Raw genomic sequence first — 63451 nt, forward strand, 5'->3', positions numbered from 1 at the left:
ATACCAGTGTTTAGTGGTTATCCTCTTGGCCATTAATGACCTCATTTATAATTATTAAATGTAAAATTTTAAAGAGTTCCGAAGTTAATTGATGTTTACAGTCTCCAAATTTGTATAAATATCATTTTGTATGCTTGTGTATATGTTACCGTAAAAGTCCAAAGTCCGTTAAATCTGAGAACTTAGTGGTAAATCCGGACATTTAGTAGTATTGACTGGTAAAAGTCTGAAACCCCCGATAAAATGTCTACATTTCGGACTTTTAAGAAGAGATACCGGTAAATGTCCAAATTTACCAATCGGCTTGGGTGAAAATGTATTCGTATGTATCTGTTGTTTTGTAATATACTTAAAAATATAAATTAAAAATATTGAAAGTATTTGTGTAATAATTGGGCCATAATTGAAAAAACTGTAGACTTATAAATTCCCACAGTTGTCCGACATGCTGTCTGTCTGTCCTTCCTTAATGTCGAGAACAGGTTTGGATAGATGAAAGTTAAGACCCAGATAAGGAAAGCTTAGGGGCCCGAGGTCCCAATTAACTATATACGAAGTTCGGGACTAAACCGGAAGTTGCGATTCGAATAAATAAAGTTTCCTCGAATGGAGTTACGTAGACGATTGGCACAACTCTGTTGTTATTAGGAAAAGTATGATATACTGTACAGGAGCAAGGCAGTACTAATTTGAGATCGAGAATATATATTTCAAATTAAATAAATTAAGAATATGATTGTCACAATGCTGGGCTGCAATTTTTAATGTCATATTAATCTTTGGTTTTATTTGATTTCTGAAAATAAATTTTGCAATAAGCAGTGTAGACGAATAAGCTATCTGTTATATGATTCTTATGTTTATGTAAGTTTTGCTTTTATGCAACAGAATGAGTGACGTAATACACGGCAGATTTTATGAACTTTTAACTGAATTAGTGAATAAGAAAAAGACAACAATTCGTACTTAACTAACGAACGATATAACATAATCATTTATATTTTTAAGTATATTACAAAACAACAGATACGTACAAATACTTTTTCTAGCCAAGCCGATCGGTAAATCCGGACGTCGGACTTTTACAGTGTCATATCTCATATATGCAGTTTATTAGAGGAAAATTATAACCTTAATATTTTCAGATACATTTCACGGAAGATCAATTTGAAAACAATCGAATTGACGGGAAAAAGCCGTTAAGGTGGAATGCAGTTCCGACAATATTCGGCCATAATAAAGTATCTTCACCAAAGAAATCATTTTCAAGTAATTGAATATAGATAGTTTCCATATTTTATTAATTTTTTTTCCTGCATTTTTTAAAATATTTATTATTAAGTATTACTTTTTAAACATAGAATCTACTATATCCGAGATTAAGGAGATTGAAGGCAATCAAACAGATCGTAACGGGTCGGAAAATCAAACAAATCACTGCGTATCAGAAAAAAATCAAATAAATCGCTGTGGCTCGATACGTGATCAAGTGAATAGTTATCAAACAGATCACTCGGATTATTGTCAGTATACATTTGACGATAAACAAAATGATCAAGTAATAAAATTGAAACAGAAATTAAAAGCAGCTTATAAAAAAATCAATTCTTTGGAAAAAAAAATTAATAATTTGGAAGAAAATTTGAAAAATATCTTTAGTGACGATCAAATCCGATATTTTGTGAAGGAATCCATGCAAGGATTTAAGTGGTCCGAAGAAACTATAAATAAAGGTCTCAGATTATATCTGTCGTGCGGTAACGGCGGATATCAAGAAATAAGAAAACAAAATTTGCCGTATCCATGTATACGAACTTTGCAGAAGCACTTAGAGGACTTAAAATGTAAATCTAGAACAATTAATGCCGAATAACAAGTTAAACTCGACAATGCCCGACTTGTATATTTGTTTATATAATGATCAAATGAATGATGCCTCTCTATCTAATGTTGTGATGATAAACTTTTAGAGTATTTTTTATATTTATTAAATATTTTAAAACAAATATTTGAAATGATTGTGATATCCATTTATGTAGTTTTTTTTTTTTAAATCTTTCACTCTACAAACACTATTATAGCCCGACTTCTTGTCTATCGATGGTTTAGCTGGGTCCGTAAGGGATTTGGCTCGAATGTCGAGAGACGTGAATAACAGGGCATAGCGTAGCTAGGCCAAACCATTAGAAAAGTTCTGAAAATCTAATTTGGATTTGAACCCAAGTTTAAAGTTCATAAATTTTGATTGAGTTTGAATGGAGAATGCTATAGAATAAGCAGAGACCAAACTCTCTGATGTAACTGAAATCACTACATCATCTGTAGATTGGAGTACAGTGAACGCGTCACATACGTACCATACATAACATTATGGTAGATTTTTAATAAATTTGTCCTTGGATACAGTAATTGAATTAAAGTATGTATTGTCCATTAAACTTTAAATGAACAATGCTCGATGCACTCAAAACACAAAAATAAATGAGTTTATGGCAGGGGCGACTGGCCTTAAAATTTTTGTGTGGAAAAAATCATTACCGGCCCAGATCCGAATAATATAACAACAAATAGGACAATTTTTGCAAGCTTTGCAGTAAGAGGATGAAATCGTTTACAAGAGGATCATACATATACTCGCTTGGACTTCGCTTAGTCTTGAAAAGGGGTCAAGCGCGTATGGACAGTCTACGAAAGTATACGCGCATTTGTACACAATTCTATCGTCCCTTAAAGACGCAAAAATGAACCAACCCAAGGACCAACTCTAGTTGTGTACGAAGCGGGTTAAGGCGAATTGTCAAGGGAGGAATGTCTCCTGGGAGGTGTTTTATATAATAGTTGCACCTATTTAAGTGTTACTAATGTAAAATCTCCACGCGAACAACCCGTTGACGAAGCGCGAAACCACGATCAACTGCAAGAGTCGAGTAGTTTTATCCCCCGGCCACTGGTGGCTTCCAGTTTAAAAAAGTGAAAAAATTGGGAAAATTAAGCTCGGTGTTGCAAATTCGAACAGAACGTTGTTTATAATAAGAGAAATATTTGCTTAAATATACGATTCTTTGCCGTACGTGAGAAACACGTTTGCGTATTTAAAGAGGCCGGTTGTCCTAATGAAGAACATTCCTAAACATGCCTGGGGTGTTCGTGGGAACTGCATAAAAATGAAAGTGTATTTAAGAATTTTATTTCTAACCGGAGTATCCCACGTCGTTATTTTTGTACACGTAATAAAGAAAATAATACGAAAATTGAAAAAAAAAAACATTTAGTAAATTTAGGTGAATTAAAGTCTCTTTTCTAATAACTTTTGGAATGTTTATTTTTTAAATTAGTTTACATATATTTAATATGACAATCTTGTCATAATATAGGCCCTCCTGAGAACAATAAAACAAATCGGAGACAACAAAAATGCCTTTATTTCACAATATTCTTAAAGTTCAACGTTAAGAGATTGGACAGATATTATAGAATTTAAGTCATTCATACCACGTGATCGAATGTTCTGGTATTGTTCGTAATGTCACAGAAGTGTTGTTTCTCTAAGACTATCGCTACAAACTTCTTAACTGAAAACGGCTTAAATCTGATAAAGCCGAAATGCATTTTCATAGTTTATAAATAAGAATATTATATATATAAATCGAGACGAGTTGATTAATGATAATAATAATAATAATAATAATAATAAACGAATGCACTGAAAAAATTAGCAAGTACACAGAACTCGCCCAGGAAATAATGCATCTGTGGAGGATGGATAGGGTGCTTACTGTACCTGTCGTTCTCTCCTCTACAGGTGTGATACCACACACACTACACAAAAGCCTGGGCAGATTACAATTGAATAGAAACACATACATCACACTACAGAAGGCTACACTATATTGAATACATGTCATATTGTGAGAAAATTCCTGAATACAGACACACACACTGATACCCTTCTTTAATTTCTGTTTTGGTTACTATGCCTTGACTTTGGTCCGGCATAGTACACAGCCACCGGTGTTAACCGAGTATATCTCACTTAACCCAACATAATAATAATAATCAGCGCAGAGCCCAAGCGGTAAGGAGTTAAAAGTTGAAATTTGATACACAGTTAGGGTACGTCACAAGAACGCACACTAAGAAGGGATTTTTCGAAATTCCTCCCCGCGGGGAAGAGGAACAGGATTAAGTCTTAACACTTCCATCAACAATGGAAGTGTTAAGTAACAATGAAATTATTAAGATAAAGCGACGTGCAAGACGCAGATGCGGTTTTTTTTCGTTTTTGCGGGAAATCGAACGTATTTTTAGGCCCATCTAACAATTCTCTAATTAGTCTAGAAACAGGGGGACCCAATTCTTGCATTCTGTGAAAACGGGTAAGGTTAACTATAACGTAATAATCTCAATCTTCGCTACCGTTACTTTTGCCCGAGCAACGCCGTGCCTACCTGCTAGTTGTTAAATAAGCGTACTTTTTATTGTTTCCAATTTCTTTTGTTGTCTTCGGATAGACAGTGTCAATTGATGCATATTATGACAAGCTTACATATTAAATATATGTAAACTAACTTAAAATATTTCTTTTTCTACCCTGTAAATATAAGACAACGTTATTATTTCTCTTAATTATTCTGTTTGTTTTTTATTGTTTACTTTTTACATTTATATAAGTTGCATTAATTATATTAATTCTTCGTTTAGCACTTAAGTTAACGTACTGTACATTATTATTCTCAATTGAATATTTCTGTCAGAGCCCGGACTTTGACGAAATTTTCGAGAAAAAGTTTTGTCTTTCGAAAGTTAAATTGGTTCAAATCTCAGCGAAAAAAATATTTCAATTTAATTACCGAAGGATGATCGCATCTTTCACCCCGGAATCACTTTCTTTCCCAGGTGGCATCGAATGTGTCGCCGAGAACTAACTACTGATATTCACCGTTGGTCGAAAATAGTAACGTGGCTTAAAGAGGCCGTCGAAATCAAAGGGGAGGACCCCCGAAATAAAAGGGTAGAATCGACGACGAGAGAGTCGTCGGGTCCGGATATCGCTGACCCCGACGACTTTTCACACGAGTGTAGTTTAACCGTTCTCCATCGCCGATCCCTCGCCCGCCGTTCTCCGAACATTCGAACTTCTCGATCCAAGAACCCTGATAAGCCGACACAACAAACTCGAATTTCGTCAACGATCTACGATCCTCATTAATTAAGTTATCGAGGTATTTCAGCATCGCGCGTAATAATGTAAGCTCTCTTTGTTTCTCACACATAATGCAGTGCAACTTAACGATCACTTGGCTTCCTTTCATCTTTATTTTAGTTGATACGCGTATACATCTCGCGTTTCGGGCCTAATACGCCCCTAATTCTACAAGCTTGCGCCGGGAATACAGGATCGTTTGTAAAATTACCCAAATTATGCAACAAACTTCAAATTTAATTCATAAAAATGACTATTATAGTACGCTATTAGCCTATTATAGTACGCTTAGTGGGCGTGTCACCATCCGCCAATGATCGACACTCGAGCTGGAGAATGGGGATTCCCCGAATTGCAGGTCGAAGCTCGTTGGTCGTAAGTGCGAGTTGTCGTTAAGTAGATAGGTCGTAAATTGAGGAGTACCTGTATTAAAAGATTATATGAAGAAATAAATAAGGAAAGGCAGAAAATTAATATAAAATTAGCACCAAAATACGAGAAGTTATAGGCCAGGATCAAAGCTAGACTATCCACAAAAGGAAGAAAACAACCAACAGAAGAAATGAGGAATATAGTTTACCAAATTCCGTGTACAGTACATGCAGTACTAATGAAGTTTATGTAGGAGAAACGAAAAGACAGATCAAAACAAGACTTAAAGATCATGTAGCCGGATCTCAAATATCATAGACTTAACTCGGCGTTTCACGATCACTGTACAATAAACAACTGTAACATCGACCAAAATAATATAAAAATTTTACGTAAAGAGACAGAAACATAGGCTATAACAGAAAGTTTAAAGAAAGTGTTGAAATTTACAAAAAGCCGAAATAGTATAAATAAATATCCAAGTGTAAAATAAACGAAAAGTGCTTAAGGATATTATGAAAATTAATACATCTTTAATGATAACCTTTAATAATCTTTCATGGTCTTTGACAATAATCTCAGAAAGTCCAATATGATCTCGTATCGACCGGCCTCCGACGGAAGAATATGCTAATGAGCATCGCCGTGTAAGACACGTAACAAGCAGACAGTCGAGAATATAACAGATAAGAAAGGGAGAAATACTTTTAATAGTTTAAACTGACATTACTTAAGTATGTAGAATTTACCTTAAGAACGTTATAAAAATAATAATCTAATAATTCGGCATAAAAATTGGAATTTTTAATACGAGGTATATGCTGTGCTAACAGTGTTAACAGTATACACCCCGTTTTTCTATGATTTAACCGAAAGACAACAAAATGGATTATTCAAGGTATGTTAACGTTGGATATAAGAAATAATAATGTAATAGTCAACAATATACTTAATGTTATATGTTTGTTAAAGCTGACACGCCAGAGTATGCATGTAAATTACACACGTGTTGCGTATGTGTGAAACCTCATACAGTTTGCAGAATCCGTGATATAAAGGTATACCTGTAAGGTAATTAATTAATTTGTATCTTTTTTTAAAGTATAGTATGTAAAAATCTTTGTTTTTAACAAATTTTAGTTGACTGAGGCCCGAAACGCGAAATGTATACGCCTATTAACGAAAAGTAAAGATGAAAGGAAGCCAAGTGATCGTTAAGTTGCACTGCATTGTGTATGAGAAACAATAGAAACAGAACACGACACGGTTTCTAGTTATCAAAAAAAAAAAAGAAAAAAAATGTAAGCTCTCTCTCGGCTAGGAACCCGTTAACCCAGTATCTACTAGTATAAAGCCTAATCGAGTGCGCTTCTTCCGGTCGTCTCTCGGGCCATCTCCATTCCGGGTCCCAAGCGCCTACAAACGAAATTAGCGGCCATCAAGGTTTCTGTGTCTACCCTAAAAGACACAGTAGTGTCATTCCTGACGTAGGCATCGCGGATCCGGTGCCGACCCTTCGGCCACGTTTTATTTAAAAAGTATTCAGAATATCGTGCAAGCAACTGTATCGTATTGAATTAATAAGCATTAATTATTGTAATTTTAAATTTTTGTTACTCAAGTGGCGAGCGGAACAGTGCTGCGCATCCACCAGAAAGATCTCTGCTCTGGAACTTATTTACCCTTTCTACTGCATTTCTTCAGCTTAATTTAATGCTTATCTTAAATTTCATACTTACTTATACTAATAGAATTCAATTTCTTTTCTTTACAATTCCAAAGCCAAATATTACCTTTAGTGTAACCATATATTTGTTCACTAATTCTTTTTTTTATTCTTTGTACGGAATTCATTCGAATACTGTTATAAATCAAGGATTGTTCTGTTGTTGGTGCGAGATAATCTATGTATATAAATGAGGATGTTTGTTTGTTCGCTATACACTCCTCGGCCGTTCTATCAATCGCTACGAAACTCGAAATACATGCGCCAGTACTACGACAGGTAGCACATAGCTCTTGCCTGCTAGTGTGGTAGTGTTTCGCTCCTGTAAATCCCGCTATTCCTGTTAGCAATGGAGTGTGCCGGGTATGTATCTAACTCCGTTCGGGGGAAAATTTTATTGAAATAACGTGAGTTGCGGTACAAATTGGAAGTTCATATAGATCTATAGGTAATCCGGTCCTTTTCTCTTGCGGTTTTCATGTTTTGTCTCGACTTTCATCTATGAAACTCCGTTCTCGAGATTAAGGAAGGAGTATAGATACGTGACGACAGTGGGAATTTATAGGTCTAAAAATATTTCCAATTGCAGCCCAATAATTTTGCCATAAACTCAATATTTACGAAGACATACCTTCCCACGTAGTTTATACAATCCGTTGCCAAAATTTTAAAAAATTTATTTTTCACATAAAAGCAATTATTCTGGTATTTTTACAAGATTTTTTTTTTATTTAAACAAGTCGTACGAACTGTTTCGAACGTTAAGGTTAGCAATTTCGATCACCTGCGGAGCCATCACAACCCATCAAACACGGATCAGTTTTCAAATATTAATAATAGACCGGTATTAATGAGTATCCTCTCTTCTGGAGGAGAGCAACGTCACTTTTGGTCGAATTACTTCAACCCCCTTCCTCAACAATCCCTTTCTATCGGACCAGCAGTATGGCGGCATTCGAATAGGAAAAACGACCAAACGCCTAGTGTTCGGGGAACGATGACAGATTGGCTAATGGTGGGCATAAATCATAAAATACTGAGCGTGTGTGTTGAAAAACAAGTTCACACATTTCAAAGTAAGTAGTTTAGAAATAACTTATTCAATAACCGATTAATTAATACATTCTTTGTACAAATTTTAAAATTTACATTGCATAAAACATTTTGTATACAAAAATTTATAAAAATTTCACATTTTTTAAAGTATTCCACAACCTTTCAAATTCATTGATGTATGCTTTTGTTATATTCTCCTCGTTAGTAATCACAACATTTTTGTGATTATGTGTAAGTGTCTTTAATGTCCAGTTCAAAGTTCCTGTTATTACTATCTCTTTGTCGATGATAGCAAATTTATGATGCATCAGAAACTTTGAACTGTGTGTCCTGACTTCTATACCTGTAATAGACAAGATATTGTATATAAAAAATGGGTACATTAACGTCAAAGTTATAAAATATTACATGATATAATATACTTAGATTATTTGTTTTGCGTACAGATATAACAAAATTTGTGCATTTGTCAATTATAGAATGCACTGCTTTAAAAATAAGAGAAAATATAGGCTAATAAAAAGTAATTAATTGAAAATATGCGCGATATACAAATAGAATAGACAATAATTACGATTGATTGTGTATTTTAAGTATTACGTTAACATATATAAACATTATTTTAATAACATTCTCACCATTTCTTCGGAACTTTTTAATCTGTGCCTGAGCGAAATCCCCCTGTTCGCCTGTATTATTTTTACAAGTAAATATCCTTACTTTCACTCCATCCTGGTGAGCATTTTACAATAATATCAGCCAAAAACTCACTGGTAATTAAATAAACGCAAACGTCTATACTTCTCTTTGCAGAAAGCAAGTGTAGAGCGAGAGATCCTAACGAAGTGTCTTCTCGTAAATTGTTACAGGTGACACTTGGTCATTACCGAATATTCTTCTATTTTCTTCATCGGTGTCGGGAAAGAAAAGAACTTTTGTGGAAACATCTTTTTTCGTCTTCTTATATTCAATTAGATTATCAGCACAAATATTTGTTACCCAATTTATAATGCTAACCACAGTAATTGCTAAACTATCTTTCGTCATTGTTAGATTGTGTCCTGCCTTCTTGGTTTGAAACCTTGGACTGAAACCGCGCGTAAAAATTGGAGTATTTGAATGACCGCGCTTAGAAGCAGGACGGTAATTGGCTGCAGATGTCACGTGACTCTAACGTGATTGGGTGTCTGAAGGAGTATTTCCTGGTGGGTTGATTCATTTTAGTGTGCTGTAGGGAGGATTGATTGATAAGATGATGTCTCTTCTTCCGTTAACCCTTTTTGTACCGTCCAAACAAAGAAATCGGTTACAATTAACACAAAAAGGTGATTTGCGATTACTTTTGACAAATTTCGAACCAATGATAAACAAATTGGCTCAACTTCATCAGCCTCAAGGATCGCACTAACAATACTTTTTCTGTATACTTAAACATTTTATATTCAATAAAAAGTGTTATATTTTATTATATTTGTTACATTTGTTAACACTTACGTTTTTTTTTTTAATTTTGTTAATCATATTAAAAGCTAATACGTATTCTGAGTAAATAAATGTTTAATTTTTTACAAAGTATATAATTATCAAATAAATTAATAAACCCAACAAAATTTTTTTTTCGAAGTGAAGGGGGCGATACCACGTAACGGTTTTATTGAAGGGGATGACGATTCGTTAGAGATTGAGAAACACTGATTTAAACAGATTCGGTGAATTTTGTGCATTAGTTACTTTAACAAATATACTTTAAGTTACTTTAAACAAAGCAGCAGCTGTGTAGATAGAGCGAGTGGTAAGTTATTTCCATTATTTACACTTCGTTTGTAATTGCTCTCCTGAGGGGAGTGTATGAGTCATCTAATAGTCAAAATTCATACAAGTTTCAAGTTTTCTTGGACAGAATGTATAATAAAGATTATTTTTATATTATTTCTACGATTTTTACAATATTCGACTATAATACGCAGTTTGCATGCGATTATTCACATTTTTTCTCGTATTACGTAACGGCGGGGGAGTTGACTTTCCCGGAAAATTTATAGTTTGGCGGATGTAAAATAATGTTTACTCGCCTAAATACTGGCAAAGAACATTAAATTAGCTAATTAGAGCTTTAAAAAACGATTTAAAAAGAGAATGTATAACTATTCTACTTCCAAAGTCGTTGTTAGAGGAAGCGGGGCTTTCCGCGGCAACTTGTAGCTACCACGAGTCTGTGATTGGTTAAAGTAATGTCTATAAAAACGGAAATAGCCAATTAAAGTGTAAAAGGCGTTTTCCTTCGATTGTTCTGAGCCAATTGTACAGTAAGTGCTTCTAATTGCTGTAAAGTGGTAGGGGATAACAGAACACTTATGAGATAACTTGGGTGGTAATACAAAACACTTATCGACTTAAAAAATCAATCCACCTATAGAATAGTGAATCAGAGCATAAACCGCCGCAAACTCGGATTAAACGCAAACTAATCGAATTTTTAGATTAATTTATTTAAAATCAAGGGTCGCGTGAACTTTACACCTATCAGTGATACTCATAGGAAAAGAGAATAATAGAAGATAATAATGCTGATATAATTAACCGCAATAATTAAATTTTAACCGTTTTCAAGACAAAGTGAGTTGAGTACGTTATACATCCCTGATAAACAATTAGGATCGGTCAGTCAGTCGGTTATAGAGTGAAATATCCCTAATAAACCACTGCTTTCTGATCTTCCTGCACACCTGTTTGCCCTGGGGCAAATGACCACTCAATTCTTGCCATTGATAATCACAACCGTAAGATGAGGGGAAATGCATTAGGCAATTAGTTGCTAGAATGACATAGTTTGTTAATTGCGCTTCGGCTGGTCTCTCGCCCTAATGCTTCAGAACTTCCAGTTAGCTAACGTATCATCAAGTTTCGTTTAAAATTTCCTTTTTAGTTAATGCAATTACGAATTGACGTTTAAACTGGGAAAATCGATTCCATAGACTTGTAAAACATATTTATAAATTAACGAATCCAGTCAAAAACAATCGTATACGAAGTATATTTAGGCCTATGTTTTAATGAATATCTTTATTTACGTTAGCCAACGTATATCAGACCTCTCTGTGTACAAATAATACATAAAAATGAAAGTATAAGAAATTACATAATAGAATAAAAATAGAGTAACAGTTAATCAATGTTATGCAATTGGTTTTGAATTTCTTACATCAAATGCGTAGTATTTGCATTATAGAAGCATTCTATGGAAAAATCGTAATCGGATTAGAAGTGCAACGTTTAAAAAAAACAGAAATAAATAAATAAATTCTTGGTATTGACTTGTGAGCACAAAAATTGACCTTTTTTATCGCTAGACTTATTACACCACCACAGGACATCAAATTAGACAGAAAAACACTTTTTTTTAATTTTCAGAATGCATTTTTCTTAAGTCCCTCATCAGCTGTCTTTGCTACAATATTAAAAGCGGGTTAACGATTTTAGAGTACTGCAATTAACATAAATGAGAAAAGGATGTGGACTTACATTTAACATGTCGATTCGATTATAAATTAAACACACAATAAAACCAAATAAAAAGATACTGCTGATACAATAAAACATAATAACAAACCGGGTAAAACAGTAAAGCAGTAAAAACATACAGCGTTAAAACAAAATAATAAGCAGATTCACAGTAAAATGAATAAAGTGACAAGATGATTCTAACAATCGAACTATAAATTAAATATTATTTATTTAGGAATTTTTCTCGGAATTGCATTTGATCATTCATAAGTGCTATATTTCTAATTTGTTCTATTTTTAATGAAATTTTATCTAAAATTGTTTAATTTTGTTGCCGTGGGCAGTGTTCGATTCCAGAGGATACCGTGGGATTCCCTCAAAAATTTTTCTCGAAGAAAAATGTCAGAACTAACACTGCCATTTAATATATAGCGCACGCATTTATATATGTATATATACTATATATATATGTTTGTTTAATTTAAAAAGTAATAACAATAATCGTGGGCCTTTGTTAATAAGTAAGAAAATATAGGCCGATTAAAAATAGATAAAATACAAATAACGTTTGATTAAAAAGTTGCCGGGACAAATAAGTTCTTTTGAGGACACTTTTTACGTATTGTCTCTTTCAAGAATCTTTTGTAATCTTTGCTAAGATTACAAATGCCCTCTCTTGAACGGCTGTTATATTATATAGAGCAGGGGTGGCCAACTTTTGTGCACATAAGATCTACTTTTTATCGTAAAAATGTGTCGCGATCGACTTGTTGGCCACCCCTGATTAATAGAGTATTGGAATAGTGACAAATTTGACCCTCTGAGTTAGAAGAAACTCTGTTTAAGACCTGAATCCAAAAACGGGTTAAAATTTTCGTGTGTTGGCGTATATTTCGTTTAACATCTCAGGATGGGTTAACGATTAAGAAACGAAATTTGACACGGTAGCTTCTGTATAAGAGAATGGATGCTATTGAATTGTGGTGGTTAAAGATAGAGAGGTAAAAGGATGTCGTGTGAGTCCCGAGGCTTGTCTGATGACCAAAGATTCCACGGAAAAGAAGAATGTGCAGCCGGTGGCTCAACTCGCTGATGCTTTCAATTCGGATAATTTGGGAGAGAGACTTTGGTTAGATTATTTTGGCCAAAAGACAGATAAGGCGGTTCTTCAATTCTCCGTACTGGAACTCTTGAATTCATTTCGGAAAGATATTTATTAATTCATAGTACAATTCAAGAGACTTTTTGATTTAAATATTGAATTAAATTGTTTCGTTTAATTTCGGTAATTTTTGTTGTAATAATGGATCTTGAATGATAATACGGTATATTGAAAACAATTGAAATTAATAGACGGGTCCATTGTTTAACAGAAATTCCCTTGCCGTGTTGTTGAAAAAATAAAACGATTATGGACATCGAACGTTTTTATCAGATAAAAAGAAAAATCGGCTTCGGTTCGTTCGGTCGAGTAATTGAAGGCACTGATAGAATTACGGGCGAAGACGTAGCCATAAAAGTAGAGGATAGCAACACGATGCGATCACAATTGCGCAACGAAAAGAAAGTGTACGATGCGATCAAAGATACAAACGGATTTCCGAAATTAATTTGTTACGGAAGAGATCGAAATTACAGTTTTTTGATAACCGACTTATTGGGTCCAAGTTTGGAAGAATTATTCGAATATTGCGGTCGCCAATTTACTCTAAGAACGACATTAATGCTGGCGGTAGACATGCTTGATAGAATCGAATATTTACACAGTAAACATTATATTCATCGAGACATCAAACCGGATAATTTTCTTATGGGTTGGGGAAGAAAAAGTAAAACTGTTTACATGATTGATTTTGGTTTAGCCAAGGAATACATCGATCCTCATACAAAGAGGCATATACTGTGCCAAGATGGCAAAGGATTAATAGGTACTGCGAGATATGCCAGCATTAATACTCACGAAGGAATAGAACAAAGTCGAAGAGACGACATGGAATCTCTCGGATACGTCATCATCTACTTTCTGTCAGGTACTCTTCCTTGGCAGGGTGTGAAAAAACCTACTAAACAACAGAAGTACGAAGAGATTGCTCACATAAAGAAAGTTTGTTCCATCGAAGAATTATGTAAGAACCACCCGAAACAAATTGCAACCTACATGAAATACTGTCGTGGGTTAAGTTTCGAAGATAAACCTGATTACAAGTACCTGAAAATGCTTTTACAAAGTGCCTTTGAACGAAATGGTAACCAATTTGACAGGATTTACGATTGGACTATAAAAAGGTTTAAAGAAAAACACTCTCATACAACAAGGCTCTAATATTTGCATATTCAAAAAATGCGGTCCGAATACAATCGTGCCCGAACAAAATTCAAAGGAAGAAATAATAAAAAATTCTAAAAAAGTCAATGACATCCAGATCATAAATATTCTGTTGATTTTTTAAAAATAAAATTAAAAAATTATTTTTATATATTGCAATACATTTTATTTATATATCATAATATTAAAAGTTTCGACGGCCGGATGGCCGAAAGGTTACGATGTCAGTCTACTGCTCTAGGGTACCCGGGACTGATCCTGATGAGTCTAATATTTCGGGGAGTGCTCCGTCTGGATGTATCGGGCCCGTTTTCACCACCCGCTCTTCCCGTTGTAAGCCTGGCCGAACTCATAATAGGTTTGCCAAATTGTTTATCATATTAAGGGATATATTTTTTGAGAGGGGAAAAACGTGTTTTTAATTTTTACATATTTTTCAGATACAAATAATTTTAACATTTCACGGCATAACAGTTTCTTCGTGTAGAAATGTAGCGTAAAAACAGACTCCCTTTATTGCCCGTAGAGTATTAAGAGGGTCTTTTTCAAGCTCATTATAGGTTCGGCCAGGCTTACAAAGATAACTAGTTACAATTACTATCCTGGTTACACCTTAAACATATCAATTATTTAACGCGTGGGCATTAAAGAATTAAAACAACATATACACGTACTCTGCAAAGTAACACAAATCTTCCGCCATGTTTGCCGAGATTAGTACACTAATCGCCCGAATTTGGTAGATTAGTTACTAATGCCAGATTACGTCTAATCTTAAAATGGTGGCCAACTATTGCAAAATGCCAAAGCGATTACGACCTCGTAATAGGATCGAATCTAGGCAGATAATCCCTGAAATTTTTCTTCTGGTTCATTCCGGATATAGCCGAACTCTCGATGAGGATTTTTAAAAACTAGTGATGTAACGAATATTCGGTTACTACCCGGTATTCGGCCTATTTGGCCTATTTTTCGCTATTTGGCCGAATACCGAATATTTAAATCACTATTCGGCCGAATACCGAATACCTGAAAACAGGAGTAAGAAATAACAAAAAAAACAGTAAATTAATCATTTTGGTAACTTTTATTAATGCTGAACATTAAATTATAATTATTAAAGTTAATAAGAAATAGCATCTAACTCTAGTATTAAATTATTTCGTAATTAAATAATATTATAGCCTTTATCTAGCCTTTTTATCTTATGGCATTGATGGCGTATAGGTTAGAATGTATCGGGCATTAATGTTATTGTTTAGTTAATTATTTTATATTCGTATTCGCGTATATTTTAATATTTATACGATATTTTAAAATGAGTTACGAAACGTTTTATTGAAACTTATCGTATTTAATGAAAGAATTATTTATCTATTTCTAGAAGATGAGTAACTAATATATAATTTATTTTATATATAAAGCAAAGAATGAGCATTTTTCATTATATACAAAAGATAACATTTGAAATTATGTTAATTTTAAAAATATTGACAAAAACAATAGCAACAAAATATCACAAAACTTCACAAATAGAAACTCCCCAATAATATATTTGAACTGTTCCACAAATGGGGAGAAACTAGACCATATTATGTCACCACTAAAGTATATCCTTAGGGTACTATTCAGTCTACAAATACGTAGTAAAAACAAAATTTTAGTGTTTAATTAAAGAGTTAAAATGATCGATTGCAAATAAAATAACTTATAAGTTATAACTTACATCTAAATACCAACAACTGCCGAATCGATATCGGGCTATTTACGGCTATTACATAAATTATAAACCAATTTGGTACTAGAGGTAGACGTTAGGCTCCATCTCATATTAAGTTTAATAATTATAATTTAATTAATTAATTTAAATAATTTAGACCTAATGGAAGAAAAAATCGTAGTGACAGCGGGCCAATAGAGAGCACGGTGCGCGATCCTTGCCATAATGCGGTTTGCGCGCCAATTTTCGTACGTGCGTTAATCAAGCCGAATAGTTTGGCCGAATATTCGGCCATTCGGCAACGCTCCTAGCCGAATATTCGGTATTCGGTTGAGTCCGAATATACTATTCGTTACATCACTATTACTTATATATTACCCAATATACTCGTATATTATGTACTGTACAACATTTTTATTAAACTAATTTGTTTGTATAAGAATGTATTTACTATTTTTATTTATACATGCTTACCAAATACCAATGCCATCATCAAACAAGTCAATAAATGTGAACTTATATATTCGGTAGATGTGTCAAATTTTAATGTTTAATTAATTTTTTAAAATCGTTTTATTTTGTATTTAAAAAATAATAATCAGAATCGTCGTCATTATTTTCCCGGCTGTTATACAGTATAGGCCTGTAACAAAGGAAAAGAATGACGATCAGTCAAAAAAATGACTTTCTCAGATTTTTATCTTTTGGACTCGGGAAGCCTCGAAACGTAGAGAAGTGCGAACGGATGTGAGAATGTGTATCAACCGATTTAGTTCAACCATTTTCAAGCTTAATAACTCGCGTTAAACCATTTCACTCCGATTGAAAATCGTGTCTCCTATACACTCTAACATTCATACATAGACGGCCGGATGGCCGAGCGGTAAAAGTGGCAGCCTACCGCTCTGGGGGACCCGGGATCGAATCCGAACGGGTCGAATAATCCCCAGGAATTTTTCGAGGGGTGGTCCGTTTCGGATATGTCGGGCCCCGTCCCTCACCACCCGGTCGCCCCATTGTGGGCCTGGCCGAACCCATAATGGGCCTACTAAAAGAGGCCCTCTTAGTGCCCACAGGGCGGAAAGAGTTAAAAAAAAAAAAAACATTCATACATACAAGAAAAAATACCGAATCTTTTGCATATCTCGACATTTCGAGGTGCCCTGAGTCCAAAAATGCAAAAATTTGGGGTGGGATCATTTTTGAACGATCTCTACACTTTTCCTCTGTTAGAGCCGCCGCAAACTACAGGAAGCGAGAGCTAGCGTACTCTCGGTCGCGTTTCCAAGCCCCGCCTTTTTTTCCATGATGCTATGGGCTATTTTTGCTAGGTAAGCTACTCGAGCACGAAGCAGCCGCAAACTACACAACGTTTGCTCGCGTAACTAGTCCACACGACGTGGAATCCAGATGTGGATTGGCTATAGAACAAAGATTTTATTATAACCTATACTTGTCAGTTTTCGTTCCGTCAGTTATTATAACAGAAACCTATCTGTCAGTTTTCGTTCCGAACTTTGAAACAGAATGGGAAAAATATGCCTATTAGTTAAGCCTAACTAGGCTTAAGCCTATTTATAAATAACTATTTTAATATACAACGTTTATACCATTTTCTTTTCAATACTGAATGTATTAATCATGTAATTTACGTACATCGATAAAATTCTATTATTTCTTTTTCGACGTGCGGCATGTTTATGTAGTCATCCATTTTCCGCTGCTCTCTCTTGCTAGCGTAATGCTCTCGTTGTTGAATTCTGTGAACAGCGAGAGTACTCTCGTATCGCTGCTCTAGCAAAGGAAAAACCACGTGAGCAAGAAGAGAGGGGCGGAGCCTTTGACGTCATCGGTTGTGCTAGGGCACGTTTGCTAGCATTTTACTCTCGCAAAGTGCTAGTTTGCGGCGGCTCTTAGATATAACAACAGAAAAGTAAAAATTATCGTATTGACTCATTACTTAGAGGCATATTTTAGCTTTGGGATAAAAAAGTTTTTACGTTCTATCTTTATTAGAACTATATTTATTGATGCTAATATTCTGAGGTCACGTGATGACGTCAGCATTTTCGGGCCTACTTTGTTAACAACTCCGCCCCTGGTCGGAGTCGGAGTCGTGTAAAAATCTACCGGCTCCACAGCCCTGATTATAACAATGACACACGCAAATTTTTATTTATTTAATTGTTTTGGTATACACATAATGGGAAACAAAAGTTTTAATAGATATATAATATTGCTTAGAGGGCCACACAATTTAACGTGACGGGCCGCGGTGTGGCCAGGCTTGATCTAGGATATTGTTCTATAAACTGAATAAATGCTTACAGATATAAATTAACAATTCATATTAGCTTAATATGTTTATTAATTAAGATGTATAATATTTATTGTCGTGATCAACTTGCAGTTATTTTTCTCATATGACTTAATGTTTAATATTTATCACAATTTACCATTGTAATTAACACATTATTTTAACGGTATTTTAAACGGGATAGAGTATTTACAGTATGTAAGTAGCTGTACGGATCAAACAATATACAATATATCTGTAGGATAATAGTTTTATTTGTAATTTTTTAATCAAAATATTCTATTAGATTGCGATATATCTAAGAAAGCATTTAATAAGTGATAAAATAGTTAAATTAATAACTAAGAATTTTTATTATATATACACACACTATTGATTTTATATAAAGAAAAATGGATCGTTTTCGTTATACGACGAATGAATATTTCCGATTTTACTTTTTAAATATTAAAATCGAATTTTATTACGCATCTTTCTATTTAATAAAAGTAAATATTTTTAAATTTAATTTTCCACTAATATATTTTCGAACCAAGATTTTTTTTAGCAATTAATATTTTATAAGATCTATAAATTTTCGAACTATTTATTGTAAGATTGAAATTATTCGAGTGAAAACATTAATTCAAAATTAAGAATTTAAGTAATATCGTAATTTTAAATGCATTTTTGAAAGTATATCCACATGGAAAAAGTTATAACTTTAATAAAAATATTTATAAAAGTTTTTTTATGAAATGTTTAAAATATTACTTTTTTAAAATTTTAATTCATTATATACAATGTTTGACTAAATATCTGGCTCGGAAGAGGTCCGAATTTCTGGATTTTCTGGTTTTTTGGACACACCAGCGCTCACCATGAAATCATTTATTCGAGTCTATCTATACGTTTATATCAGGGATTTCTTTAAATATTTACTGCTTCTTCGCCAAATAATTACACATTTTCACTACTCTTTTTTCTACTTATCTATCTTACTGAAAATAGATTGCTAAATTTAAAAAAAAAGTGAGTTTGTTTAATGATAAAATATGCAGATTACACCCGCTCCATAAAAACAATGTACTGTACTTCCCACCTCCGCCCTCCCAGATTGAAAATCTTGGCACCGTTACTACTGGACACAGGCTAATTATATACTTAAAATATGAAGTAAACAATGGAAAGTAAAAGACGGAAGTGTTTTTAACACACCGTATGCCAGCGGTTACACTAGAACGGGAGTCGTGCAATGCGTACGCCATGGAAAAAAAAATGGTCGCGTGGCAAGTTACAGCTTTATTACAGCCCTCCAAATTTAAACCTAGCCGATTTTCCGGTAATTCCGGATATTTGGTCTGTTACTGTATAACATTTCAGTATTAATATTAACATTAATTAACGTATATACAAGCACACATAGGCTATAATTTTACAAAATAAAATTTTTATTATTAGTGTCTTGTATTTTGTGTATAAGATTTATATCATTTCAAAATAAATAATTATAAGATATATATAAAGTAATAAAATTTATAAAATATTTAATGAAAGTTTCGAATACTGTAATATTATTTAATTATAATAGTAAACCTACATGTTTTATACTCCTAATAAATACAATAGTACAGTACATACGAAGCTACTACAAAGCAGTAGAGGTGATTTATTAAAAATGATATTAATTAACACATTGGTACTGTACATATTGATAATTTCTATAATAAATAATCAAAAATGTTTTAAAAATTTCTTATGCAATAAGTATTTTTATATTTAAACCGTGATTATATTTAAAAGATTTGTGCATATTTTCTTAACTACATATTTAAGCTTGATAAATATTCAAAAATATCTTTTATTAATTATTTGCAAATTGATTTATAATTTTTTATTTGATATACCTACGTAACATTTTTAGTTATTAGTTTAATACGAATATTAATGTAAGATGTTCGACCATAAATTTATAATCATCATTTTATTTATGGCACTCTTGGCATTAAACACTACAAATACGGTCTTAAAATAAAGTACTGTATTAGTGACATTGTCAATAAATCCTTAATATAATCATTCACTTGGAAACAGCAGTGAAGTGCTTAAACCTTAGGGAACCATTGTTACTGTATACCTTTTACAAACAATTAAAAATTTTCCCACGTAGAAGACCCACTTTTTCCTTTACTCCATTTAAGCGAAATCTCTCCCCAAAGTATAGTTAAAACAGTGCTTATAAGCAGCTTAATTTTATTTTATAGAATTTAAGTTAATTAAAAAATTGAATAAAACAGTCTTTAAATGTCATTTAAAATATAACATGTCTAATTAATTAATCATGTCATAAATAAAAATAAGTAATACTACAGAATTCCAGATTTTATTACAGTTATAATTATAGTGGTATGAAATATAATTTCAATAATATAACGTAAAGATAATTTATAAACCACAGGAACTTCGTAATTAATACGAATAGGATATAATAAACATGTATGTTTACTGTATTGTATATAATAAATATATTTTATATACAGGTAGTTATTAGTGTTAATTTATAATAAAGAACAGATTGTGTTATAATATAATAAATTCAGATCAAGGAGAACTGACATATAGACGTTTTAAACATATATTTTTGAAATATTTTAAATGACAATATCAATTGAAAAATACAATTACTCGTTGTATGAATCACACTATTCATTATATACACTCGAAACTGTTATATAAAAATTTAAATATAAAATAATTAGATTCATTTATTAAATGTGATTCAACTTAAAAAAATAAAATTGAAGTAATGAAATTTAAAAAAATTATATTCAGTATATTATCTCTTTAGGAGTCATCTATTTTAGTATCTCTGATCAATGGTGAATGTGTAATTAGTATATAATGGTGGACTGTAAAAAAGAGAAAATTATCAATAGTATATAAGTGAACTAAAGGAACTAACTATTGTCTAGGAATATTTATTAATACGATCCAAACAAAACTACTTTAGAAAGATAAAGGGGCTTTCTATTTGGGGAAGGAACATATTTGTCTCTATATGGTTAAATAATTATTTACAGGGAAATTGCACGTTTAGAAACGAATATAGCCTAAAGAAACTCTGAATTGATAAAACTGAGAAAGGATTTTTGTATTAAACGGAGCATAATTTTCTACTCAAAATTGAAGAGAAAAATATAGAATATGAGCCCATTTCTCTTCTAAAATTATTCGTTTTGATTACTGATAAATCGAATTAATTTTCTAGAAACCTATTAAATATCGCGCTAAATATTATTGTTACCTAAACAGATAAGAATCGGAATATTTATTTATCATTTATAGTTCCGTTGACAGAATGATAGTTCTTAGAATGTAATAGGAAAACCGACAAACTGTTTTTCCTGAACGTAAAAATTAATTGAACGAGTTTATTATTTGACAAAATTACGAAGAAATCGAATTACCGGTAATTTTAATTTATTATCTATATTAAAAAAAAAAGAAACTAATTTCATAAAAATATTTTGAATTTTTAACAGATTATAATACACGTGGAGAGAGACGTCGATGAGTTCTTTGCCCTTGAAAATTTTATTTATTATTTTTCTACACGAAGATTATTTTAGAAATGAATACAAATTAATAACTTAAAATTATTTATTTATTTCGATAAGAACAAAAAGTAGGTTTAGGTTATAATACCGTTTTATATATCGATTGCAGGACCACCACCGCCCTCCAAAAACATCTATATATATATATATATTGTAAACTTATTTGTAATTTTTGTTTATTTACTTTATATCCTTTTTACTATGTATTCACATGAACCTTACTTGTATCATGGATAACAACCGAAGATGGTAAGAGGAAATCTTCCCATTCTACCAATCTAGGGACCCCCCCCTTTTTTTATATCAAGTAAGTAGAATAAAACGGTTTATCATTCAAAATATCACAACATACCAGAGAAAAGATGAAAAGCAACCAAATAAACATTGCATTCGACAATGTCTACATGAAGAACTTAGTCAAAGCAATCAACAAACAATGACTAAGAGCAAAGATGAGTCATGATAACTCAAAGATGACTATGAAAGCTTGATATCATCACAGAATAAGAAGACTCAGAGATGACTCTATGAAAACTCAACGTCATAAGAAAAACACTGCCAATGAATCATCACCTGATGATGAACTTTCTTAGGCTGAAAAGGTTTAAAAAGCAGAGCTCCAGCCAGAGAAAGTCAGTCAGAGAAAGCCAGCCAGAACAGGAGAGTCGAGAAAGAAGGCAGTCAGAGTGAGGACACGGTCCCGTTAGAAGGACAGCTAGCAGGAAACAGCGAAATAGTCAGCAATTGTGGATACAGTTCCAACCCGAGAAAGAGTGACTTAAGAGAAGACAACCCAAAAACGAGCAAGAACCAGACGAAGTGCAGTGAACACCGGAAACCTCCGCAGTCTTGGCCGTCAAGTCAACGTCACAAGAGAAGACATCTTGTTATCTGGTATGTTGTGAGTCGCGAAATACCCCCCTATTAGGTACCCCCCTCGTTGAATAGAAAAGAATAGGCAAATTTCCAAAAATCAGTTTCTTATAACTCTGTTCTAAACTTTTGTTTATGTTAATAAATGTCCTTAAATTGGTTATATCTGACTCTGCATTCTTCCTCCTGAGAGACTCATTCCTGGACTTCAGAGTGACTCTTACCCTCGCGCCTTAATCATCTTTTTTTTATCTCAAACGGTGGTGTGTCCGACAAAACACACCTGGTGGCAGGACTCTACCTAGAAAAGTACGTAATAAACCTTTTACGGCCCGATCCCCACAGTACGATAAAATGAAAGCAATTACTAGCCGCAGGACATTGTCACTGACTCAGTTATTCCTAGAACGTGACGTCACACCAAGGAGGAGGTCGTGTTGTTCTAATTAGCGCCACCTGTATAGTCTACTCGCTACTGGTTAACTCGTCATATGCCTTGTGTCTCTGGAACGCTTGACTGTTACTGAAGTTGTCTTTGTGTCGAAATGTGAAAAGTTCATCGTATCTACAATAAAGATACGGGTTAATAGAGTAAATCTCATCGTATCGATTATTAATTTTTTATTTGAAGACTTCGGAAGTTGGTAAGTAATTTAGAAATATCGCGGTTATTTGTTTATTTCAGTTAGTATTAGTTACTTAATTTTGTTGTAATATTAATCTTAATTAGGTCGTTAATTAAGATCTGAGACATGTATTGATAAGCGGAAATTAAGTTTTTTAAATTTTTTTACTATTCGTTTCCACGTGGTTTCGTATATGTTTTTTAGTGTATGATTGCTTTTCTCCACTGTAATCTGTTTCTCAATAAATGTGATGATTAACTTCAGTATAATTTATAAATACGAAAGACGATTTTTCTTCTGTTGTGTAGAATAGATTACTACAGATATAATCGATTAGAATATTCGAAAATTTAAAGATATACATTTATTAAAATGAAAATTTGTGTTATTTCTGCCAAATTCGGAGCTAGAATCTTACCTTGTATTGAATTTATATTTGAAAGTAGAATAGGCAGGATATAGGATATATTCAGACGTTGCCATTGTTTATAATTATAGTAATATCTGTCGAGTCTATTGAGATGAGTTATTGAATCGCTCTCAAATATAATAGTTTATATGAGTATAATTTAAGAAATAAAATTAAAATTTGGTTCGAGTAATTTGATTGTACTGTACGTACAAGCCTTTTATTCTGCGAGAGATTAGAATACCACGTGCATGGATTGTAAAGTTCACCACGTGCTTCTCTTCGGTTCTTACGATAAGTTGCCGTATTCTATAGAGTTAGGGCTGTTTCACACTATATCCGATTCGACCGACCGGTCCGATCCGACCGATCTTATAATCGGACCGACTAGTAGTAAAAGCCTTCACACTGAGTACGATTTTATGTCGGTGGCCGACTCGCAAGGACCAATCGGAACGCGCGTTACAGATCAGAACACTAGCCAATCGTGGTAAGTTTTTCAATTTAAACAGAAAACATGGCCGTCACGGAAAGCGGTCTTGCATTTCGAATTGTTTTAAAACATATTTCATTCGTATCCAGAAATTTTAGTTCTGAATATGTTACAATTTATCGTCAGGCCATATCTTTGGCGACAATATCTATTGGAATGTTTTACAGTCAATCACGTACCTTCAACGTTTAGTTTTTTGGAAATCTCCGTCCAAGAATTATTTTTTTTTTATGCTGCCTTTATAATCGGCTCGCCGAATATCATAAAGCCACGGATATTTTCTGACTTGGTTTATTAAAGCTTCCGAGAAAACTATACAGGTACCATAAACATCCAATACACCTTATTGCTGAGAACAACTATTTATTAACTAAAACTAACGTTTTCGGCCCAATTTATGGGCCATCTTCAGGTTACAGTTGTTCGACTCTAATACAAAATCGAACACTTTCAAAATTAAACCAAATTCGAACATACGTTTAAATTAAACTAATAGAACAAGCATATCACAAAATAATAATTAACAAAATCAAATAAAATTAAAATGAAAATGAAAATAAAAATAAAATACTGTGACTGGCCGTAAATCTTAAGGAACAATTCCTTATGCATTAACTCAGATACCTACTGAGTCACGGCAGACGTATTATTACGTGTGTTACGTCTTACTATGTATTTCCAGGATGACGGCAACCCCGTCGCATCCTTATAATTTAAACATCTTTCAGCCAAACTCGCTCTGTAGATTTCGCATTTCTCAGTAATGGATGACAGCGTTGGTGAGCGTACTTTTGCAAGAATTTTGGCATCTTCCCATTCAACCACTGAACCATCCACTTGCGCCATTTTGGATAATGCTGTTGCACACCTGTTACCTATACAGGTACCTTCCGCCATTTTCTAACTTCAGATAAATTTAAACTCTGATTAATTATAGCTTCGAAGCTCTCATTGGCTGTAGTTCACCGACTGCTCCGACCGGACTACAAATATTTAACTTTTAAAATCTGTCCGACTGGAACGACTAGTCGGTTGGCCGACTGCTGTTGCCATGGCAACACGACTTGGAGTCGGTCACCACGTGCTTCTCTTCGGTTCTTACGATAAGTTGCCGTATTCTATAGAGTTAGTGGAATGAACGACGAAACTAGATCGACGAAGCTTAAAATTGCTTGTAAATTAGCTTGTAATTAATTTAATTAATGTTGTTGTTATTTTCAGATTTTGAAAATGGCTTCGGGGGGTTTTGATCCTGATCCAGTTTTCCCGATCCCTCCTCGTGGTATGTTTTGTTTCGATGAAGACCATCCACCTATTATCCCCAATAATTATTATTACAGTTCGAATCCAAGCAATCCTGAAATATCATTTGAGCCATTTCCACGGCCGATTTATCCAGGATATCCACGTAGGAGGAGAATCAATCCATATTCTCGATTTGCTGGTGGTTGTAGAATGGAGATAGATGGAAATCCTCCTGTACCACGGGAACAATGTCCAGACCAATTTTATTTTGAATTGCCAAAGGAAGGAATCAATCCAAAGGGTGGTTTTAAAGTGGATGGAGGGCCTCCTATACCATTTGAGTTATTTTTAAAGCATCAAAATTCTTGTGAAGTAAAGAAGAATGGAGCTGTCTTCATTTCTTTTTATTCATTTTTAGAGACAATAATGTTAACACCAACGCAATTAATGACATATAAATTTCCAATGCAATCCTTTGCCAAAGGAAGTACTGGCTGCACTTTTAACAATTTTCATGTATCAAGTTCAAAGTGCGGGGTGAATGATGATTTTCTAAACACAGCTGATTATGATTTTACAGAAAAGAACGTAGTCGTTTTGAACACAGAAATGTGTTACACTAAATTGGGTCTGGAAATAACTAAGGTAACTCTCTTATCATTTGATGGAAGTTTATTATTCGAGACATATGTGCAACCAAAATCACCTATAATTGATTATAACACAGAGTACAGTGGCATCACTGCAGAAATGCTTGAAAAGAAGGAGACACTTCAATTGGAAGAAGTACAAGCATTATTATTAACTATTATTAACAAAGACACCATTATAATTGGGCATGGACTGGAAAATGACCTCAAAGCTTTACATTTTATCCATGCAAAAATTGTAGATACTTCTGTAATATTTCGTACTGAACGTGGATTTCCTTTTCGCCCTTCATTGAAATGTTTATCAGAGAAATTTTTAGGACAATTCATTCAGGAAGATACTCACGATAGCAGAGAAGATTGCCGAGTTTGTCTTGATCTTGTTATGCTTAAATGGTCTTGGAGTGATTTTTACTTAGGTCTATGCAATTGCCCTAATGTATCTGATGAAGTTTTTAAATGAATGTCAATTTGATCCCCCTATTAAGACATAAGTTTAAGATGTTTCAGTAACTGTCACATCAACTAGTCATTTGTTTTGTATTTCATAGTTTTTGTAATACTTATAAATACTTTATTTATATAAAATGTGGTTAAAGTTGAAACATAAAAATGTTTCATTTAAAGATTTTAATAGATTTTAAATAAATCATATACTTATATAAATATGAAGTTATTGTCTTTGGATGAAATTTTATATGTATATAAAGGATCATTGTTATATATACAGTGATAATTTATTGAATAACAGTGCTGTTTAATGGTATTATAAGAACTTTTGTATAATTTTCTAAACATTTTGTCATGTATTTTATAAAATCTGTAATTTTATTTTTAAAATTTTTATATTGTAAATCACGTACAATGTCAATTACATCTGTATTTTATTTGAGAAGTACAAACTATATTTTTGTAATGAACTACAGACATTGTAGAAATGATCAATCTACATTTTTGTATTATTTCACTAAGTGCCTAACTGATTTGACTTAGATTAAAATTTATTCTTTTGTGATGATGTGTGTACCATCAATATATTCTGTTAAAATTGTAACAAGTGCAATGCATTAAAATTTTTTAACAGATATACATTCGTAGTTTGATTATTTATATTTTTTAAACGATTGATTACAGAAAATTATATTTTGTAATAGGTTTAATGCGTTCTGTTAAATAAAACAGAGTCGTAGCTTACGACACATTAAATTTTTAAAGAATATTTGTCTTTCATATTTGAATAAATTATTTATAAAATTAGGTAATAATTGTAATTTCTCACGTCGAGTAAACCCTTCAAGAAAAAATGCACTCTTGTAATAAGAACATGTAGTGAAAACTCGATTATCCGAACTTTGTGGAACTAGCGGTTATTCGGATTATTCAGAAACTTAGTTTGTTTTTGTATTTTCGGTTTTAATGAACAACGGATGTGACAAGGAATACATGTAACCTGAGGCGTTCCCCCTTGTATAAGGGGAACAAGGAAAGTTAACCTTAAAACATGGCACAATAAAGCTACATGGAGAATTTAGTCTGTATATACAGCGCTACATGTTTTATTGTAACTTTCGGATAATCGAGTTTCTATTGTATTCTTACGCTGCATATTTTGACATTTAGAAACACTTAAATCAGCAACAAGGTGCATAACTTTCGTGGCAAATTTAAAATTGTATGTGGCGCCATCTGTTACGAGATTTCATTTTAAAATGTTTAATTATTATAAATTGGCAAATAACTTAATTTTGAGGGTACAGATGAGTTTTATAAAAAGTTGTAAATTCTAATAACGAATAAATGTATAAGTCCTACTCCTATCGACATATGACATGACTCTATTTCCCCATCCCCTTGATCTTTGATTACCAAAATTTAATAGCATTAATGTCCGTTATACACAAGCTACTATGCCAAATTTCGTTAATCATTACTCCATCCTGGGATATTAAACAATTTAAACTTAATAGACGCCAACACACGTACACGGATGCTTATATACATAATCACAAAATTCAATTTTTCTGTGGTAGACGCCATTATATATATATTAATTTTAATCAGAGTTTTAGAACATTTCTCTTTGTTCTTTGTTCCTTCTCACTTCTAGAACTTCCTTTTCTGACTCTTTTCCCGTAGGTGGTGAGGGCGGCGGTTCATGGAACTACAGGAAACAAAGAGAGAAAGAGGTAGCGAAGATCTTTATTGTAATCCAGTGAAGATCTTTACGATAATCCGTCTCGAGTTGGTTCTTACGTTGGTTCGTAGAAAGGTACACCTCCACACTCAATCCAGTGAATATTTACAGTTTATTTACAAAACAAAATATTTCAGAATATACAAGTTTGACGACATTACACACACGGTACAACAAAGGTAGGGTGTCTCACGTAACAGCTTGTCCTTCGGGGACTATTAGACTCTGGGGAAACTCCGGTCGGTTTGTGGAGTTGGCTCAACCGTACGACCTGTCCAGTCTCCGCCCTGGTCACACTATGCGACTTCCAGCCGCGCAGGCGACCGCAACTGCAACAAGCGCGAGTCGCGCGCGTCTTCTCGTGGTCACACATTGTTCGTTGACGTTGCAACTCGGAACACCTGACCCTATAATAAACCAATAAAATTACAGCAGCTTGTTTTTGTCTACTTTCGTAAGTTTACCGACATTTTTACGTTCTACTTCAGAGTATTTACGGAATTTTAGCTACTTTTCTTATTAAAATAGCAAGCAGTTCCTTTTCTGGAATGAATAAAAGAAAAAAGGCGCTAATTTTGTTAGAGCTGGCGAGAATATACGAAGAGAAAAATAAGAAAAAACGTTTATGCTGGGTTAAAACTTGACGAAATGAAAATCAACGGGCTAAACAATCGTGCTTTCACCAGCTGATGAATGAATTAAGGCTTTCGGATGCCGTAGGTTATAGGGGATATATCCGTATGAATACCAATACTTATATATAATTTAGGCGAAACGTTTCGTAGTTTGGCATATCAATTTAGAGTGGCCCATAATTCGATATCAGTCATTATCCCAGAAGTTTTGGATGCTATTTATCAATCTTATAAAAGTGAATATTTGAGGGTAAGTGTTGTTTAGAGGAAAGCTTGAATGATTTAATTCATTTATAATCGATATATTTTTTCTTTTATATAAGCATTTATTTTATTCAATTGTATATTATTAAAAGTAATCAAACTTTTTAAAATAAATCTAACAATAACTTTTATAAATTCAGATTTGATTTATATCAAATATAGCATTTAAATGTACTGAAACTGAGTTAATACAAATGTTATAATCAAGATATGTTGACAAATATACAACACAAAGTATGACGTGGCACAAAGACGTTTTCTGATTGGATGCGCGTTTGCAACCGTCGCGAGTAGAACAAACTTTTTGTTTCTAGTTGTGGTTGCAGTCGCGCCGGTTTTCGAGGGAGGATTACTAGTTAACGGGAACAGCCGTCGCGGTTGCAGTCGCCCGTGCGGCTGGAAATCGCATAGTGTGACCAGTCCCTGAGATCGTTGCCTGAGGAGAACACTCTCTCTACGCTCTGCGGGCTGTCCAAGTGCCTGAGACTATCGTACTATCCGTCTCTTGCCCTTCTCCCCGTTCCTCTCGCCACTCTTACTATATTTAAAGCAGCGGTTCCCAACCAGTGGTCCGTAAGAGCTAAAATATGGTCCGCGAAAGATTTAAAACTTTTATTCGCTTTAAATTATTATTCCCACATTGATACAAACTGAATTTAATTTTTACTAAAAGTGTTGTTTTCTATTATAATAGTACTGTTAAAGCATGTTACTCTTGAGTTTAACGATTATGTATGTTAAAAGTTTTGATTAAAGTTTATTTTTAGATTGACACAGTTTATTTTTCTTAAACCTTGTGGTCCCTGCTAACAACAATGAAATCAAAGGTCAAAAAAAGGTTGGGAACCGCTGATTTAAATGCTCGCGCTTAGAAGTAGGAGGGTAATTGGCTGAAGATGTCACGTGACTCTGACGCCATTGGATTCCGAAATCTCGTATGCAGTAGTATTTCCGGGTGGGTTGATTCATTTTTGTGTGCTGTAGAGGGGAGAATTAATATAACGTCTCTTCTTTCGTTAAATTGTAATTAAGAATTTTTAATAAATGAAAATATTTTGCATGCGATTATTCACATTTTTCTCGTATTACGTAACGTCGGGGAGTTGACTTTTCCGGAAATTTTATAGCCTGACAGATCTAAAATAACGTTTACTCGTTTAAATACTGTCAAAGAACATTAAATTAGCTAATTAGAGCTTTAAAAAACGATTAAAAAAGAGAATTTATAACGATTTTACTTCGAAAGTCGTAGTTAGAATAGGCGGGGCTTTCTGCGGCAACTTGTAGCTACCGCGAGTCTGTGATTGGTTAAAGTAATGTCTATAAAAACAGAAATAGCCAATTAAAGTTTAGAAGGAGTTTCCCTTTAATTGTTTAGAACCAATTGTTCAGTAAGTGCTTCTAATTGCTGTAGAATGGTGCGGGATAACGAAACACTTACGTGATTTATTATTACCAAAGTTAATCAGTCTCACTTATTGTTAGTTACAAAAAGTATTAACAACATATATACAATAAATGAAAAAAATGCAAAATTAAAAGAAATGTATTAAAGTAGTGCTTTTTTTTGCTTGTAACACCAACTTTTTAGTGACGGTCGATGTGAGATTTCGAAAAGTTGTACGAGGTCGACGATCAAAAATGTTTGGCGACCCTTGACCTACAGAATAGTGAATCAGAGTTTAAACTCGGATTAAACGCAAATTTATCGAATTTTTTAGATTAATTTATTTAAAATCAAGGGTGACATGACCTATCAGTGATACTAATAATCCTGATAAAATTAATCGCAATAATTAAATTTTAACCCTTTTCAAGACAAACTGAAGCCCAGTTGTAAGTAGGCTATACACGCCCTGATAAACAATTAGGATCGATTCAGTCGGTTATAGTGTGAAATAGCCCTAATAAACCACTGCTTTCTGATCTTCCTGCACACCCGTTTGCCCTGGGGCAAATGACCACTCAATTCTTGTCATTGACAATCACAATCGTAAGATAAGGAGAATGGATTAGTCAATTAGTTGCTAGAATAATGTTTGTTAATTGCGATTCGGCTAGTCTCTCACCTGGATGCTTCAGAACTTCTAGTTAGATAACGTATCATTTAAAATTTTCTTTTTAGTTAATGCAATTACGAATTGACGTTTAAACAGAAAAATTCGATTCCATAGACTTGTAAAACATATTTGTTTTTTGACTGGATTCATTAATCTAATCATGTACGAAGCATATTTAGGCCTATGTTTTAATGAATATCTTTATTTACGTTAGCCAACGTATATCAGACCTCTCTGTGTACAAATAATACATAAAAATGAAAGTATAAAAAATTACATCAGTGAATAAAAATAGAGTAACATTCAATCACTGTTACGCAATTAGTTTTGATTTTCTTACATCAAATGCGTAGTATTTGCATTATAGAAGCATTCAATGTATTTGATTTATCTTTGACTCACAAGTGATACAGTAAAAATTGTGATATCAAAATAGTAGCCCAATTGGAATTATTACTTAAGCGGTGGCCAAATACAGTAGTTAATTGCTGGTACTGTGTACAGTACATGTAATCAGTTTGTTGTTTTTTCTTTTATTATAAAAGTTTCAATATGCGTTTTCGTATTGTTTTTCTTTTCCCTGTAAATAAAGCAAAGATAAATTCGAAGCCGAAATTAACTGTTTATTGTTGCTACGGTTGGTTTTTCGTAACGTCTGTCGCCCACGATGTCAGAAAAGTAGAGAAATGAGTGGTGTGATCTACAGAGAGAGAGAGAGAAAGGGAATTGTCGAACTCAGTCTTACAGAAAATTTGCATAAGGTATGTTAATATATTTTTGATTGTAATTATTTAGCCTTTTGAAGTAGAATTACAAATTTAGTTATATCAGAGCTAAATTGAATTATTTTGATTTTATATGGCAGGAATAAAGTATCAAATAAGTCAATTAATTAAATATCTACTAATGTGGAGTAGATAACGATAAGGACTTATCCTACCAGTGATAAGTTGGAAATAGTCCTCCTTTAGTTAGTATTAATATAAGAACTTAGCATAAAGTTTATTTACACTTAACGTAACAATAAAATAAGCTACGAACTAAAACTTTACATCAAATTAAATTAAGGGATCATCACATCAGATCCAAATTAACACACGACAGAAATCGCTATTCACCTTCAAGTGTTTAAAAAAATGGTTACAAAATTCTGTATTTACCGTTATCACATACAGTATCTATATTTTATTTTTAGTTCCCCGATAAAGAGTCGCTGTCTTTCAGTCATCACTTTCATATCTATCTAAAGTCAGCTTCCTATCAGCTTCTTCCCTTATCTTACCTACTTGTTTCTATTCATAACATTCCACACATCTAGCCTTCCATATGCCTCTCTTAGCGAGAGCAATAAACCAATTCAACATATAATCATTCGTGTTATTAACATAATAATTATATTGATATTTTACATTTACCCACGTTAGTTTAGTTTTCCACAATTTACTCGCCCAATCCCATACAGATACAGCAATCGAGCATTCATAAAAGACCAAGATGATATTCTTTTAAATTCTAATATAATCAATTGCCGAGTGTAAGTAATTAAATGGTTAATTCTTTTACGTTCGGTTCAAATCAGATATACAGTAGTCACCACTGAACTTAGACCGGGCTGCAGTTAACATCCATCCGATAGATAGGTTTAAAAAAGAGTAACTTTGAATCATTGAATGAATGTTTTACATAATTTAAAACAAATATACAGTAATTAATCTTCATTTTTGCTAAATATCAACTTGATATCTTGCAGGTTTAACAATATTGAGCCAGTCAAACTTGATCTCCATCCCCATCAATGAACATAGACCAGCCGATAATTTGCATTTAAATAATGTTACAATTGCAGTATTTCTGAAACAACTGATTATTTTAGCCTCATTTTAGCCTTCGGTGATCCTGTGAATGATATAAGGTGCTTTTTTAGTTTTATTTATGAACTTTTGCATTTGTCTACAATGGCCAGAGGAAAAGTTGTTTCAGAAGATTTAAGGAATGCAATCATTGATAAACAGTCGTGGCATGGCAGAGAGCTATTAGTAAAGAGATAATGCTAAGCAAGACAACAGTGCACCAGATTATTGTTCAATACACTAACCACGGCCATGTTATACCTAACAAAGCTGCTGGACATCAGCGAAAAACTTGATAGGAGTTTGAAAAGAATCGTAAAAAACAACCGCTACACCCAGTGGTGATATTCGAAATATTTAACAAAGGGTTCGCTGGCAGAAAATTTTTCCCTGACAATCACCGACAAACGAAATGAAAGTTTTGGCTAGAAATAAATACAATACCTTTTCTTGCGATATATCTAACTAGCTGACCCGGCCACGCGTTGTTGTGGCTCAAAATGTATCTATTATAAATGTGTAACACTTCCCCCATGGGGGAATTTCAAAAAATCCCTTTTTAGTGTATATTCTGTTGACGTCACCTATTATAACGCAATTAAAAACGCAAAAAAACCGCATGTAAAATAGTATAAATAGAAGCCGAGTTCTTCACGGTAAGCCTTAATTCTGTCCCTTTCCCCGCTGGCGAATATCGAAAAATCCCTTTTTAGTGTATATTCTGTTGACGTCACCTATTAAAACGCAATTAAAAACGCAAAAAACCGCATGTAAAATAGTATAAATAGAAGCCGAGTTCTTCACGGTAAGCCTTAATCCTGTCCCTTTCCCCGCTGGGGAATATCGAAAAATCTCTTTTTAGTGTATATTCTGTTGACGTCACCTATTAAAACGCAATTAAAAACGCAAAAAACCGCATGTAAAATAGTATAAATAGAAGCCGAGTTCTTCACGGTAAGCCTTAATCCTGTCCCTTTCCCCGCTGGGGAATATCGAAAAATCCCTTTTTAGTGTATATTCTGTTGACGTCACCTATTAAAACGCAATTAAAAACGCAAAAAACCGCATGTAAAATAGTATAAATAGAAGCCGAGTTCTTCACGGTAAGCCTTAATCCTGTCCCTTTCCACGCTGGGGAATATCGAAAAATCTCTTTTTAGTGTATATTCTGTTGACGTCACCTATTAAAACGCAATTAAAAACGCAAAAAACCGCATGTAAAATAGTATAAATAGAAGCCGAGTTCTTCACGGTAAGCCTTAATCCTGTCCCTTTCCCCGCTGGGGAATATCGAAAAATCCCTTTTTAGTGTATATTCTGTTGACGTCACCTATTAAAACGCAATTAAAAACGCAAAAAACCGCATGTAAAATAGTATAAATAGAAGCCGAGTTCTTCACGGTAAGCCTTAATCCTGTCCCTTTCCCCGCTGGGGAATATCGAAAAATCCCTTTTTAGTGTATATTCTGTTGACGTCACCTATTAAAACGCAATTAAAAACGCAAAAAACCGCATGTAAAATAGTATAAATAGAAGCCGAGTTCTTCACGGTAAGCCTTAATCCTGTCCCTTTCCCCGCTGGGGAATATCGAAAAATCCCTTTTTAGTGTATATTCTGTTGACGTCACCTATTAAAACGCAATTAAAAACGCAAAAAACCGCATGTAAAATAGTATAAATAGAAGCCGAGTTCTTCACGGTAAGCCTTAATCCTGTCCCTTTCCCCGCTGGGGAATATCGAAAAATCCTCTTTTTAGTGTATATTCTGTTGACGTCACCTATTAAAACGCAATTAAAAACGCAAAAAACCGCATGTAAAATAGTATAAATAGAAGCCGAGTTCTTCACGGTAAGCCTTAATCCTGTCCCTTTCCCCGCTGGGGAATATCGAAAAATCCCTTTTTAGTGTATATTCTGTTGACGTCACCTATTAAAACGCAATTAAAAACGCAAAAAACCGCATGTAAAATAGTATAAATAGAAGCCGAGTTCTTCACGGTAAGCCTTAATCCTGTCCCTTTCCCCGCTGGGGAATATCGAAAAATCTCTTTTTAGATGTATATTCTGTTGACGTCACCTATTAAAACGCAATTAAAAACGCAAAAAACCGCATGTAAAATAGTATAAATAGAAGCCGAGTTCTTCACGGTAAGCCTTAATCCTGTCCCTTTCCCCGCTGGGGAATATCGAAAAATCCCTTTTTAGTGTATATTCTGTTGACGTCACCTATTAAAACGCAATTAAAAACGCAAAAAACCGCATGTAAAATAGTATAAATAGAAGCAGAGTTCTTCACGGTAAGCCTCAATCCTGTCCCTTTCCCCGTTGGGGAATATCGAAAAATCCCTTTTTAGAGTATATTCTGTTGACGTCACCTATTAAAACGCAATTAAAAACGCAAAAAACCGCATGTAAAATAGTATAAATAGAAGCCGAGTTCTTCACGGTAAGCCTTAATCCTGTCCCTTTCCCCGTTGGGGAATATCGAAAAATCCCTTTTTAGTGTATATTCTGTTGACGTCACCTATTAAAACGCAATTAAAAACGCAAAAAACCGCATGTAAAATAGTATAAATAGAAGCGGAGTTCTTCACGGTAAGCCTCAATCCTGTCCCTTTCCCCGCTGGGGAATATCGAAAAATCCCTTTTTAGTGTATATTCTGTTGACGTCACCTATTAAAACGCAATTAAAAACGCAAAAAACCGCATGTAAAATAGTATAAATAGAAGCAGAGTTCTTCACGGTAAGCCTTAATCCTGTCCCTCTCCCCGCTGGGGAATATCGAAAAATCCCTTTTTAGTGTATATTCTGTTGACGTCACCTATTAAAACGCAATTAAAAACGCAAAAAACCGCATGTAAAATAGTATAAATAGAAGCAGAGTTCTTCGCGGCAAGCTTTAATCCCGTCCATCTCCCCCCGTAGGAGAATTTCGACATGTATATTATATAAAAACACGTGCATATTCGAATGCAACGTTGTGTCAAAATTTCAAAGGAATCGGTAGGAACAAACAAACGTTGTATTTTATTTATATAGATAGGTAGAAAATGATCTGCTTAGGTCCATTCTCACTGAAAAGCATAATGCCTTACAGAAAAGCAAACTTAGGTCGTCGGAAGTTAGCGCCATCTGTTGGACATAAAAGCCTTAATCCATATATAAATATATTTTTGAAAGGGGGGAAATGGTGATCTTCACATATGCCACAAACCTTCGTGGGAATGTATTAAACAACTTCCCAAAGTTTCATGGCAATCGGATAAATGGTGTGGTAATGCATGAAGGACAAACACACACACACACACACACACACACACACACACACACACACCGACATACATTCGTTTTTATATATATAGATAATCAGTGAGGTATTTGGAACGTAACGAGCCCTGGGCCACGACCAGGTAAAAATAGCATATTAGTGCTGTCCACCTTGTTGTTTTTTTTTTTCTTTTAAGGCACAGAAATTTTACACCCCAAATCGCACTACTCATAGTAGACAGATGTCATCATCTCTTGTAATACAATATCCCAATATCCTTTTTATTTCGCTGTCCATAGCCCGACACGTGTTCCACAGCCATCTTGTATTATCTCGCGCGCGTGAGATTGTGGGATCTCTCTTATGACTGGATCTAGTTTCAAGAACTCTCTTGAATCGATCGCGATTAAACCTCGTTTCGGTCGAGATTGAAACGGTCGAGAGAGATCGCACCAAGACATAGTCCCCAACCTTGCTCACAATCTAGATTGAAATGCTCGGTGCGAACGGGGTATAAGGCTTTAGTTTAGTAGTATTACAGAGTAAAATACGTATATTTTAATATATTTAAAAAAAAAAACAAAACCACTGAGAAATGTTCCGTGTGTTTAACAAGGTTCGGGAAACTGAAAATTTTAACAACGGGTTCGGCCGAACCTGTGCGAACCCGCTGAATATCACCACTGGCTACACCACAGCATTGAATGTAACTACAATATGGAATGATACAACTGAAAGAATGTATCTGTTTCGACTGCAAGAAACACATTTCCGGTTCTATGCAGCACTTGAAAAACCTTTATAACAGCACATCAAAAGAAGAAACGGGTACAATGGGCCAACGAACATCTTTCCTAGTCTCAACAAAAGTGACAAGGTGAAATTCTGGGGTCTGATGAATCAAAATTTGAATTATCAGCAACAGACAAAAGCAAACGTGTCATTCGATCTGTCAATGAAGCTCATGATCCATCGTTAAATCCCTTAGTGAAGTTTCTTGCCAGAGTCATGGTTTGAGGATGTATGAGCGCCAGTGGTATGGACCACTCAGTTGACCTATGTTGATGGAACACGTGCTTCTTCAGAGCAATACATTAACATTCTACAACAGTGTTTACTTCCGTCCACAGCAAAGCTATATCTAAATAGAACCTGCATTTTCCAGCAGGATGGGGCCACATGTCATACAAGCAGAAAAATAAAACGGTGACTTGCAAAAAATAACACAGAAGTTCTTCCTTGGCCATCCAACAGCTCAGATCTTTCACCAATTGAGAATGAATGGAACATTATGAAGAGACGTCTGAGAAAAAGACGCCCTCAGACAATTGAAAAACTAAAAGCTTCCATCCTAACTATCCGGAATTCCATAACGGCAGATGAATGTGAACACCTAGTCAACAGCATACGAAAACGTATAGAAAGTGTTTTGGCTGCAAAGGATGATGTAACAAAATATTGAACATGCATTGGTCTGTGTTCATTGACAGCGGTCTTTGTTTTCTGATGCCTGTGACTCAAGTTTGACTGGCTCAATTTTGTTAAACTTGCAAGATATCAAGTTGATATTTAGCAAAAATAAAGATTAATTACTGTATATTTGTTTTAAATTATGTAATACATTCATGCAATGAATCAAAGCTACCTTTTTTAAGCCTATCTATTAGATGGTACAATTATCATTTCTTATCACATATTGTAAAAATCACACTTTATGTCGCTGTTACTGAATTTTTTCATTTTTCTCTCATACAGTATTTGAAGATAAATTAATTCATTTGTTAATTTCAAATCCTTCTATCTCCCTTCAACCAACAAAATTTAATTGTATCCATGCGCAATCCACGGGATTGGCATGCCGCATGCCAATCCTGGGATACAATGCAAAATATTAGCCGAGACATACACATCTCACACAGAGAATTTTGTAAGGGTATTTTTACATTTTCGGGTTCCTCGAATGTCAAAACGTCGAGAAATGCAAAAGCTCGGGAATCAAAATTTGACAGGAAAGTAATAATATAATTTTTGCGACAATGTTACTGAAAAAATTGCGCCACGTCTCTTCTTTCTTGTGTATTTACAAAAAAGAAGAGACGTGGCGCGATTTTTATTATTGTATATTTCTTTACAAAACGCATTTGTGCTTTCTACTGTAGGCCTATATTATAAATAATTCACGGGTATCACGGGTGTTCTTTGTATTTAATTTCGAGCGTAACAAAATAAATTTTTTTGACCATTAACTGCAAAGCTGGCAACACTGGAAACACTTGGTTTTGGTTTCGGTCCAATATTTTATTCCCGGCTTTGCTCGTAAATGCGTTTCACGTGACAGAAATTAAGTGTGACGTTTAGCCTGAAATATGTGATAAGAAATGATAATTGTATATCTGATTTAAACCTAATGTACGTAAATTATTTTGTTTTGAATAGCTTTACGTTTTTTATAACTAAAAACGATGTGTATGTTAAACATACGAAACCATCATTTGGGCGCCATGTTTGAAACGGGAGCGCGACTACTTACAACGTGCGTCGACTCTAAAATTTCTGTTTGCCTACGTTAAGAGAATGTACATTACGTTCACAATAATCTCCAACAATCGTAGTAAAAAATGAAACGTAATATCAGTTGTGTATGATCGGATATAGTGGCGAAAGCGTGCTTTCCCTGTAGTACAGTACATGTACAGTACATCTTCCTATCTAACATGGCGTCGAAGTGATGGTAGCGTGTCGTACCACGTGTAATTACTCAAGTTTTTGAATTGCTTTCATTTTTAATTGGTAAGTTGTAATCACTCAAGACACGTGTACAGTATTATATATATTTCAAACGTGTAAGTTATATTTGTCGCCGTTAGATTTATTGATATTTTATACTGTGATTGACATTATGTGGCACACTCTGACATGAGAGAAAGTGATATTTTGTCTGGTGCCCATCTTAATAAAGTATTCATTAGTATACTTGTTGCGAGATGTTTATTTGACGAAAAAAAATATACAGGAATAGTCGCATTATAACTGTAATAAGTTGGCAAGAGTTGATTTGATTGTTTCGATTGCCGTTTAACTATAGTAACGACAACCAATACGAGTGCCCGCGGAGGTCTGCTGGCCTTTTATATCAGTGTTTTCTTTGTACTGATAGTTGTTATGATTTGTAAAAGGCTTTGTTGATGGACAACTTTGCTTTGGGAAAGCTTGCTTCTGTGCCCATTATTTATTTGTATACAATATCACAAGTTCTTATAGAAAATTTGGGAACTGGGAAGTAAGGGTTTCCACTAAATACTTAAGAATGTTATGTTGGAATGTCTTTAAATGCCTGTCTTTTTTGTGGTCTCTGACTCCTGATGGTCTGATCGGGACTTGTTTAACAATCAGAGGCCCATGGGCACAGATTAAGGTGGGGGTTTTAACAGTAGGCAAATTTGATGATTTAGAAAATTTATAAATTTGCACGAACATGTATAAATAATCGTGTGATATTTCAAGTATTTTAAAAATTTCAACTGTAGGAAGTTGTAAATTTCATTTAAAAATAAGGTTATTGTAAACATACATATATTTTATTGGGTGAAACTAATTATTTTAATTGAAAATGCTTATGTAAAATTTTTTCCTGCAAGTTAACTTTACACCAGTGAAATTTATATATATATATGCAATAGTTAAGTATATAGTAAAAAAATATGTTTAAACATAGTATTGTGGGGGCCCTGGGCACCGGCCCCAAATGCCCTTATGTAAATCCGGCCCCGAGTCTGATAAAGATTAAATGTTGCTACATAATGCTAAATTTAAGTATGATGTTCACATGTTACAGATATAATTAACAATTATTCTAACAGCAATCCCGGCGATTTAATGGGCTCCAGAACTAAGGAGAAGCATTTGGTGAGCAAAATATTCTATTCATCCATATATGATATCCAGATTACATATTTTACAGAGCATATCTTGTCTTATTCGTATAATACTATTCAATTTAAAAACTTGGCAATGATACTTAAAAATATTGTTATTTATTTCTTTCCAAAACAAATTTAACTTTAATAAATAATCTCGAGCAAATACTATTTATTAAAAATTGAATATATATTGTGATGCTATCTGCAGCTATCACAATAATAAACGTATTTACTTACTAAGCTTTCAATAATATATACATCTGCTGTCATATTAAGCTTTGTCATACTATATGTCTGGTCTTGATTTTAATCTATCTAATGCCGTTCTCTACATTAATGAAAGACGGTTAGATTGAAAACAGTGAGAATGTATAGGTCTGCAATCCAATAATCACAATTCAAGTGACAAATTGTAGTGAAGGTATAGTAATTTTTCTGTATTTGTAGGAAGTAAGCAATTTTATTAGTCGTCATGGGTAATTTTTTAAAAATATAAACATATATAACTTTCTTATTGAATTAAAAGATGCTGCTTTCACCTTCTCGAAAGATTTGAGAAGTTGAGAACCTACTTTTGAGAAACGAGAATCACTGGTTTTGAGATTTATTGCCTCCCTTGGGAGCAGAAGGCTCAAGGAGATTAAGGAACATTTGAAGACGACGGGGATAATAATTCATTTTAAAATAAAAAAACTTTTGTCATTCGATCCTACTGATCTTTAGAACTGACACTAAGCAGTCAAACACGAACAGTAACAAAAAAACTTTATTAAAAAGGTCAGAGCTGTCACCGACATCCTCGGTCAACACCCGGGCAGATCCAACGAACTTTCGCGCCTCTTCTTTTTCTCGACATTACCAGCCAACTCTCGTTGGCAAGTGTTGTCAGACGGTGTTCGGGATTTCTGGTGCTGGCGGCCACAAATTTTACTATTGAACTTCGAACATTCTAAACAAAACAATCTTACTTGAGCTTCAAAGCCAGTTTTTGCATGACTTTATGCTTATATGCTTATGCTTTACGCTTAGATCACAAAAAGCACTTGTCTTTGCAAATGTAATGAGAAAATACATAAATTGCAATCATATGAATTATGTAAATTAAACTAACTATTTGCAAAAGTAATCAGTTCATTACGAAATTATTAAATAAATTTGTAGTTGCTCATAAAACTGTCACTGGCTTTAACCTCAGTGATATCATGATCATATTAATAATATATAAAAATATGTAGAAGGTGGACAAGATGGTGAAATTAAGGTTTTTTTTATTTAAATAAAGCTGAAATACTGGCAGGATGAACTTTATTCTTTCATTTTGACAAGTTTAACTATTACATTGAAACTTGCAATAGTGACAAAACTTTCATCATAATTTTATTCAAAAGTTTTGCAGAGAAAATATTGTTAATTGTTTCTTGGCTATTTAAAATAGTAACAGTTTACCGTCTTATTCTGTATGCAAATGACGAATGGGATAATTTAAGGATATCTTAATTTAAGGATATATTAATCAAGTATTTTAAGATACTTTTGAATTTTTATTTGTTTATAAAATTTACTTGTTTGTTATATTTTTATTTGTTTGTTTATAAAAATTTCATTAAAATTAATTTTTAGTGTACAGTGACTGATTTTATGGGAGTGCTAATGAAATGTATGTGCTAAAAAGAGGTGGTAGTACGAAAAAGTATGATAAACACTGCTCTAAGCCATTTGTTTCGTGCAGTTTTAAATATAGTAAATCAGCCGATACTTGGTAAACAGGAAAAACAAGAATACTTAGTATTCAGTATAATGGTTATTCAGTATTTGACTAAAAATTTGTATTTGGTCCATCTCCAGTTTAAATATTATTTTTCTAATCTTTGACTTTTTCATTGTATAGCTGTATTAAATAATAAAAATAATCTTCATGTATATAAAATTAAAAACAGTTTGTATTTTTCAGTGTGTTAAGAATTTTTAACGAAAATGGCTTCAGCAGGTGACGTGAAGATACAGACTCTGGTATTTTTTGATACTGAAACTACTGGACTTTCACATTTGATAGGCAAAAGAAATGTACAAATTACAGAATTATCACTTCTAGCCGTTGACAGAAGAGAATTTGAAAGCAATAATGAAAACATTCGCGTCATGAATAAACTAAACCTCTTCTTTAGACCAAGGTCCCGTATTTCATCCGATGCTGGAAAATTGACAGGTAATGTATTAGCAAGTACAAGTACAGTACATTAGTAAGTCATAATAATCACCACATTTATTACACTAAAAATTTCCAATTGTAATGGATTTTATTAATTACAACTAGATTTTTAGCATAATTGCTAATATTTTATAATTTTACAAATTATCCTGCTTTCTCTATCTTTTCTTAGAATATCATTTCGTATCTTTCTGCTAGTGTCATAGAAGATGTCCTTTAAACTCCGAAGCATTCGGAGTTTAAAAGAAATTTTCCAAAGTTTTTTATATAGTTATATCGACAAATTTTGTAAATATAACACTTACTAAACGCTGCATAAATAACCAATATCCAGCGAGAAGAATTTACAAGAAAGCGAGTAGTTAGCTTAATGATGCCCATTAAACATGGTTGAAAAATATTTGCTTTCCTGTAATTTCTTCTTTTCAGATATTGGTTATTTGTGCAGTGTTTATTAACGTCTTCCCAGTTTTGAGTAGTCAAATTCATAACACTTATACATTTTATATAATTTCAGGTTTAACCAATTCATTACTTCAGTTTCAAGAAACATTTAAAAACAGTGCTGAAATAATAAAATTATTCCTAAAAAGATTGAATAAACCTATTTGTATTTTAGCTCATAATGGTAATAGATTTGATTTTCCTCTTTTAAAAGCAGAATTTAACAATTCTAGAATGGACATTTCTGGATTGATGTTTTGTGCAGACACCTTACCTGCCTTCAGGTTCATTCTTTCTAAAACAAACGTAAAAATTGAATCTCCTTCAGTAAAGAATGAAGGATCAAATCAAATTGAATATCTTACTGATGCTTTTTCAAATGTACATTTGGATAATAAATGTAACAATGACAAAGATGAAAACGTTGCTAAAGATAATGTAGAGCTTCTCAAAAGTACTCCGTCTAACGAAATATGCAGAAAATCTGCAGACGTGCAACAAACGTCAGAGGATGAGAAATTATACAAAACAGAAAGTTCGGTCAGAAAACAGCTACTTACTAATCATCCAGATGTTAAACAGAATACCTCCGTTGATAAAAAAACTCCGTCGAAAACAAAAGTAAAAATGTCTTACAAATTAAGCAGCCTGTACGAATATTTTTTTAATCGCCCTCAACCCGATTCGCACGCAGCCGAAGGCGACGTTTTGGCTCTGTTAAAAATGGCAAAGAAAATAAACGATCAGTTTCTGACGCGGATCGAAGAAAAGAAAGTCCCATTTGAAACTATAAAGCCATTATGGGAATAATTTTAAGATAATTTCTAGTCATTATACATAGAAATACTGTATATGTAATACACATCAAAGAATAATGCAAAAATGCATTGCTTTTAGTTTATACTTTTTTGTAACTGCATGCTTCGGCTCCTTTTTTATCATAACTTTTTATAAGAAAATGCTTTTTTATTTATGGAAATAGCAATTTTACAAATATGAATAGGAAACTATATACTGTAATAATAGAAAAGAATATATGAATGCCCTAATAAGTCAAATTATTTTTATTTATTTATTTAGAGAAATTACTTTTAATGTTTTATTTTAAATGATTGTCGAATTCGCTTCGAAATAACTACAACGATTCTTTAAAAAATGTTGCCGTCCGTAACTTTGTTTATATGTCGACTTACAATTCTTCTTGAACTGGATTTTTAAATGGTGGTATTATTTTTTATTGTATTTATTTTAAAATTTACGTAAATGCAGAAATATATAACATCAAACAAAGCTGTGTGAGCAAATGTATAGATAAGATACGTATATCAATAAGCTGATTCTAAATTGAATATAAGGTAAACATTGTAATTTTTATATTATTTTTGTCACTAAAAGTAAATTATTATCTGATCGTAGCACGTGCTAACTGTAATAAAATGTTTAATTGAAAACTAATTAGTTTAGAATAGATTCTAGAATAACATACAATGCAACTTAAATTTCTGCTTACTGTGTAGATATATTGTTAGTTAAGATATTAGACCTGTGTTTGATTTTTACTTTCAGACTGTATGTAATACAAGTCGGATCATATAACCGTACAGATCACACAGTGACCTGTACGGCTATACATTCTAATGTATTACAATCTGGGAGCGAAGATCAGACGGGTCTGGATAGCCTAACTGGTGAGACATCTGCACGTTCCCATTTGGCACAGAGATTAATTGAAAACTTTGTCGTCTATCGGTTTTGTAAATTATTTACTTGCAAGAAACAGTCCCGGATTTAGGGTTCCATGCACCCCGGATTGTGGCAGGTCTTGAATAACCGACAGGTGCTAACTCAAAAGTTTAATTGTTTGAATATTTATATGGTCGAGATGCTTTTGATGGGGATGGTCCAATAAACCATATTTGCCATCATAAATGTTTATAAAAATAATGCTAATTATTTATTGTGACATCGTCACAATAGCGGGCTGCAATTTTTAACCATATTTTTAATTTATTTTATTTAAAATCTGTGCCCTCCACCACAAATTAGTAGTGGCTTGCCCTTGTACTTCATACTTTTCCGTTAACAATAGAGTCGTGCCGGTCATCTATCTAACTTCGTTCTCGAGATTAATTAAGGAAAGACGGACGGACGACAGTGGAAACTTTTAGGTCTACAATTTTTTTGAAAAATTGCATCCGAATAATAAGTAAAAAAGGCGATATCCGAGTGGCTAAGAAGCTAGGATTTGGCCCTACTCGATGTGTGATCGACCCTGGCAGTTTTAACTGTTCTGTTATTTTACCGTGTCATTAGCATTATTATTGGTATTATTATTCCTCACACTTAAAGGTTATAAAACAAGAGATTTAAGAAACGTGATGTCATTTCCTGTTTAGCTAAAACGTGGTTACATACAATACGTACGTCACCACAAGCGAATAAGCTTCAGACGTTATTGCGGATGGACAAAAAAGACAAGGCTGATATGATAATAGGTTAGCACAATTGCAACGTTTTTACCGATTGCCATACTTTCCCTCAGTTATATATAACAGAGGGAAAGTACGAAGATCGGTCAAAAAATGACTTCCCAAGATTTTTACGTTTTTGGACTCAGGACACTTTGAAACGCCGAGAAATGCAAAAAAATCGGGTTTTTTTTTCCTGTGTATTGCACATGTTGTTCATCCTTTCTGAAGCTTAATGACTCCCGTGTGTCTTGTTGAACACTAAAATTTTGCAGGGAGGTTTATTTATTGGGGGTATCGATGCTATTAAATTTTGTGATTAATTAAAGGTCGAGGGGTGGGAAGATGGAGTCGTGTGTATCTCCAATAGGGTCGGACTTGATGACGATTTTACTCGTTATTAGCATCTACAATTTTCTTTATAAAACCCATCCCTACTCTCAAAATTAAGCTCTGCGCCATTTTATAACAAAAATGTAAAAAGTTTTTCAATAAAATATGATAACGGACGGTGCTACCAAAATTTCAAATGTTGCCGTGTTATGGACAATTTCCTCATACGCTCGTTCGCAACCCTTGAAATATAACAATACCGCCATATGTGAAAATAATAAAAGTTAAAACTGCAAAGGTTCTAAAGACATTCGATTTTCTGGAGCCCGTTTGTATTTTTCATAAATGCTAAAACAATGGCTTTCCATTGTTCCAACGTAAACATTTAATTTGTAATTCTTTCGTAACAAATTAACTAGAAAACAATATAAAATCCACAACTATAGAAAAGAACTTTACAATTACAGTCATCGCAAGAATGTAGTTGTAATTAACAGACATTAATTACATATTTAAGCGACTTAATGACGTGTAATTCAACCATCCATTCAGAACTTCGGGAGGTTTTACTACAGCAGCATTACGAAATCAGAGAGATGTGGGAAAATAGAAAAACAAAGGAAATAGAACAGCGTATGCTGCAATGTATTGTAAACGAGATACTGATTCGTAGTACAGATACTTGCGTCATCAATTCCACTTCCAATTTGAACCATCTGCGAACAATGATCAAGTTATATCACTCCTGGAAGAATGACATCGGCGAAATGAACGCTAGAGAGAAATGTTTTGAGAAAAGAATACTCGGATATTTATTAAAACTCTGCCATTATTGGTGGTTGAACAACAGCATTTTGGTATGCGAAATTTTGCAAAATTTACACGACTGTGACGGAGATCTCAGAGACGTCATACAGGGAAAAATAGCCGAAGATGACAGTTGGCATGTTCTGTTTCGAATCAGGCATTGGCTAAAGCCTCACGGGAAAAAGTACAAAGCCAGAAAACATTGTCCTCTAGCCTATTTTCTAAAACATAGCAATCACACAAAAATGACATTTAACGGAATGAGATTGGCTGAATTTACTAAAGAAAAATACGGAGAAACCACTTCACTGTGCGTAGAATTCTTCAGGAGATGGAGAGTGGACGATTTACTGTTGGTGTTACAATATGGTGCCACAGTTAAGATGCACACGGAAACCGTCACCGAAGAACAAGCCTGTTGCAATTTGTTAAAAGGTTTATTTGAAATACTGTGGAATCTGCTCGACGATCAACGGATGGAAGCTCAACCTCATTTGATCTGGTGGGATTTCTGGAACAGGAGTGTCACTTGTGGACGGATTCTAACCAGAGTTTTTCCGCCTGCTACTAAAAAAGAACGGATGCAATTTGAAAACGAAGAAGAATTGCTGACTTTCATCCGAAGCAATATGGAAAGTGACGAAAAGGACCCTTATTCCAATGCATTTGATTTCAGTTTTCCAACAAAACTCAAGCATTTGTGTCGAAGCGCGATCAGAGCAGCTCTCAAACCCAAATGGCTCCTTCCTGCGGGTATCGAAGAATTAAAATTACCAAACTCCTTGAAGAATTATGTTAATCTGTTAGAAGATTAAACGGATTCCATATTTAATCACGATTACATAATTTAAATACCACTTTCTGTTAAAATTTTCAGACGATCTTGTGTGATTTATACTTCAATTTCTTAAATTTTGTAATAACGTTACATTTGTAAACACGAAAGATATTAAAACGACTTCCTATTTTCACAATTACCTTAATATTTTGTAATCCAACCAGTAGATGGCGCTAGTTAGACACTAGACTATTGTCCGTTAACAGGCGTGCTACTTGTTATCGTTTATATGATATTGTAATGAGTGTGACGTTTAGGATTTTGAATTTCCGTCCCTTCAGGATTTTTAACGGTTCGTTTTATTTGTTGATAGATTAGTGGTTAGATTTATTTAGAGCTTTGATTGTTGAAATCGACTTGACACGTGTTATCTGTGCTACGTTACTAAGCATAATTAACGATCTTTATAACAAACGTTGGTTTAAGTGCTCGTGCAATTTGCATATATTGACTTGTATTATCGAATTTACATGCAGTGATTTACTGGTACGAGTTAAGGAGAGGATGTATACTATCTTTTTTAATTACTTATGGGTAATAGGGGAAATGTGGGGTAAGATTCCAGGGTTGCCTGAGGGGGCGGGAACCCCCAAATTGCATACCCCCGTGTGGCTGTGCTGGCTTCGAATAGGCCGCTTGACTGTTCTTGAAGTACTTGATGTTATATAGTGGAGGTTGCCCTCCACTTGTGTATTCAGTGTGAACAACATCTAGCACCAAATCACCCTGTAACCACCATCACTCATCACATTTTGCATAATTACCACCTATGTAATTAAAAAACAGTAGATGCACTTCAACTTGTACGGTACAAACATACCTGAAGTTTGTGAAAGTCAAAGTTTGAGTAAAGTCTGTTCTGTCGGATATTTTGCATGAGGTGTGCGCGACTGATCGTATAAACGGTATTCGAGCCCATTGCACGTATACAGTTTGATATTCCAATGTACTGGCACGTGATCTAACAAATGGAACATTTTCAGCACTGTATCAAGAATTTCTCCTAATTTGAGTTAAGCAGGTGCTGATAGGATAGTGGAAATTTGGTTAAGGGGTATTTTTAGAATCGTCTTGAGAGGCGGACTTTTCTATTTAAGCAAACGTGCACGAGGAAAAGAGAAAGTTGTGTTTTTTGCACAGAAAACTTCAAAGCATTGCTAAACTGCTAATGAGAAGGTGGCCATCTTTAAGTGCTGTCAGTCTATAATTTAAAATCTTTCCTAATTAATTCAACTACACAAAACTGGTAATATGTTAAAAAAACAATGCACATATAACCAATTCCAGCAAGAAGAAATTACGATTTCTTGCAGGATATTGGTTATATGTGCATTGTTTATTATTGTTCCTAGTTATTTACAGTGCTTTCTAGTCTCCTCTACAGTTTTCAAAACTGTATTAATGTCCTGATAGTCTAGCATGTTAACACATTATGTTTTTGTTTGTCACCAATGTCAAAAAAGGAAAAAAGAGTTCAATAAATCCGAAAAAAGAGTTCAATAAATCCGAAAAAAGAATTTGTCATTTCTATGTCTTTGGAAAATTAAATTCAAATAGTATAGTGACTGGAATGAAAATTCCACAGCATATTGAGGTTCTGATTGGACCTATATATTTTGGACCTGCTCCTAGCAAAACTAGCTAGCAAACTAAAACTTTCTGCAAACTAAATAGCTCAACTCGGTTCATTTACGGGACATTCCAATTTTCAATGCCGACTTGGCGCCGATCTCGACGTTCACTAAAAGTCGTTCCTTTTTTTCGGCATTGAAGTGGCACTGTTGTCGGCGCCGACTCGACATGCTCGGCACTCGACAGATATGTCGACTGCTACTTTCCAACGAATTGTGGGTAATTGGTACGACGCTTGAATGGAATCCATCTTGCCGAGAATGGAATTGTGGGAACTAAGCACTTCGTACTCGAGTTGGAACGTTGTCGACGACGTCAAATTGTTGGTTTCGACACTCGACACTCGTGTTGAAAATTGGAATGTCCCGTTAGGCAAGTTTCCATGCGCAAGTTAGTTTGTCCAAATTGCATGAGCTTAAACCAATCTTAACATTAAATCGTTTTATTACAGAGAAAAATAAATGCCAATAATAATAATCATCATCAGAAATAAACATTGTAGAGCTAATAAAAGTATTTCTTGATCAATGTAGTTAATTAATCCCTCTATGCTACCATGTATATCAAAATACAGTATATATGTTAAGTAAAGACAGCTGGTAAAGCTGCATAAATTAAAACTTCTGCTGCATATATAAAGGGATTGTTGCAATTAATTTTGTGTGTTAAATCAAATTTTAATCAAAACCACAAAGGGATACCCGTATTTTATTAATAAAACAGAATTTTTGTTACATTTGTTAATATTGGAAAATAATCACCATAGGAGTACCTGATGAAGTAAGAATGCAGCCCAGCAAGCATTATTCTGTTGGTCATTACCAGTACAACTGTTAAATTTTCATATAATTTTTATAAAGTTTGGGAATAGCAACCTTTGTACTGTATATAATGCTGATTGAGCATTAACTATTGGGTTGTTTTAAATCAAAAACATTTTAATTGCAAATAAAATTATATGTTAATTTCATGCTTCTTTGTTGAAATGAAGGAAAAAAGTTTTTTTTATGAACTTCAAGAAAAATTAAAGTATTGACAAGAACATTTTACCTATTTCGTGAGGTGTTCAAAATGTGTACGCAAGGAATACCCGACAGCATGCAAGGCAACTCGTAATATCTTCACTAATCCTAAGCTGGTCAGCTGTTATCTGCGTGAAAGCATCAGTTATACATTGTCATAAATCTGACATTTTAAACTGCTATTTGGTAAACCCTGTCCTTTATGTAGCCCCAATAAAAAAATCTAATTCTATCAAATCAGGAGAGCAGGGAGACCATGGACATGGACCTCTTTGACCAATCCACAATCCTGGAAAAATGGCATGTAACCACTAGAACTGGAAGATCCCAATAGGCAGGGGCTCCATCGTGTTGGTAGAAAATGACATTATCAAGAGCTACATATGCGAGCAGTGATCCAACATACTCTACTAAGGGTTCCAAGAACTTTCGGGAGTTAAGGGTGCCATCAAAAAAAAATAAAATTGCCCAAGATCTCGTCAGTCAAGTAATCTAACCCAAATGTTAATGCTCTGCTGACATTGAATGTAGTACTTCACTCGCAAGCAATGTGGATTTTCTTCTGTCCAGTAGCACATGTTAGTAGAGTTTGCCTCACCACAAATGTAAGAATGTTTCATCCATGAAGCAAATTCACCTGAGAATGGTAGGGTCTGTGTTGCCAAAATCTGGCATCGTTCCATTGACCTTTGGGCATCTTGGAGTTTCACTGTTATTTTTTTCTTTAGTGTGGAGTCTTCACACATTCATAAATCATGACTGGTAGTACGCATTGATTGAACACTCTCTTCTTCAGTTGGATTGGCATTTTACACCTGAAGATTTCAGAATTTCGTCCGAATGTAGACCATGCTAGTTTGATCGTCCTGTTGATTTCTGGAAGTAGTGAGCCAAATTTGGGTATTACTTGTCCCAGGTATATATATTCAACTACAGTTTCTAGTGTGATGTCATTTATTGCTATGTCTTGATTGTCTACCAGTTCATTGTACTGTACGTGACTTTCATTTTCACCAAGTTCATTTTAAGATCAATTTCATTGCTAACTTTGTTTAAATCATCGAATACTACTTGTAGTTCTGCAGGATCTTTAGCTATCAGGATATTGTCAGCAAATCTTGATGGTTGAGGTGTTCTCCATCTATAAATATTCCTTTGTTCTTCCAGTCTATTTTATGGAATACCTTTTCTAGGGTTGCCATGAAGAGCTTGGGTGATATTGAGTCTCCTTGTCGAATGCCTTTGGTTGTGGGAAATTCTGGAGTGCCGTCATATATTTTCACTTTAGCTTTTGCTTCTCTGTATATGTCGGCTAGAGTTTCTATGCATGGTTTGTTAATTCCTTGGTTGGTTAAAGCTTCTATTAATGCTCTGGGGTATATGAAGTCAAAAGCCTTTTCGAAGTCAACGAAGGCCGTTGCCAGTGGTATTCGATATTCATTGGTACGACTTAATAATTCTCTCGGTGTTTGTATATGATCTATTGTACCGAAACCACTTCTAAAGCCAGCCTGTTCCCATTGTTGTGCAGCATCTAATGTGTTTTTATGCTTTTATGAAACTAGTCTTAATTCTAAGAATGTTAGTTAAATGAGAATCACTCAACCTATTTCTTTCAGCAGTTTTGATGTTTTTAATGCATGAAAAGAATTGTTCACAACAGTATGTACTATCTCACATGCAGAACAGTTCTCTAGATAAAATAGTTTTCTAATACCAATTATGTCATTATGACATCAAAGTGTATCAGTGAAATGAGAATAAGTTTTACGACACACTTTACCAAAATAAATTAAAATATACCTTAAAAATTTACGGTGCAGTGGGCCGCAGGTCGGACATCCCCGATCTAGTGGTTAAAGATAGCTTGTGTTTGGAGCAGAAACAGAACACTAATACATTAGAAGTCTAATCCTTCTAAGGAATGCGATGAAATCCCATCAAGAAGCAGAACAATAAGTCGTCATCAGTTAGTTTCAGAAGATGACTGCTGTTATCCAAGCGTTTGTATTGGCCTTATATTAGCAAAGTGGTTGCCAAATTCCTTGAATGGTCACACTTTTTATCCATCTTGGATTGGGAGATTTTCCAATTATTGCCAAGTCAAGATGGAAATAATTGGCAAATTCCAATTATTGCAGATTTTCCAATGGAGTAGCTTTTCACTAACATCAGAATTACATAGCAGTAATTCTCAGCTTGCTATGTTTCTTCCATAGACCTATTTGTTGACATTAAAATTGGCATGCTCTGCTTAATACTCAAAAGTTGGCTTTATAGCTTTGACCCATTTGTTCATTGAAGCATAATCGACGGATGCAAACTCGGTGGCAGCCGTTAAGGACATAATGTTGAAATGCTATTGGAACTTTTGAAGTCGTCAGCCCAATTTGAAAAGAAATTTTGTCTGCCTTATCTTTTACTAAATGACCCACATACTGGAATAGAATTCACTTGCACCGTTTGATACAGGCTGTATTATTCCACAGAAAGTTTTTCTGCTGACTAGAAGTAAACAACTTTCTAGAACTAGAGTAATGAGGGAATGGATGGAGGAGGAGGACATTCAGTGATCGATTGAATAAGTAAGGCTAATCGTGCCGAGCTTTCGAGCGACATTGTCAAGGTGCCTCATGTCCTAATCAGAACACCAGAAACATAATGTATTGGTCAATATGAGATTGTAATGGCATTATGATATGGTCAGCGTGGAGCTGTAGTGTTTATCATAGTCATCTGTATTCACTTGGAATATAAGAGAAAATGAAGGTCACAGATCTATCAAAGGGTGGAGAGTACATCAGAAAATAGATTTGAGTTAAAAGTATTGACAATTTCAATGTAACAAGACTGTATTGTATGGAAAACTCTGTATACTGTGCTTAGGATCTGTTAATAACTTTTGAGTTAACACAGTTTGATTTAGCAAGGTTTTACTGTCCAACTCTGAAACTTGTGAGGCCAAATGACAAAAATTTATACTGTAATAATTTAAAGGTAAAAAAAGTCAGAATAGTATCTATTTAAACGATATTAAAACTCCAGTGTTTTTCTTTTTTCTAAAAGACAACTGAAAGTGCTTATATACATCACTTCCTCAGGGTCCAGGGCAATTTGTGCATTTTGTTTCCCTCCTGGATGTTCCCGATATTTTGTAGTGACCCTATACGACAATTTTTTGTTTACTTCCTTTACTTTAATATAATTTGCTATAGAGCACTCGTTATATATTTTGTTCGAGATCTCCCGTTACCCTCTGCACGAGGTTATTTTTGATACATTTGATACAAAAGTATTAGTGAACAACGGCAACATTGACTTGTCCGGATTCTAAGTTAGGCATTCTATACATGTCTATCGAAGCAAAAATGCAAGGAATCAAAATGATATTTTGTGAATTAAACTAATTTTTAAAATTTTTATTTTATATAATTTAATAGCATTCAAATAATGTAGAAATGACTTTACATAACACAAACTAATTTACAACATTACGAATAATCTTGGTACAAATGAAGTTTTGTGTGCTTGAGTATGGTAAAAGCATAAATTGTACTAAATAGCAACAATTGGAAAGTCAATATTTGTAAAACATTTTAGCGAGGTCGAGGCCGAAGTTTTAAACGCGAAGACGTGTACGTCGGACGTTCGGCGCCGCTTTCCCGTAAGCCTAGAAGTTCGACAATGGCGTTTGGAATGTCGAGCACGATTCCACCGACTTTCCAAACACCACTGTCAAACTTCTAGGCTTACGGGAAAGCGGCACCGAACGTCCGACGTACACGTTTTTGCGTTTAAAACTTCGGCCTCGACCTCGCTTTTGTTTGATTAATCCTTTACTCGGGCATTATTTATATATACTGTAAACTTATATAAAATTATCAATTCTAAATATTTGATTTTTTTATATGAATTTTTATTTTTCCTAGTTTAGGACAAAAACTTTTCAAAGTAATGGCTTCAACACTCAATTCTAAAGTGCAGACTTTACTATTTTGCGATATGGAAAGCACCGGATTGCCATTTGATGTTGGACTGAAAAATGTACGAATTACAGAATTATCATTGTTGGCAGTAGACAGGGTCGAATTTGAAAACAGCCACGGAAATATGCGCGTTATTAATAAATTAACCCTCTGTTTTAAGCCTGCAAACCGTATTTCTTCCGCAGCCATCCACATGACAGGTAAAAATTACTATTGTACTCGTAATTTATTAAAATATAATAATAATTGGAAAATTTACAGGTTTGTGTAATACATCATTACAGTATCAAGAAACTTTTAATCAGAATACGGTTAAATTAATAGAGTTGTTTATTGAAAGACTAAATAAGCCTGTCTGTCTGTTAGCTCATAATGGTCAAGGGTTTGATTTTCCTCTTTTGAAAGCAGAATTTGAAAATACAAGTGCAACATTCTCCGAACCTTTATTATGTGCAGATACATTACAAGCATTCAAGGACATTCTTTCTAAGCAGGACGTTCCTCGATCGTCGTCGCATAATTATACTTACGTGTCGGATATAAGCGAAGACGACGTCGACGAGATTTTAAGTCAGGATTTACATATATTTGAGGAAATCAAATTGCCATCATGTAGTAATATATCTGAACATAATAATAATAATAATAGTAAAAATTTAAACGGATGCAGTAAAAATAATGGTACAAGTTCAGTTGTACTTGAAACCATCTCACCTTGTGTTAATGAGACAACACCTAGAAAAATTGCAAAAAAGGAAATAACTCCAACTCCAAATAAACACGTACCGGTACATGTAAAAAAGAACGGTACGTCTAGAAAACAATTATTTCCGACAGTCGCGACAAATCCTACACGGAATGCATCCGCCGAAGCAAAAGATTCATCAAAGAAAAATTCAAATAAAATATCTTTCAAATTAAGTAATCTTTACGAACATTTCTTTCGTTCTTCTCAGCCGTACTCTCATCTTGCCGAAGCCGACACTATTGCCCTATTGAAAATAGCGAGAGAAGTTAACGACGAGTTTTTAATATGGATCGACACACACAATATTCCATTTGAAACTATAAAACCTTTGTGGTAATTTTGTAAATGTGCCATTATTATTATTTAGATTTTAAATCATGTAGTTTTATTTCATTTTATAATTGTTTATAGACTTTTTTTTATAATTATATGAAAATTTTAATCATAAACATGTAATAATCAACAAGAATGAACTAACCATTGTAGTTAATATGCTGAATTAATTAATACACCTTTTAAGCAACGCCAGTGTCATTTAGGAAGTTCCTCCTAACCGACACTGGCAGTCGTCTATCCATAAGTGGCCCGTGACCGGGTTACAAATGTTACCGTTCCTTCAACCCATTGATAAAAGTGAATCGATTAATTCGGCAATAATCAGTAATTTAATTACATGTAAAATGCAATCATGTATATATAATGTATATGCTATATTAAAATTTTATGTATTGTTATTAACCACAAGAGCTTGTTATAGACTATAGAGTGTTTCTGAATTAAGTAGCAAAACTTGAGTATTAAATCCCTTAGGTGAAACTAAATAAAAAATACACAGAGAACAATTTGTAAATTCTGCTTCATTAATAAGATGGTAATAAACCAGGTTTTAATTAGTCGGGATGCAATTTTGAAATTACGTGTCTAAATTCCCACTGGCATCCGTCCTACGTCTGTCCTTCCTTAATCTCAAGAACAGGGATAGACATAGAAAGATTAGGGGCAGGAAGCGTTGATTAACTACACAAACTTCCAATCTGGGCTAGAAATCACATAATTTCAATTTGAAAATCATCTCCAGAATGGAGTTAGCTTGACGATCGTTACGACTCTGTAGTTATCGGGAAAAGTGTGACGTTTGAGGTGCGACACTTAAAATCGAGAGCATATATTTAAAATTGCCAAAATGCTGAGCCGAAATTTTAAATGTCGCAATATTTTTTGCTCGTTTTACGCGTAATGAGATAGTTGTTAAATGTCTAAATGTTACATATTCAGGGTTTAGTAATAAAGGAAAATAACAATGTAATGATATAAATTTATTTCCTTTATATGCAAGTTACCATGCCAAATTTCATTTCTTAATCTCCGTCCCATACCGAGACGTTAAACAAAATAGATGCCAACACGTGCGGAATTTTTCCTCCTTTTGTTCGGAGGTCTCAAAATATTGATATATAAAAAAATCTGGAGGGTCAAATCTGACTTGATTATAATACTTTCCCTTGTTGTAACAACCAGGAAAGTAAAATGCAATTAAATGGAGAATATCAAAGTGAAAGTTTTTAGCAGCATATCTTCTAATTAACTTCTTCTACGCATTAACATTGACCACTTTTCTGTCCGAACTTTATTATTAACAATACACGATGATATTTAGACTGCAATTTGAAAAAATTAGACCTATAAATTCCTACTGTCGTCGGTTCGTCTTTCGTTCCTTAATCTCGAGAACGGAGTTAGACGGACGAAAGCAGAGACCAGATGCGGAAACCTTAGGGGTAGGAGGTCCCGATTAACTATATAAGACCTTCCGACGCAAAGCAGAAGTCACATTATTTCAATTCGAAATGTTTTCCCCGAAAGGTGTTACGTCGACGACCGACGCGACTCTATCGTCAAAGGAAAAGTAAGACGTGCAGGGGCAGGCCACTAATTATTTGATGTAAAGAGCATATATTTTAAATTAAATTAAAAATTGCAGCCCGGCATTGTAACGATGTCACAATAAATAATTACTCATCACGTAATGATTTTATTAAGCAAATTGGCTTTATTATTATACAAACACTTAGGAAAATCGCTTAAAATGACCACATGATCTTCAACAAAGTCGTCGTAAATGTTAAAAATCTCAGTAAGGAAGCCAAGGTCGCATTTGCACGAGCAGAATTTTGCCTCGTCGTCTTAGGAGTTTCATCTCGCTGCTCATTACTAATATTTTTGTTTTGTATCTATACAATGTCTAAAAGAAATTTGTTACGGAGCTTTAAAACAGCTTTGAATAAAGCAGAATTTGCCAATTTTTTCTCCTCTACATTTTTATTCAGTTTCGTTTCAGAAATCTAATATTTGAGTTTTGTTATTTAATTTAGAAAACACCCTGTAAATATAATTAAGAAACAAATAATGAATTGTTTTGTTAAACCTATTATATTAATATGTAAAAATACACATTTTTCTGATCATCAAACTGCTGCTTTGTTTGCTATAACACAATCTGCATGCCACATTGCAAATGGTACTTTTACAATACAGCATGGCAAATAATAAACGAGAATCAAGAGATTGTTTTAAAAATATAAATGCCATGAAAATGTCTTCAGACTTTGATGTTATAGTGCCTTTTCTGGTGCCATCTGTATTCGGGATGTTTTTCAATACATTAAGCATGATTCTAAAATTCAAATTTCATTCTAAATACAATCGATTGAAGACTAAAATTATATGTATATTTTTCACAAAACTTATGAACTACGGAACTTGAGTATTTAAAAGCCAAAAGAGGTTCTGTCGGGAAAAGGTTCAGACAGAACAGTGAGATTGCCGAATTGGGGATAAACAAATGTCAGGATTTATTGGATATGGAGTGAATGGTAGTGAGATAGACACCAGCAGTTACAAATAAATTACCATTTATTAATTCTAAATCTTACATCTAATGGAGTGACTTGTTACCTACTGATGCAGGACTGTTAGAGAGTTGATGGCCCCGGGGCAGTCGGTTGAGGAGATGTTTCACGGAGTTGTGTCGTGAAGTCTGGTGATAAAAATGGCCAAAAAAAAAAAAAAAACAGTCTGATGCGGAATGGTGAAGATAGGGATGAAAGTTCACAAGCGTAGAACACCAAAGGCGATGTGACAGTGTAATCAGTGGGTGACAGTACGTTCACACAGTGAGACAGAGAAGTCTGCCTTTAACTTTGAGGTCGGAGGTTTTAAAGAGTTCTCCCCATCTCTTGCTCTCTGATTGGTCAGTTTCTTGTATCCGGGTAGATAACAGACCATTTGGGGCCACGAAGGGTCAAATCCGACACCACGTCTTTTTTCAATCAAGGGAGTTGATTGAACTTTGAAACGCCTGCTCATATTTACTTATTGTTTACAACTGAATTCTTGTAAGTCTGAAAAACAATAGCGAGGTCGAGACCGAAGTTTTCAACGCGAAAATGTGTACGTCGGACGTTCGGCACCGCTTTCCTGTAAGCCTAGAAGTTTGACAATGGTGTTTAGAAAGTCGGCGGAATCGTGCTCGACATTCCAAACTTCAATTTGATAGAAATATTTTTAATATTTTGTCTGAAGGAAAATAGAGTAAGTTTTATTTTGATATGTTAAAATTTATAAATTACTAAAAAATTTGACAAAACTGGAGAAGTAACCAATAGAAAGAAGCGGTATACCTTGCATAACTCCAGCAATATTTTATTTTCGTACCATTTATGTTTTCAGGCTTTGATTATAATATGTATTTATTTGTCTTACATCCTTGTATTTGAATTGTACAAATGTTCTATTGATTTAAACAGTTCTTCACATTATTTCATTGCATTTAAATGAAAAACAGAACATTCAAAAAACATTAAGTTTGATGTTCCAACCGAAGACGACCTACGGAAGTAGGTCGAAATGTTTTTGGTTAATTAAATCTATTGCTGGAGTTACGCAAGGTGTGAATCTTCTTTTGTTCATAAATTACTAATGTATTAATGTATAAGGACTCTGTGATCACTCCTCTAAAGTGTTCTAGAGTTCTGGGAAGATGTGTCCGAGGCAAATCCAGAGGGATGTCCCCTCCCCCGTCGTCCCTCTGGATTTGCCCTCGTCCTCCCAAGATATTTCATTCTAACACGAGCTTAAAAATATTTTTATATTAAAAAATAATGATAATAAAAATGTAACAAAATTGAAATATATTATTTTATATTTATGTAGTTATTTAAAATATCAATAAATGAAACTATTAAAGCATTAAAACTTTATATATCTGTATTATTATTTAGTACAGTGTGATCTTAAATTCCTAACAGTAATATCTGTAAGTTTGTTCTAGGACCTCGTGGAAGAAAATTTCCTTATTCGGCTAATTTTACATCCGAAGATGTAAAAAAATAACCAGAAACTACTCTAACACTTGTACTACCAATTTTTTTTTGTTACACTAAATATCATAGGGTAGATGTTTATCACAATAATATAAAAGGATTTCTTGAATATGCGGTTTTAATTTCTATACCAAATGAATGCACGAGGTGTCGTGTAACTTATTTTTTTATTATAAATATTTTTCTATATATTCATGTATATTACATGAATATATAATTTCCTCATCTTTCTCGTGCCAGAATTGTCCCGTTTATTCTGGAAATTGTTAGTTTTCCGTGTCGAGAGGACACTTTTGCGTGTTTTTGCCGTATTCCCGAGAATACCGAATGTAAAGCATGTTTATTTAGAACGACTTCTCCCTGCCTGTTGACTTACAGCAGTGAACAAATTGGCCACATTTTGATCCTTCCAGTAATACTGGATTTCTTGGTATTGGTGTTTGACTTTGTGTTCTGCTTCAGTGACTTTTCCGAAGTTCCAAGTGAAATAACCTTCTCTTAAAGTTTTTTACTCAAATTTAAGTTCTCATGAATTCATATAATAAAAACTTTTAGAGCACTGATGCTGTTAATATTGAAAAGATGGACTGCTGGCCATTGTCTTGTCGTTGCCTTTGTTAAGAAAGTTTATTAACCTGTTCATTGTATTCAGCGCCATAACTAGCCTTTTATGCACCTGGTGCGAGCATCTGTAACTATGCCCCAAAACTTAGTCCAGGTTATTTCTGCACCCCCCAGGATCTACGTCATGTGCCTGGGCACTGCTGAGACCCCCGAAGGCCGCGAAGTTCGACTTGAGCAACGTCGAGTAAGAATGGCTTTGTCGAGTGCTGCACAACGTCAAGCTCAACTCGAAGCTCCTCTCAATTCTTCAATCTCTACTTTCTCATAAAAAATATTTTGTCGCTGTAACTAGCCTTTTATGCGCCCAGTGTGAGCATCTGTAACTACGCCCCAAAACTTAGTCCAGGTCATTTCTGCACCCCCAGGGTCTACGCCCTGTGCCTGGGCACCGCCCTAGTTATGGCACTGATTGTATTAATGCTGGATTTTATAGCATTGTAGTCAATCATCATCAGTGGCTTAGCATTTCTTTTTTATGTTTCAACCTCTGCTGATTGCTGCTATGCATAAACCACCATAGTGTTTTTTTTAACTTATTTGGACAGTATGACACCACAGTTGCCAGGTCTGGAAGTACAGTACAAATACTAAAGATAACTTTTTTCACCTTTTACTTCTGTTTCTACTTTGGGCAATTCAGGTTTATTTCTTCTGATTGTACCTGGCAGTGTTAATTGAAACCGATCCAATATTTTTGTTAGTTTTAAGCTTGCGAAAAGTTCACACGTTACATTATAACCAGTTTTCTCTAAGGTTTCTAGCATAAATCTTTCTCCTTGGTCGACTTCTCTTGGTAAATTTTTGACATTTCCCACGTATACTCTAAAGATGTAAATGTAATGGTTTGTGCTATCACGAAGAACCCAAATTTTTATACCATAGTTTCCAGGTTTTTGGTTTGTACTTCTTGAAGGAACATCTTCCGCAAAATATGCTCAATTCTTTATCTACAGTAACATTCTGATTTGGAATAAAACATGAAAGATTAGTGATGTAGGATTCAAAAGAGATCTTTGTAGGAGCCAGTTGTTTTTTTTTGTTGCTTGATGTCTTGCCGAGACATCAGATCAAAAACAGCACGAAATCTGAGAAAACCTATTTCTGGCCATTGTTTTATTCAAGTGACGACGTATGTTGGATTTGTTCGGGAGCTGAAAGACGAGCTTGTTATTAGTGCCGGGTGGAAGGCCTACGGTGATCTTAAAGTACTAGTTTTGGATGAATAGAAGACAGTTCTATTGAGTATAAGATTGTGGAAATGCCTAGGATAGTGTATTCCAGGGCTGGGCAATCATTGACAACAAATAACATCTGAGAAAGTAAAGATTGTTACGAGCAGTGCCGCAGCCTGCTTCTGGCGGAACTGCCCCGAGGACGCCTTCGTTTTACCCTAGATCGAGAAAACTCCGAGCTCGAGCTCGGATTAAAAAAAAAATAAGACGAACGATTCTACGATGCAGATTTCTGTACTGTTATCGTGAAATAATAATCAGAACACTTCTTTGTTGTTTTTAAAGATCTTAATAACTAAAATGTCTTAGGTTTTTTAGGTTTCATCAGAGGTATTAATTTACATCTGATATGGAGAAAAATCTCACATGGTCTTTAAATAATCATAAAATATATCCATAAGTGTAATGAATGCAATTATTTAACTTAATTTTAATTACTTCACTTTCAACATGTGTATCTTGGCTGAAGATAAAAAATTAAATAAGCAATTTACTTGATTTCAAACATACTTTAATACGAAAATGATCAGTTTAAAATTTCATTCATTTACATATATATTTGCATTTTAACATTCGTTTTGAAGGTTCAAATAAAACAATATTTTTTTGAATACCGGGCTGCGCATACATTAGGTTACAAATCATTTCAGTTTTCAAAGAATGTCTGCGCAATGCTTACACAAATGTAGCTGACTAAATATTCGCTCAACAGATGAATTGGGAGCTGGTAATATCAATAAACTCAACAATTTTTCAAGATTTTGGAACGAGAGGTTGCGGCAGACTTTTTCATCGCGAAAACGTGAACGTCGGATGTTTAGCACCGCCTTCCCGTAAGCCTAGAAGTTTAACAATGGTGTTTGGAATGTCAGTGTAATCGTGCTCGACGTTCCAAACGCCATTGTCAAACTTCTAGGCTTACGGGAAGGCGGTGCTAAACATCCGACATTCAAGTTTTTGCGATGAAAACGTCTGCCGCGACCTCTCTAAACTCTCCGGCAGCATTTTTTAAATTAAATATTTCTGACCAGTAGGATCTGACAGTATGACTTTTTGACCCCAAGTCAAGTAGAGCTTGTTTACTCCATTCATTGTCTACAACTTTTAAAATGTTGAGATTGATTTACTTTTTAAACAAAGGCTCAAAGGCCTCACTATTAAATTTTGCACATTTTCAGGTTTAATCAAAAGCAGATATGAAAAAAATGTCATTACTGAAATCAAATCGGGCATAGACTTGGGACCTTGAAACGTCGACAAATGCAAAAAAAGTTCTGGTGGTTTTTTTTCTGTATGTATGGATGGATGTTAGTGTGTGGGGGGGGCACGATTTTGTTCACCCTCTTTGAAGCTTAACTCACGTGCTTTTTGTTAAACATTTCTGAAATTTTGCAAGTAGGTTTGTGTATTGGGGGATTGATGCTATTAAATTTTGGTGATTAAAAGTCGAGGGGTAGGAAGATAGAGTCGCGCGTATCTCCAGTACGGTCAGAATGACAATTTTACTCGTTATTAGCATTTACAATATTTTATAAAACTCATCCCTACCCTTAAAATTAAGTTTTTTGCCATTTTATAATACAGTGGACCTTCGTTATAGCGCTGCTCACTATACTGCGCACTCGGTTATAGCGCGGACAATGTTTGCGACGCGATGAGCTCAAACACGTTTATACAAGTCCGTGCGGCGTTAGTGAGTAGTGCATTTTATTGTTACTGCGTATTGAGTAATTGTGTATGTATTGAGTTTCTGCATGTATTTTGAAGAGTGTTTAATTATTGTATGCATGATGAGTAAAAGAAAAACTTGACATTATTGCTAAAGGAAAGAGGTAAACCGCGTTACATCATGCGCGCTCGGTATAACGCGGGTGTTGTTTTCTGCCCGACATGCGCTTTATATCGGGGGTCCACTGTATTTAAAAACTTTTTACTTTTTTAACTAAAATATGATAACAGATGGCACCACCAAAATTTTAAATGTTGCCAGGAAAGTTAAGCAACTTGTTGCTGGTTTATTTAAAATGTCGCACTACATTCCCTTCACTTGTATCCAAATATTTTTTTTTATGGTGTCTTTATCTAAAATTTCTCTAAAAAGTTGTACTAAAATTTATGATAATCAAAAATGGATATAACTTTTGATGCATAAAATTTTGGTGTGAAATGGCCTTTGTAGAGAAATTTAGAAATCAAACGGATATTCGTCGAAGTGTCCGTCTTATAAGAAATTTCCTTTTAATTAAAATATAAAGTATTTTTCATACTCCACGTTTTACCAATACTAAAATTCGAGATTGGAGTCGGAATAATTTTACCGACTCGACTTTGCGTCGTGGAGTTGGGTTTAGTTGCAAAAAAGAAATATGGTAGTGGTTACTACCATATTTTTTGTTGCAGAAAATCAATGTCATCAGA

The 63451-nt window shown here is 34.0% G+C and overlaps 5 protein-coding genes across 8 annotated transcripts in view; 4 read left to right on the top strand and 1 right to left on the bottom strand.

The window, feature by feature from the left end:
* The window catches only part of LOC136987133 (uncharacterized), a 3768-nt gene extending 1762 nt beyond the window's left edge, over positions 1 to 2006 (top strand). The window contains exons 2-3 of the mRNA XM_067284808.1: positions 1146 to 1269; positions 1362 to 2006. Coding sequence (XP_067140909.1) covers positions 1146 to 1269; positions 1362 to 1873 — 636 coding nt within the window. The 3' untranslated portion in view covers positions 1874 to 2006. The remainder of the gene's footprint in view (positions 1 to 1145; positions 1270 to 1361) is intronic.
* Positions 2007 to 8479: 6473 nt separating this feature from the next.
* LOC136987172 (mitochondrial cardiolipin hydrolase-like) lies at positions 8480 to 9404 on the bottom strand. The gene is made up of 3 exons (XM_067284860.1): positions 9245 to 9404; positions 9078 to 9194; positions 8480 to 8700 (listed from the first exon to the last, which is right to left on the bottom strand). Exons 1-3 carry the CDS (start codon positions 9402 to 9404, stop codon positions 8480 to 8482), a joined length of 498 nt encoding a protein of 165 aa, XP_067140961.1.
* A 3868-nt stretch (positions 9405 to 13272) lies between these two features.
* On the top strand, positions 13273 to 14184 carry LOC136987173 (uncharacterized). Its single transcript, XM_067284862.1, has one exon. It carries the CDS (start codon positions 13273 to 13275, stop codon positions 14182 to 14184), a length of 912 nt encoding a protein of 303 aa, XP_067140963.1.
* A 17789-nt stretch (positions 14185 to 31973) lies between these two features.
* Positions 31974 to 43802, top strand: LOC136987180 (three-prime repair exonuclease 1-like). Of its 3 annotated transcripts, none has more exons than XM_067284869.1 (3): positions 31974 to 32030; positions 42260 to 42514; positions 43035 to 43802. In XM_067284869.1, exons 2-3 carry the CDS (start codon positions 42283 to 42285, stop codon positions 43769 to 43771), a joined length of 969 nt encoding a protein of 322 aa, XP_067140970.1. In that variant the 5' UTR covers positions 31974 to 32030; positions 42260 to 42282; the 3' UTR covers positions 43772 to 43802. The 3 variants fall into 3 exon arrangements, with proteins under 3 accessions (XP_067140970.1, XP_067140971.1, XP_067140972.1); XM_067284870.1 differs by lacking the exon at positions 31974 to 32030 and adding an exon at positions 39107 to 39178; XM_067284871.1 differs by lacking the exon at positions 31974 to 32030 and adding an exon at positions 39117 to 39138.
* A 3776-nt stretch (positions 43803 to 47578) lies between these two features.
* Positions 47579 to 55429, top strand: LOC136987152 (uncharacterized). Of its 2 annotated transcripts, none has more exons than XM_067284839.1 (3): positions 47579 to 47699; positions 53991 to 54247; positions 54309 to 55426. In XM_067284839.1, exons 2-3 carry the CDS (start codon positions 54016 to 54018, stop codon positions 55130 to 55132), a joined length of 1056 nt encoding a protein of 351 aa, XP_067140940.1. In that variant the 5' UTR covers positions 47579 to 47699; positions 53991 to 54015; the 3' UTR covers positions 55133 to 55426. The 2 variants fall into 2 exon arrangements, with proteins under 2 accessions (XP_067140940.1, XP_067140939.1); XM_067284838.1 differs by having other exon boundaries at positions 47618 to 47699; positions 53996 to 54247; positions 54309 to 55429.
* Positions 55430 to 63451: the final 8022 nt, after the last annotated feature.

The sequence above is a fragment of the Centruroides vittatus genome, unplaced genomic scaffold (genome assembly GCF_030686945.1).
Source record: "Centruroides vittatus isolate TY-2023 unplaced genomic scaffold, ASM3068694v2 scaffold_1478, whole genome shotgun sequence".
Lineage (NCBI taxonomy): Eukaryota > Metazoa > Arthropoda > Arachnida > Scorpiones > Buthidae > Centruroides > Centruroides vittatus.

Excerpts from the sequence above, each read along its gene's own strand:
- LOC136987172 (XM_067284860.1), bottom strand. The coding sequence starts at position 9,404 with ATGACGAAAGATAGTTTAGCAATTACTGTGGTTAGCATTATAAATTGG. Across the intron at positions 9,195-9,244 it reads AGAAAATAGAAGAATATTCG|GATCTCTCGCTCTACACTTG; the intron begins GTAATGACCAAG and ends ACACTTCGTTAG. Across the intron at positions 8,701-9,077 it reads CTCACCAGGATGGAGTGAAA|GTATAGAAGTCAGGACACAC; the intron begins GTAAGGATATTT and ends TGTCTATTACAG.
- LOC136987173 (XM_067284862.1), top strand. The coding sequence starts at position 13,273 with ATGGACATCGAACGTTTTTATCAGATAAAAAGAAAAATCGGCTTCGGT.
- LOC136987180 (XM_067284869.1), top strand. The coding sequence starts at position 42,283 with ATGGCTTCAGCAGGTGACGTGAAGATACAGACTCTGGTATTTTTTGAT. Across the intron at positions 42,515-43,034 it reads CGATGCTGGAAAATTGACAG|GTTTAACCAATTCATTACTT; the intron begins GTAATGTATTAG and ends ATATAATTTCAG.
- LOC136987152 (XM_067284838.1), top strand. The coding sequence starts at position 47,648 with ATGAGTGTGACGTTTAGGATTTTGAATTTCCGTCCCTTCAGGATTTTT. Across the intron at positions 47,700-53,995 it reads TCCCTTCAGGATTTTTAACG|GACAAAAACTTTTCAAAGTA; the intron begins GTTCGTTTTATT and ends TTCCTAGTTTAG. Across the intron at positions 54,248-54,308 it reads CGCAGCCATCCACATGACAG|GTTTGTGTAATACATCATTA; the intron begins GTAAAAATTACT and ends GAAAATTTACAG.